The sequence below is a fragment of the Lolium perenne genome, chromosome 2 (assembly GCF_019359855.2).
Source record: "Lolium perenne isolate Kyuss_39 chromosome 2, Kyuss_2.0, whole genome shotgun sequence".
Classification (NCBI taxonomy): domain Eukaryota; kingdom Viridiplantae; phylum Streptophyta; class Magnoliopsida; order Poales; family Poaceae; genus Lolium; species Lolium perenne.
In genome coordinates, this window is record NC_067245.2 from 43,979,290 (window position 1) to 44,034,247 (window position 54,958).

General features: G+C 43.9%; 1 protein-coding gene across 1 annotated transcript; it reads right to left on the bottom strand.

Moving 5' to 3' along the window:
- Nucleotides 1-32,392: 32,392 nt before the first annotated feature.
- Nucleotides 32,393-33,835, bottom strand: LOC139835465 (uncharacterized). The gene has a single exon (XM_071825320.1). The coding sequence runs from the start codon at nucleotides 33,833-33,835 to the stop codon at nucleotides 32,393-32,395; it is 1,443 nt and encodes a 480-aa protein (XP_071681421.1).
- Nucleotides 33,836-54,958: the final 21,123 nt, after the last annotated feature.

Here is a 54,958-nt window from a genome sequence, read left to right on the forward strand (position 1 = left end):
AGCAGCGTTGATGAAGATGGCGGTGGTGTTGATGGAGAAGCCTTCCGGGGGCACTTCCCCGTCCCGGCGGCGTGCCGGAACAGAGACTCCTGTCCCCCAGATCTTGGCTTCGCGATGGCGATGGCTCTGGAAGGTTTTCTCTGGTTTCGTCCAACGTGGTAGGGTTTTCGCGACGGAGACTTTAAGTAGGCGGAAGGGCAAGGTCGGTGGAGTCCTGGTGGGGCCACACACTAGGCCGGCGCGGCCAGGGCTTGGGCCGCGCCGCCCTACTGTGTCCCCACCTCGTGGCCCCACTTCCTTTCCCCTTCGGACTTCTGGAAGCTTCGTGGAAAAATAGGACCCTGGGCGTTGATTTCGTCCGATTCCGAGAATATTTTCCTTACTAGGATTTCTGAAACCAAAAATAGCAGAAAACAGCAACTGGCCCTTCGGCATCTCGTCAATAGGTTAGTTCCGGAAAATGCATAAATATGACATAAAGTATGCATAAAACATGTAGATATCATCAATAATCTGGCATGGAACATAAGAAATTATCGATACGTCGGAGACGTATCAGAGTGTTTCTTAGTGCACCTATGATGAGCATCACTAATTCTATACCAAGCATCTTTAAAAATTTCCCCCCTTGTTGCTTAAAAGAACGAACTTCAACTTCAGGATTACTCATTTTAGCAATAGTAAAAATAAACAAAGCAAAACCGAATCAAATAAAGTAAAGCAAGTAACTAATTTTTTTGTGTTTTTGATATAAAGAAAGCAAACAAGACAGAAAATAAAATAAAGCAAGACAATAAACAAAGTAAAGAGATTGGATGTGAGAGACTCTCCTTGCAGCGTGTCTTGATCTCCCCGGCAATGGCGCCAGAAAATATGCTTGATGACGCTTGAAGCACACGTCCGTTGGAAACCCCAAGAGGAAGGTGTGATGCGTACAACAGCAAGTTTTCCCTCAGTAAGAAACCAAGGTTATCGAACCAGTAGGAGATGAAGGCCACGTGAAGGTTGTTGGTGAAGGAGTGTAGTGCGGCGCAACACCAGGGATTCCGGCGCCAACGTGGAACCTGCACAACAATCAAAATACTTTGCCCCAACTTAACAGTGAGGTTGTCAATCTCACCGGCTTGCTGTAAACAAAGGATTAAACGTATGGTGTGGAGAATGATGTTTGTTTGCAAAGAACAACAGAGAACAATGATTGTAGTAGGTTGTATTTCAGATGTAAAAGAATGGACCGGGGTCCACAGTTCACTAGTGGTGTCTCTCCAATAAGATAAATAGCATGTTGGGTGAACAAATTACAGTTGGGCAATTGACAAATAGAGAGGGCATAACAATGCACATACATATCATGATGACTACTATGAGATTTACTTAGGGCATTACGACAAAGAACATAGACCGCTAGCCAGCATGCATCTATGCTTAAAAAAGTCCACCTTCGGGTTAGCATCCGCACCCCTTCCAGTATTAAGTTGCAAACAACAGACAATTGCATTAAATATTGTGCGTAATGTAAACAATACAAATATCCTTAGACAAAGCATTGATGTTTTATCCCTAGTGGCAACAGCACATCCACAACCTCAGAACTTTCTGTCACTGTCCCAGATTCAATGGAGGCATGAACCAACTATCGAGCATAAATGCTCCCTCTTGGAGTCACAAGTATCAACTTGGCCAGAGCCTCTACTAGCAATGGAGAGCATGCAAGATCATAAACAACACATATATGATAGATCGATAATCAACTTGACATAGTATTCCATATTCACCGGATCCCAACAAACACAACATGTAGCATTACAAATAGATGATCTTGATCATGATAGGAAGCTCACAAGATCTAAACATGATAGCACAAGAGGAGAAGACAACCATCTAGCTACTGCTATGGACCCATAGTCCAAGGATGAACTACTCACGCATCAGTCCGGAGGCGGGCATGGTGATGTAGAGCCCTCCGGTGATGATTCCCCTCTCCGGCAGGGTGCCGGAGGCGATCTTCAGAACCCCCCGAGGTAGGGTTGACGGCGGCGGCGTCTCTGTAACTTTTCTCGTATCGTGGCTCTCGGTACTAGGGTTTTCGCGACGGAAGGAATAAATAGGCGAAGGGGCAGAGTCGGGGGGCGCCCGAGGGGCCCACCCCATAGGCCGGCGCGGCGAGGGGCCCCACCGCGCCGCCATGTGGGGTGGCCACCTCGTGGCCCCTCTTCGTCTCCTCTTCGGTGTTCTGGAAGGCTCCGTGGAAAATAAGACCGTGGGATTTTGTTTCGTCCAATATCGAGAATATTTCCTGTGTAGGATTTCTGAAACCAAAAACAGCAGAAAACAGGAACTGGCGCTTAGGCATCTTGTTAATAGGTTAGTACCGGAAAATGCATCAAAATGATGTAAAGTGTATATAAAACATGTGAGTATTGTCATAAAACTAGCATGGAACATAAGAAATTATAGATACGTTTGAGACGTATCAGGGGAGGACGTGAAGTAATTCGCTGGCAGTCTCGATGATTTCAATTACATCTATAAGAGCATCTTTACTCGTGACATACGGGTTTCGATGCTTCTGCCGAATCATATGGGGGGCGCCGGATGAAATTTTTCTATGGGGGAGGATGCTCCCCCCACCCCCCCACCCCCACCACACACAGAAACCCATAAATCCCCCAAATCGGCCAGAAAACGGGATGGAGGAGGCGTTCGGGCGGAGCTGCGCCTGGAGAAGGCCGAACCTACGGCGACATCCTTGAACGGCACGCCGACATCTGGAGTTGGCGGGCAGGAGTGGGAGGGTGGGGGTTCAGGACGTCGGGGCGGCGGTCATTGGCGCGCTAGAGTAAGACGAGCTTGGACAGCATTGGGTGATGACGATGCAGGTCTCATGCCGGTGAACAGAGGAGGGCAATACATAACGGAGTGAGTAGATGCGGTGGCTCCCAAGCCTCTTCGGTGGCGACGGGACATATGGACATGGTGACAACTACGATGCCGACCAAAACCCTTTGGCGCCCTCTGAGCGGAATGGGGCGTCGCTATACCTGGCCAAAACACGAGCCGGATAGGGCTTCACACAAGTAGAAAAAGGCTCACCAGTGGCGCACCATTTTGGAATTCCGTGGCGCACGGAGGGTGCGCCAAAGAATTCACGCCACAAAAATTTGAATTTTGTGGCGCACGAAACCATGCGCCACAGAAAAGTGACATTTCTTTGGCGCACCAGGCAGGCATGCGCCACAGAAAACTTTTTGTGGCGCAAATGAGCGGTGGCGCGCCAAAATTTCTTTTTTTTGAACTTTATAAAAAATGGCAGCCAGATCTAGATCTAAGGCCACCGGAATTTCACCAGATTTTTTTTTAAATTTTCCGGAGGTCGCCGAATGTGGGTAGGTGGGTGGGTGGGTGGGTTTAGGTGGGTGGAGGAGGAGGAGGCCGGCCGGAGGTGGTGGGTGGAGGAGGAGGCCAATCGGAGGTGGAGGAGGAGGAGGAGGAGGAGTCAGACCGGTGGTGGTGGGTGGGTGGAGGAGGAGGAGGCCGGCCGAACGGGGTCGCCGAAGGTGGGGGAGAAGGGGGTCGCCGGAGGTGGGGGGGAGGGGGTCGCCGGAGGAGTAGGAGGAGGAGGAGGAGGAGGTCGCCGAAGGAGGATAAGGAGGTCGTCGGGTGGAGGAGACGAGGGAGGAGAAGAAGTGGATGAGAGGAGGAGAGAATGTAAAGTGGAGGAGAAGGGAAAGTGGAAGTGGAGGAGAAGGTGAGAATGAGAAGTGTAGTATTGAAGCTTTTTCCCTGAAGACCTAGGCTTATCAAATCCAAGGGAGTTTTGCTTTTGGTGTAAGATCAAACAAGACTCGTAGTTTCCGCTTCACTTTTTCTTTACTGGGCCAACGGTTTTTTGTGTTCTTTGTGTCTCAATGGTTTGGAGATAGGCCACAGTAGATGTAACATATATTGTGGGCAATGCCGCAGGCCGTGGTCTGATACGTCCCAAACGTATCTATAATTTCTTATGTTCCATGCTACTTTTATGATGATACTCACATGTTTTATACACATTGTACGTCATTATTACGCATTTTCCGGCACTAACCTATTGACGAGATGCCGAAGAGCCAGTTGCTGTTTTCTGCTGTTTTTGGTTTCAGAAATCCTAGTAAGGAAATATTCTCGGAATTGGAAAAAATCAACGCCCAGGGTCCTATTTTCACACGAAGCTTCCAGAAGACCGAAGAGGATAAGAAGTGGGGCCACGAGGTGGCCACACGCTAGGGCGGCGCGGCCCAAGCCTTGGCCGCGCCTTCCTGTTGTGTGGGGCCCTCGTGTGGCCCCCTGACCTGCCCTTCCGCCTAGTTAAAGTCTTCGTCGCGAAACACCAGTACCGAGAGCCACAATACGGAAAACCTTCCAGAGACGCAGCCGCCGCCAATCCCATCTCGGGGGATTCAGGAGATCGCCTCCGGCACCCTGCCGGAGAGGGGAATCATCTCCCGGAGGTCTCTTCATCGCCATGATCGCCTCCGGATCGATTTGTGAGTAGTTCACCCCTGGACCATGGGTCCATAGCAGTAGCTAGATGGTCGTCTTCTCCTCATTGTGCTATCATGTTCGATCTTGTGAGCTGCCTATTATGATCAAGATCGTTTATTTGTAATCCTACATGTTGTGTTTGTTGGGATCCGATGAATATTGAATACTATGTCAAGTTGATTATCAATCTATCATATATGTTGTTTATGTTCTTGCATGCTCTCCGTTGCTAGTAGAGGCTCTGGCCAAGTTGATACTTGTAACTCCAAGAGGGAGTATTTATGCTCGATAGTGGGTTCATGCCTCCATTGAATGCAGGACAGTGTGTGAGAAAGTTCTAAGGTTTTGAATGTGCTGTTGCTACTAGGGATAAAACATCGATGCTTTGTCTAAGGATATTTGTGTTGATTACATTACGCACCATACTTAATGCAATTGTCTGTTGCTTGCAACTTAATACCGGAAGGGGTTCGGATGATAACCTGAAAGTGGACTTTTTAGGCATAGATGCATGCTGGATGGCGTTCTATGTACTTTGTCGTAATGCCCTGATTAAATCTCATAGTACTCATCATGATATTCGTATGTGCATTGTTATGCCTTCTTTATTTGTCAATTGCCCAACTGTCATTTGTTCACCCAACATGCTATTTATCTTATGGGAGAGACACCACTAGTGAACTGTGGACCCCGGTCCTATTCTTTACATCTGAAATACAATCTACTGCAATACTTGTTCTTTACTGTTCTTCGCAAACAATCATTTTCCACACAATACGGTTAATCCTTTGTTCACAGCAAGCCGGTGAGATTGACAACCTCACTGTTACGTTGGGGCAAAGTACTTTGGTTGTGTTGTGCAGGTTCCACGTTGGCACCGGAATCCCTGGTGTTGCGCCGCACTACACTTCGCCGCCATCAACCTTCAACGTGCTTCTTGGCTCCTACTGGTTCGATAAACCTTGGTTTCTTTCTGAGGGAAAACTTACTGCTGTGCACATCACACCTTCCTCTTGGGGTTCCCAACGGACGTGTGTCTCAGGCGCATCAAGACTGTTTTCTGGCGCCGTTGCCGGGGATCTGAAGAAAAGTTACACCACAGAGATCTCTAACTCCCACGTCAACTGTACGCCAGCAACTGTTTTCTGGAGCCATTGCCGGGGAGATCAAGACACGCTGCAAGGGGAGTCTCCACTTCCAATCTCTTTACTTTGTTTTTGTCTTGCTTTATTTTATTTACTACTTTGTTTGCTGCAGTAAAACAAAACACAAAAAAAATTAGTTGCTAGTTTTACTTTATTTACTGTCTTGTTCTCCATATTAAAAACACAAAAAAATTAGTTACTTGCATTTACTTTGTTTAGTTTGCTTTATTTACTATTGCTAAAATGAATACCCCTGAAAATACTAAGTTGTGTGACTTCACAAACACTAATAATAATGATTTCCTATGCACACCTATTGCTCCACCTGCTACTACAGCAGAATTCTTTGAAATTAAACCTGCTTTACTGAATCTTGTTATGAGAGAGCAATTTTCTGGTGTTAGTTTTGATGATGTTGCTGCCCATCTTAATAATTTTGTTGAACTATGTGAAATGCAAAAGTATAAGGATGTAGATGGTGATATTATAAAATTAAAATTGTTTCCTTTCTCCTTAAGAGGAAGAGCTAAAGATTGGTTGCTATCTTTGCCTAAGAATAGTATTGATTCATGGACTAAATGTAAAGATGCTTTTATTGGTAGATATTATCCTCCCGCTAAAATTATATCTTTGAGAAGTAGCATAATGAATTTTAAGCAATTAGATAATGAACATGTTGCTCAAGCATGGGAGAGAATGAAATCTTTGGTAAAGAATTGTCCAACCCATGGACTGACTACTTGGATGATCATCCAAACCTTCTATTTAGGATTGAATTTTTCTTCGCGGAACCTATTGGATTCAGCTGCTGGAGGTACCTTTATGTCCATCACTTTGGGGGCGGCAAAAAAGCTTCTTGATGATATGATGATAAATTACTCTGAATGGCACACGGAAAGAGCTCCACAAGGTAAGAAGGTAAATTCTGTTGAAGAAACCTCCTCCTTGAGTGATAAGATTGATGTGATTATGTCTATTCTTGTGAATGGTAGATCTAATGTTGATCCAAATAATGTTCCTTTAGCTTCATTGGTTGTTCAAGAAGAGAATGTTGATGTGAATTTCATTAAAAATAATAATTTCAACAACAATGCTTATAGGAATAATTCTGGTAACAACTATAGGCCATATCCTTCTACTAATGGTAATGGTTATGGTAATTCTTATGGTAATTCTTACAACAATAATAGGAGTGTACCCCCTGGTTTTGAAGCCATGCTTAAAGAATTTATTAGTACACAAACTGCTTTTAACAAATCTGTTGAGGAAAAGCTTGATAAAATTGATATTCTTGCTTCTAAGGTTGATATACTTGCCTCTGATGTTGATCTTTTAAAATTGAAAGTTATGCCTAATAAGGATAATGAAAATAAGATTGTTACTACAGCAAATGCCATCCAAGTTAGAATTAATGAGAATATAAGATTAATGGCTGAATTGCGTGCTAGGCGGGATAGAGAAGAAAATGAAAAACTAGCTAAAGAGAATAATGTAGCTAAAGTTTGGACTATTACCACCACTAGTAATGTTAATGATTCACATGTTGCTACACCTTCTACTATCAATGGTAAAATAATTGGTGTTGGCAATGTTCCTACTCCTAGTGCAAAGCGTGCAAAATTGCCTGAAACTGCTAAAACTGCTGAAACTGCTTGTGATAAAATTGCTGAAATTTTTTCCAACATTGGGGACAATGATCCCATTGCTGTAGATCATAATGGTTTAGATTTTGATGATTGTCACATCTCTGAAGTTATAAAGTTCTTACAAAAACTTGCTAGAAGTCGCAATGCTAGTGCTATAAATTTGGCCTTTACAAAACATATTACAAATACTCTCATAAAAGCTAGAGAAGAGAAACTAAAACTTGAAACTTCTATTCCTAGGAAGTTAGAAGATGGTTGGGAGCCCATCATTAAGATGAGGGTTAATGATTTTGATTGTAATGCTTTATGTGATCTTGGTGCAAGTATTTCTGTTATGTCTAAGAAAATCTATGATATGCTTGACTTGCCACCATTGAAAAATTGTTATTTGGATGTTAATCTTGCTGATAATGCTATAAAGAAACCTTTGGGGAGGATTGATAATGTTCGTATTATGGTTAACAATAACCTTGTTCCCGTTGATTTTGTTGTCTTGGATATTGAATGCAATGCATCTTGTCCCATTATATTGGGAAGACCTTTTCTTCGAACTGTTGGTGCTACTATTGATATGAAGGAAGGTAATATTAAATATCAATTTCCTCTCAAAAAAGGTATGGAACACTTCCCTAGAAAGAGAATGAAGTTACCTTATGATTCTATCATTAGAACAAATTATGATGTCGATGCTTCATCTCTTGATAATACTTGATTCACACTTTCTGCGCCTAGCTAAAAGGCGTTAAAGAAAAGCGCTTATGGGAGACAACCCATGTTTTTACTACAGTATTTTGTTTTATATTTGAGTCTTGGAAGTTGTTACTACTGTAGCAACCTCTCCTTATCTTTATTTTATTGCATTGTTGTGCCAAGTAAAGTCTTTGATAGTAAAGTCAATACTAGATTTGGATTACTGCACAGAAACAGATTTCTTGCTGTCACGAATCTGGGCAGAATTCTCTGTAGGTAACTCATAAAAATCTGCAAATTTACGTGCGTGATCCTCAGATATGTACGCAACTTTCATTTAATTTGAGCATTTTCATCTGATCAAGTTAAGTGCCCCTGTAAAATTCATCTTTACGGACTGTTCTGTTTTGACAGATTCTGCCTTTTATTTCGCATTGCCTGTTTTGCTATGTTTGATGGATTTATTTGTTCCATTAACTTTCAGTAGCTTTGTGCAATGTCCAGAAGTGTTAAGAATGATTATGTCACCTCTGAATGTATGAATTTTTAATTATGCACTAACCCTCTAATGAGTTTGTTTCGAGTTTGGTGTGGAGGAAGTTTTCAAGGGTCAAGAGAGGAGGATGATATACTATGATCAAGAAGAGTGAAAAGTCTAAGCTTGGGGATGCCCCCGTGGTTCATCCCTACATATTTCAAGAAGACTCAAGCATCTAAGCTTGGGGATGCCCAAGGCATCCCCTTCTTCATCGACAACATTATAAGGTTCCTCTAGTGAAACTATATTTTTATTCAGTCACATATTATGTGCTTTGCTTGGAGCGTCTGTTTGCTTTAGTTTTTGTTTTTGTTTGAATAAAATCGGATCCTAGCATTCTTTATATTGGAGATATTACGCTCCGTTGTTGCATATGAACACATGTGTTCTTAGCTTTATTCTTAATGTTCATTGCGAAGGTTGAACTACCTCGTTCATTGATATATGGTTGGAAACGGAAAATGCCGCATGTGGTAAATGGTATAATGTCTTGAATAATGTAATACATGGAAATTGTTGTGCTCATATAGATCATGTTTAAGCTCTTGCATCATGTACTTTGCACCTATTAATGAATAACTACATAGAGCTTGTTAAAATTTGGTTTGCATGATTGGTCTCTCTAAGTCTAGATATTTTCTGGTTGAGGTGTTTGAACAACAAGGAGACAATGTAAAGTCTTATAATACCTACAATATGTTCATATGTGAGCTTTGCTGTACCATTTCATACTTGAGTTTGCTTCAAACAACCTTGCTAGCCTAGCCTTGTATTGAGAGGGATTCTTCTCGTGCATCCAAATCCTTGAGCCAAATCCATGCCATTTGTGTCCACCATACCTACCTACTACATGGTATTTCTCCGCCATTCCAAAGTACATTACTTGAGTGCTACCTTTAAACTTCCATTCTTTGCCTTTACAATATATAGCTCATGGGACAAATAGCCTTAAAAACTATTGTGGTGAAGAATATGTACTTATGTGTCTTATTTCTTAATAAGTTGCTTGTTGAGCGGTAACCATGTTTCTGGGGACGCCATCAACTTTTACCTTTGTTGAATATCATGTGAGTTGCTATGCATGTTCGTCTTGTCTGAAGTAAGGGAGATTTTCATGATCAAATGGTTTGAGTATGCATATTGTTAGAGAAGAACATTGGGCCGCTAATTAAAGCCATGAATCATGGTGGAAGTTTCAGTTTGGACATAAAACCTCAATCTCTTATGAGAATATTACCTGTTGTTGAATGCTTAAGCATTAAAAGAGGAGTCCATTATCTGTTGTCTATGTTGTCCCGGTATGGGTGTCTAAGTTGAGAGTGATCAAAAGCGAGAAATCCAATGCGAACCTTCTCCTTAGACTCTTGTACAGGCGGCATAGAGGTACCCCTTTGTGACACTTGGTTGAAACATATGTTATGCAATGATAATCCATGTTAATCCAAGCTAATTAGGACAAGGTGCGGGCACTATTGGTATACTATGCATGAGGCTTGCAACTTATAAGATATCTTATACATAACACATATGATTTATTACTACCGTTGACAAAATTGTTTCTTGTTTTCAAAATGAAAAGCTCTAGCACAAAAATAGTAATCAATGCTTCCCTCTGCGAAGGGCCTTTCTTCTACTTTATTGTTGAGTCAGTTTACCTATTTCTTTCTATCTTAGAAGCAAACACTTGTGTAAACTGTGTGCATTGATTCTTACATGTTTACCTATTGCACTTGTTATATTACTTTGTGTTGACAATTATCCATGAGATATACATGTTGAAGTTGAAAGCAACCGCTGAAACTTATATCTTCCTTTGTGTTGCTTCAATGCCTTTACTAAGAATTTATTGCTTTATGAGTAACTCTTATGCAAGTCTTATTGATGCTTGTCTTGAAAGTATTATTCATGAAAAGTCTTTGCTATATGATTCATTTGTTTACTCATTATCTTCATCATTGCTTCGAATCGCTGCATTCATCTCATGTGCTTTACAATAGTATTGATCAAGATTATGATAGCATGTCACTTCAGAAATTATCTTTGTTATCGTTTACCTACTCGAGGGCGAGTAGGAACTAAGCTTGGGATGCTTGATACGTCCCAAACGTATCTATAATTTCTTATGTTCCATGCTACTTTTATGATGATACTCACATGTTTTATACACATTGTATGTCATTATTATGCATTTTCCGGCACTAACCTATTGACGAGATGCCGAAGAGCCAGTTGCTATTTTCTGCTGTTTTTGGTTTCAGAAATCCTAGTAAGGAAATATTCTCGGAATTGGACGAAATCAACGCCCAGGGTCCTATTTTCACACGAAGCTTCCAGAAGACCGAAGAGGATAAGAAGTGGGGCCACGAGGTGGCCACACGCTAGGGCGGCGCGGCCTAAGCCTTGGCCGCGCCGGCCTGTTGTGTGGGGCCCTCGTGTGGCCCCCTGACCTGCCCTTCCGCCTACTTAAAGTCTTCGTCGCGAAACCCCCTGTACCGAGAGCCACAATACGGAAAACCTTCCAGAGACGCAGCCACCGCCAATCCCATCTCGGGGGATTCAGGAGATCGCCTCCGGCACCCTGCCGGAGAGGGGAATCATCTCCCGGAGGTCTCTTCATCGCCATGATCGCCTCCGGATCGATTTGTGAGTAGTACACCCCTGGACCATGGGTCCATAGCAGTAGGTAGATGGTCGTCTTCTCCTCATTGTGCTATCATGTTCGATCTTGTGAGCTGCCTATCATGATCAAGATCATTTATTTGTAATCCTACATGTTGTGTTTGTTGGGATCCGATGAATATTGAATACTATGTCAAGTTGATTATCAATCTATCATATATGTTGTTTATGTTCTTGCATGCTCTCCGTTGCTAGTAGAGGCTCTGGCCAAGTTGATACTTGTAACTCCAAGAGGGAGTATTTATGCTCGATAGTGGGTTCATGCCTCCATTGAATCTGGGACAGTGACAGAAAGTTCTAAGGTTGTGGATGTGCTGTTGCTACTAGGGATAAAACATTGATGCTTTGTCTAAGGATATTTGTGTTGATTACAATACGCACCATACTTAATGCAATTGTCTGTTGCTTGCAACTTAATACCGGAAGGGGTTCGGATGATAACCTGAAAGTGGACTTTTTAGGCATAGATGCATGTTGGATGGCGGTCTATGTACTTTGTCGTAATGCCCTGATTAAATCTCATAGTACTCATCATGATATTTGTATGTGCATTGTTATGCCTTCTTTATTTGTCAATTGCCCAACTGTCGTTTGTTCACCCAACATGCTATTTATCTTATGGGAGAGACACCACTAGTGAACTGTGGACCCCGGTCCTATTCTTTACATCTGAAATACAATCTACTGCAATACTTGTTCTTTACTGTTCTTCGCAAACAATCATTTTCCACACAATACGGTTAATCCTTTGTTCACAGCAAGCCGGTGAGATTGACAACCTCACTGTTACGTTGGGGCAAAGTACTTTGGTTGTGTTGTGCAGGTTCCATGTTGGCGCCGGAATCCCTGGTGTTGCGCCGCACTACACTTCGCCGCCATCAACCTTCAACGTGCTTCTTGGCTCCTACTGGTTCGATAAACCTTGGTTTCTTTCTGAGGGAAAACTTACTGCTGTGCACATCACACCTTCCTCTTGGGCTTCCCAACGGACGTGTGTCTCACGCGCATCAAGACTGTTTTCTGGTGCCGTTGCCGGGGATCTGAAGAAAAGTTACACCACAGAGATCTCTAACTCCCACGTCAACTGTATGCCAGCATGGTCTTTACGGATCAATTATCCACCTTGAGTTCTTACGCAGCACGCGGAGTCTTGGTATTAAGAGAGGCAGCAGATTGTCGTCACCTATATGCCCACATCTCGCCAACCATATGCAACGATAATCTTTACAACGTCCCTTAGGAAAATATTATGTGGTCAACAACACACAACATTGTTGATAAGAACCAACACACTTCATAAATATTTAGACAATCAACAAACTTATTTCATTTCATAATTTGGCAAGGGTTTCTCCATCTCCCTGCGAACAAACAAATCTACTCACACATGGAGGCAAATAACATCATGTGAATGGAGGGTGAAAGATCAAATGAATACAAATACGAAACCCACTCAAGGTTAAGGATTACAACGAGATTACCAATGGTGATGGTGATTTGATTATGATGATGATGATCAAGATTGATGCCTCCGCCTCCAATGATCCAAGAGTTGTTGATGAAGAATCCCCTTCTGCGAGTCCCCCCTCCGGATACCTCCCGAAGGCCTGCGGGTTTTGGTGTTTTCTGATAGTTTCGTGTCCAACTTCTTAGATATGTCTTCACGAGGTGATTATATTTGATGAGGCGGTGTCTGATACGTCTCCGACGTATCGATAATTTCTTATGTTCCATGCCACATTATTGATGATATCTACATGTTTTATGCATACTTTATGTCATTATTATGCGTTTTTCGGAACTAACCTATTGACGAGATGCCGAAGGGCCAGTTGCTGTTTTTGGTTTCAGAAATCCTAGTAAGGAAATATTCTCGGAATCGGACGAAATCAACGCCCAGGGTCCTATTTTTCCACGAAGCTTCCAGAAGTCCGAAGGGGAAACGAAGTGGGGCCACGAGGTGGGGACACAGTAGGGCGGCGCGGCCCAAGCCCTGGCCGCGCCGGCCTAGTGTGTGGCCCCACCAGGACTCCACCGACCTTGCCCTTCCGCCTACTTAAAGTCTCCGTTGCGAAAACCCTACCACGTTCGACGAAACCAGAAAAAACCTTCCAGAGCCGCCGCCATCGCGAAGCCAAGATCTGGGGGACAGGAGTCTCTGTTCCGGCACGCCGCCGGGACGGGGAAGTGCCCCCGGAAGGCTTCTCCATCGACACCACCGCCATCTTCACCAACACTGCTGTCTCCCATGAGGAGGGAGTAGTTCTCCATCGAGGCTCGGGCCTGTACCGGTAGCTATGTGGTTCATCTCTCCCCTATGTGTGCTTCAATACAATAATCTCATGAGCTGCCTTACATGATTGAGATTCATATGATGATGCTTGTAATCTAGATGTCATTATGCTAGTCAAGTGGATTTTACTTATGTGATCTCCGGAGACTCCTTGTCCCACGTGTGTAAAGGTGACAGTGTGTGCACCGTGTGGGTCTCTTAGGCTATATTTCACAGAATACTTATTCACTGTTATGAATGGCATAGTGAAGTGCTTATTTATATCTCTTTATGATTGCAATGTGTTTTGTATCACAATTTATTTGTGTGCTACTCTAGTGATGTTATTAAAGTAGTTTATTCCTCCTGCACGGTGTAATGGTGACAGTGTGTGCGTCGTGTAGTACTTGGCGTAGGCTATGATTGTGATCTCTTGTAGATTATGAAGTTAACTATTGCTATGATAGTATTGATGTGATCTATTCCTCCTTTCGTAGTGTGAAGGTGACAGTGTGCATGCTATGTTAGTACTTGGTTTGGTTTTGTTGATCTGTTATGCACTCTAAGGTTATTTAAATATGAACATTGAATATTGTGGAGCTTGTTAACTCCGGCATTGAGGGTTCGTGTAATCCTGCACAGTTAGTGGTGTTCATCATCCAACAAGAGGGTGTAGAGTCTAGCATCTATTTATTTATTCTGTTATGTGATCAATGTTGAGAGTGTCCACTAGTGAAAGTATGATCCCTAGGCCTTGCTTCCAAGCATCGAATCTCCGTTTGTTTACTGTTTTGTTGCATGTTTACTCGCTGCCATATTTTATTCAGATTGCTATTACCACTCATATACATCCATACTACTTGTATTTCACTATCTCTTCGCCGAACTAGTGCACCTATACATCTGACAAGTGTATTTGGTGTGTTGGGGACACAAGAGACTTCTTGCTTTGTGGTTGCAGGGTTGCTTGAGAGGGATATCTTTGACCTCTTCCTCCCTGAGTTCGATAAACCTTGGGTGATCCACTTAAGGGAAACTTGCTGCTGTTCTACAAACCTCTGCTCTTGGAGGCCCAACACTGTCTACAGGAATAGAAGCGTGCGTAGACATCAAGCTATTTTTTGGCGCCGTTGCCGGGGAGGAAAGGTAAAAGGCACTCATACTTCGGTCCCAGGTAAAGTACTTTTCTGTTGCCGTTGCGTGTGTGCTCGAAGCTATTTCCTTTAGATCCTGCAATTGCATCTTTTTGTTTCTTGTTTACACTAGTTAGGCATAATGGACAACAATGAGCTTCTTATTCTATTTCCTGATTTAAGACATGGATGGTTTGATGCGAAAATTAAAAAACCTATGGAACATATTAGTATGAACGCTTTGAACACCATTGTTGCTAATGATATGGAAAATTCTAAGCTTGGGGAAGCTGGCTTTGATGAGCATGATATTTTTAGTCCCCCAAGCATTGAGGAGAAAATTTACTTTGATGATACTTTGCCTCCTATTTATGATGATTATAATGATATTGGTCTTTTAGTACCGCCTGTTATGGAGGATAAATTTGATTATGATTACAATATGCCTCCTATATTTGATGATGAGAATAATAATGATAGCTACTTTGTTGAATTTGCTCCCACTACAACTAATAAAATTGATTATGCCTATGTGGAGAGTAATAATTTTATGCATGAGACTCATGATAAGAATGCTTTATGTGATAGTTATATTGTTGAGTTTGCTCATGTTGCTACTGAAAGTTATTATGAGAGAGGAAAATATGGTTGTAGAAATTTTCATGTTACTAAAACACCTCTCTATGTGCTGAAATTTTTGAAGCTACACTCGTTCTATCTTCCTATGCTTGTTACTTTGCTCTTCATGAACTTGTTTATTTACAAGATTCCTTTTCATAGGAAGCATGTTAGGCTTAAATTTGTTTTGAATTTGCTTTTTGATGCTCTCTTTTGCTTCAAATCTTATTTCTTGCGAGTGCATCATTAAAACTGCTGAGCCCATCTTAATGGCTATAAAGAAAGAACTTCTTGGGAGATAACCCATGTGTTTATTTTGTTACAGTACTTTTATTTTGTATTTGTGTCTTGGAAGTTGTTACTACTGTAGCAACCTCTCCTTATCTTATTTTATTGCATTGTTGTGCCAAGTAAAGTCTTTGATAGCAAGGTTCATACTAGATTTGGATTACTGCGCAGAAACAGATTTTTTGCTGTCACGAATTTGGGCAGGGTTCTCTGTAGGTAACTCAGAAAAATTTGCCAATTTACGTGCGCGATCCTCAGATACGTACGCAACTTTCATTCAATTTGAGCTTTTTCATCTGAGCAAGTCTGGTGCCACTTTAAAATTCGTCTTTACGGACTGTTCTGTTTTGACAGATTCTGCCTTTTATTTCGCATTGCCTCTTTTGCTATGTGGGATGGATTTCTTTGTTCCATTGACTTCCAGTAGCTTTGGGCAATGTCCAGAAGTGTTAAGAATGATTGTGTTATCTCTGAACATGTGAATTTTTTATTATGCACTAACCCTCTAATGAGTTTGTTTCGAGTTTGGTGTGGAGGAAGTTTTCAAGGGTCAAGAGAGGAGGATGATATACTATGATCAAGAAGAGTGAATAGTCTAAGCATGGGGATGCCCCGGTGGTTCATCCCTGCATATTTCAAGAAGACTCAAGCATCTAAGCTTGGGGATGCCCAAGGCATCCCCTTCTTCATCAACAACTTATCAGGTTCCTTCTCTTGAAACTATATTTTTATTCGGTCACATCATATGTACTTTACTTGGAGCGTCTGTTTGTTTTTATTTTTTGTTTTTGTTTGAATAAATGCTTGTGTGGGAGAGAGACACGCTCCGCTGGTTCATATGAACACATGTGTTCTTAGCTTTTAATGTTCATGGCGAAGGTTGAAACTGCTTCGTTAATTGTTATATGGTTGGAAACAGGAAATGCTAAATGTAGTAATTGATAAAATGTCTTGAATAATTTGATACTTGGCAATTGTTGTGCTCATGTTTAAGCTCTTGCATCATATACTTTGCACCTATTAATGAAGAAATACATAGAGCTTGCTAAAATTTGGTTTGCATATTTGGTCTCTCTAAGGTCTAGATAATTTCTAGTAAAGAGTTTGAACAACAAGGAAGATGGTGTAGAGTCTTATAATGTTTACAATATGTCTTTTATGTGAGTTTTGCTGCACCGGTTCATCCTTGTGTTTGTTTCAAATAACCTTGCTAGCCTAAGCCTTGTATCGAGAGGGAATACTTCTCATGCATCCAAAATCCTTGAGCCAACCACTATGCCATTTGTGTCCACCATACCTACCTACTACATGGTATTTCTCCGCCATTCCAAAGTAAATTGCTTGAGTGCTACCTTTAAAATTCCATCATTCGCCTTTGCAATATATAGCTCATGGGACAAAATAGCCTTAAAAACTATTGTGGTATTGAATATGTAGTTATGCACTTTATCTCTTATTAAGTTGTTTGTTGTGCGATAACCATGTTCCTGGGGACGCCATCAACTCTTTGTTGAATATCATGTGAGTTGCTATGCATGTTCGTCTTGTCTGAAGTAAGGGCGGTTTTCACAATCAAATGGTTTGAGTATGCATACTGTTAGAGAAGAACATTGGGCTGCTAACTAAAGCCATGAATCATGGTGGAAGTTTCAGTTTGGACAGAAAACCTCAATCTCTTATGAGAATATTAACTGTTGTTGAATGCTTAAGCATTAAAAGAGGAGTCCATTATCTGTTGTCTATGTTGTCCCGGTATGGGTGTCTAAGTTGAAGAATGATCAAAAGCGAGAAATCCAATGCGAACTTTCTCCTTAGACCCTTGTACAGGCAGCATAGAGGTACCCCATTGTGACACTTGGTTGAAACATATGTTATGCAATGATGATCAGTGTTAACCCAAGCTAATTAGGACAAGGTGCGGGCACTATTAGTATACTATGCATGAGGCTTGCAACTTGTAAGATATAATTTACATGATACATATGCTTTATTACTACCGTTGACAAAATTGTTTCATGTTTTCAAAATAAAAGCTCTAGCACAAATATAGCAATCGATGCTTTCCTCTTTGAAGGACCATTCTTTTACCTTTTATGTTGAGTCAGTTCACCTATTTCTCTCCATCTCAAGAAGCAAACACTTGTGTGAACTGTGCATTGATTCCTACATACTTGCATATTGCACTTGTTATATTACTTTGCATTGACAACTATCCATGAGATATACATGTTATAAGTTGAAAGCAACCGCTGAAACTTAATCTTCCTTTGTGTTGTTTCAATACCTTTACTTTGATTTATTGCTTTATGAGTTAACTCTTATGCAAGACTTATTGATGCTTGTCTTGAAGTACTATTCATGAAAAGTCTTTGCTTTATGATTCATTTGTTTACTCATGTCATTACCATTGTTTTGATCGCTGCATTCATTACATATGCTTACAATAGTATGATCAAGGTTATGATGGCATGTCACTCCAGAAATTATCTTTGTTATCGTTTACCTGCTCGGGACGAGCAGGAACTAAGCTTGGGGATGCTGATACGTCTCCGACGTATCGATAATTTCTTATGTTCCATACCACATTATTGATGATATCTACATGTTTTATGCATACTTTATGTCATTATTATGCGTTTTCCGGAACTAACCTATTGACGAGATGCCGAAGGGCCGCTGTCGTTTTCTGCTGTTTTTGGTTTCAGAAATCCTAGTAAGGAAATATTCTCGGAATCGGACGAAATCAACGCCCAGGGTCCTATTTTTCCACGAAGCTTCCAGAAGTCCGAAGGGGAAACGAAGTGGGGCCACGAGGTGGGGACATAGTAGGGCGGCGCGGCCCAAGCCCTGGCCGCGCCGGCCTAGTGTGTGGCCCCACCAGGACTCCACCGACCTTGCCCTTCCGCCTACTTAAAATCTCCGTTGCGAAAACCCTACCACGTTCGAAGAAACCAGAGAAAACCTTCCAGAGTCGCCGCCATCGCGAAGCCAAGATCTGGGGGACAGGAGTCTCTGTTCCGGCACGCCGCCGGGACGGGGAAGTGCCCCCGGAAGGCTTCTCCATCAACACCACTGCCATCTTCACCAACGCTGCTGTCTCCCATGAGGAGGGAGTAGTTCTCCATCGAGGCTCGGGGCTGTACCGGTAGCTATGTGGTTCATCTCTCTCCTATGTACTTCAATACAATAATATCATGAGCTACCTTACATGATTGAGATTCATATGATGATGCTTGTAATCTAGATGTCATTATGCTAGTCAAGTGGATTTTACTTATGTGATCTCCGGAGACTCCTTGTCCCACGTGTGTAAAGGTGACAGTGTGTGTACCGTGTGGGTCTCTTAGGCTATATTTCACAGAATACTTATTCACTGTTATGAATGGCATAGTGAAGTGCTTATTTATATCCCTTTATAATTGCAATGTGTTTTGTATCACAATTTATCTGTGTGCTACTCTAGTGATGTTATTAAAGTAGTTTATTCCTCCTGCACGGTGTAATGGTGACAGTGTGTGCGTCGTGTAGTACTTGGTGATACGTCTCCGACGTATCAATAATTTCTTATGTTCCATGCCACATTATTGATGTTATCTACATGTTTTATGCACACTTTATGTCATATTCGTGCATTTTCTGGAACTAACCTATTAACAAGATGCCGAAGTGCCAGTTGCTGTTTTCTGCTGTTTTTGGTTTCAGAAATCCTAGTAAGGAAATATTCTCGGAATTGGACGAAATCAAAGCCCAGGGGCCTATTTTCTCACGAAGCTTCCAGAAGTCCGAAGGAGAGACGAAGAGGGGCCACGGAGGGGCCACACCATAGGGCGGCGCGGCCCCCCCTTGGCCGCGCCGGCCTGTAGTGTGGGGCCCCCGTGCCGCCTCTTGACCTGCCCTTCCGCCTATAAAAAGTCTCCGTGACGAAACCCCCAGTACCGAGAACCACGATACGGAAAACCTTCCAGAGACGCCGCCGCCGCCGATCCCATCTCGGGGGATCCAGGAGATCGCCTCCGGCACCCTGCCGGAGAGGGGAATCATCTCCCGGAGGACTCTACGCCGCCATGGTCGCCTCCGGTGTGATGTGTGAGTAGTCTACCCCTGGACTATGGGTCCATAGCAGTAGCTAGATGGTTGTCTTCTCCCCATTGTGCTATCATTGTCGGATCTTGTGAGCTGCCTAACATGATCAAGATCATCTATCTGTAATTCTATATGTTGCGTTTGTTGGGATCCGATGAATAGAGAATACTTGTTATGTTGATTATCAAAGTTATGCTATGTGTTGTTTATGATCTTGCATGCTCTCCGTTACTAGTAGATGCTCTGCCAAGTAGATGCTTGTAACTCCAAGAGGGAGTACTTATGCTCGATAGTGGGTTCATGCCTCGCATTGACACCGGGACAAGTGAGAAAGTTCTAAGGTTGTGTTGTGCTGTTGCCACTAGGGATAAAACATTAGTGCTATGTTCAAGGATGTAGTCACTAGTTACATTACGCACCATACTTAATGCAATTGTCTCGTTGTTAGCAACTTAATACTGGAGGGGTTCGGATGATAACCTGAAGGTGGACTTTTTAGGCATAGATGCAGTTGGATGGCGGTCTATGTACTTTGTCGTAATGCCCAATTAGATCTCACTATACTCATCATGATATGTATGTGCATGGTCATGCTCTCTTTATTTGTCAATTGCCCAACTGTAATTTGTTCACCCAACATGTCGTTCGTCTTATGGGAGAGACACCTCTAGTGAACTGTGGACCCCGGTCCAATTCTCTTCTTGAAATACAATCTACCGCAATCTTGTTTTACTGTTTTCTGCAAACAATCATCTTCCACACAATACGGTTAATCCTTTGTTACAGCAAGCCGGTGAGATTGACAACCTCACTGTTTCGTTGGGGCAAAGTACTTTGGTTGTGTTGTGCAGGTTCCACGTTGGCGCCGGAATCCCTGGTGTTGCGCCGCACTACATCCCGCCGCCATCAACCTTCAACGTGCTTCTTGGCTCCTCCTGGTTCGATAAACCTTGGTTTCTTTCTCGAGGGAAAACTTGCTGCTGTGCGCATCATACCTTCCTCTTGGGGTTGCCCAACGAACGTGTGAAATACACGCCATCAAGCTCTTTTTCTCGCGCCGTTGCCGGGAGATCAAGACACGCTGCAAGGGGAGTCTCCACTTCTCAATCTCTTTACTTTGTTTTTGTCTTGCTTAGTTTTATTTACTACTTTGTTTGCTGCACTAAATCAAAATACAAAAAAATTAGTTGCTAGTTTTACTTTATTTGCTATCTTGTTTGCTATATCAAAAATACAAAAAAATTAGTTTACTTGCATTTACTTTATCTAGTTTGCTTTATTTACTGTTGCTAAAATGGCCAACGCTGAAAACACTAAGTTGTGTGACTTCACAACCACAAATAATAATGATTTCTTATGCACACCTATTGCTCCACCTGCTACTACAGCAGAATTCTTTGAAATTAAACCTGCTTTACTGAATCTTGTTATGCGAGAGCAATTTTCTGGTGTTAGTTCTGATGATGCTGCTGCCCATCTTAATAATTTTGTTGAACTATGTGAAATGCAAAAATATAAAGATGTAGATGGTGATATTATTAAATTAAAATTGTTCCCTTTCTCATTAAGAGGAAGAGCTAAAGATTGGTTGCTATCTCTGCCTAAGAATAGTATTGATTCATGGACTAAATGCAAGGATGCTTTTATTGGTAGATATTATCCCCCTGCTAAAATTATATCTTTGAGGAGTAGCATAATGAATTTTAAACAATTAGATACTGAACATGTTGCTCAAGCTTGGGAAAGAATGAAATCTCTCGGTTAAAAATTGCCCAACCCATGGACTGACTACTTGGATGATCATCCAAACCTTCTATGCAGGACTAAATTTTTCTTCACGGAATTTATTGGATTCAGCTGCTGGAGGTACCTTTATGTCCATCACTCTTGGTGAAGCAACAAAGCTTCTTGATAATATGATGATCAACTACTCTGAATGGCACACGGAAAGAGCTCCACAAGGTAAGAAGGTAAATTCTCGTCGAAGAAACCTCTTCCTTGAGTGATAAGATTGATGCTATTATGTCTATGCTTGTGAATGATAGGACTAATATTGATCCTAATAATGTTCCATTAGCTTCATTGGTTGCACAAGAAGAACATGTTGATGTAAACTTCATTAAAAATAATAATTTCAACAACAATGCTTACCGGAACAATTCTAGTAACAACTATAGACCATATCCTTATAATAATGGCAATGGCTATGGTAATTCTTATGGGAATTCTTACAACAATAATAGGAGTTCACCCCCTGGACTTGAAGCCATGCTTAAAGAATTTATTAGTACACAAACTGCTTTTAACAAATCTGTTGAAGAAAAGCTTGGGAAAATTGATATACTTGCTTCTAAAGTCGATAGCCTTGCTGCTGATGTTGATCTTTTGAAATCAAAAGTTTTGCCTAATGAGAATCATCATAATAAAATTACTACTACAGCAAATGCCATTCAAGTTAGAATTAATGAGAATATAAGATTAATGGCTGAACTGCGTGCTAGGTGGGATAGAGAAGAAAATGAAAAACTAGCTAAAGAAAAGAATATAGCTAAAGTTTGGACTATTACCACCACTAGTAATGCTAATGCTACACATGTTGCTGCACCTCCTACTCATACTAATAAAAGAATTGGTGTTAGCAATGTTTCCACTTCTAATGCAAAGCGCGAAAAACTGCCCGAAATCGCTAAATCATTGAAACTGCCTGTGATAAAGCTGCTGAAATTTTTTCCAACATTGGGGATGATGATCCCATTGCTTTAGATTATAATGGTTTGAATTTTGATGATTGCCACATCTCTGAAGTTATAAAGTTCTTGCAAAAACTTGCTAAAAGTCCTAATGCTAGTGCTATAAATTTGGCTTTTACACATCATATTACAAATGCTCTTATAAAAGCTAGAGAAGAGAAACTAGAGCGTGAAGCCTCTATTCCTAAAAAGCTAGAGGATGGTTGGGAGCCCATCATTAAGATGAAGGTTAAAGATTTTGATTGTAATGCTTTATGTGATCTTGGTGCAAGTATTTCTGTATGCCTAAGAATATTTATAATATGCTTGACTTGCCACCGCTGAAAAATTGTTATTTGGATGTTAATCTTGCTGATCATTCTACAAAGAAACCTTTGGGTAAAGTTGATAATGTTCGCATTACCGTTATCAATAACCTTGTTCCCGTTGATTTTGTTGTCTTGGATATTGAATGCAATGCATCTTGTCCCATTATATTGGGAAGACCTTTTCTTCGAACTGTTGGTGCTATTATTGATATGAAGGAAGGTAATATAAAATATCAATTTCCTCTCAAGAAAGGTATGGAACACTTCCCTAGAAAGAGAATGAAGGTACCTTTTGATTCTATTATGAGAACAAATTATGATGTTGACACTTCGTCTCTTGATAATACTTGATACACACTTTCTGCGCCTAGCTGAAAGGCGTTAAAGAAAAGCGCTTATGGGAGACAACCCATGTTTTTACCTACAGTACTTTGTTTTTATTTTGTGTCTTGGAAGTTGTTTACTACTGTAGCAACCTCTCCTTATCTTAGTTTTGTGTTTTGTTGTGCCAAGTTAAGCCGTTGATAGAAAAGTAAGTACTAGATTTGGATTACTGCACAGTTCCAGATTTCTTTGCTGTCACGAATCTGGGTCCACCTCCCTGTAGGTAGCTCAGAAAATTAAGCCAATTTACGTGCATGATCCTCAGATATGTACGCAACTTTCATTCAATTTGAGCATTTTTATTTGAGCAAGTATGGTGCCATTTTAAAATTCGTCAATACGAACTGTTCTGTTTTGACAGATTCTGCCTTTTATTTCGCATTGCCTCTTTCGCTATGTTGGATGAATTTCTTTGATCCACTAATGTCCAGTAGCATTATGCAATGTCCAGAAGTGTTAAGAATGATTGTGTCACCTCTGAATATGTCAATTTATATTGTGCACTAACCCTCTAATGAGTTGTTTCGAGTTTGGTGTGGAGGAAGTTTTCAAGGATCAAGAGAGGAGTATGATGCAACATGATCAAGGAGAGTGAAAGCTCTAAGCTTGGGGATGCCCCGGTGGTTCACCCCTGCATATATCAAGAATACTCAAGCGTCTAAGCTTGGGGATGCCCAAGGCATCCCCTTCTTCATCGACAACATTATCAGGTTCCTCCCCTGAAACTATATTTTTATTCCATCACATCTTATGTGCTTTTTCTTGGAGCGTCGGTTTGTTTTTTTGTTTTGTTTGAATAAAATGGATCCTAGCATTCACTTTATGGGAGAGAGACACGCTCCGCTGTAGCATATGGACAAGTATGTCCTTGGTTTCTACTCATAGTATTCATGGCGAAGTTTCTCCTTCGTTAAATTGTTATATGGTTGGAATTGGAAAATGATACATGTAGTAATTGCTATAAATGTCTTGGGTAATGTGATACTTGGCAATTGTTGTGCTCATGATTAAGCTCTTGCATCATATGCTTTGCACCCATTAATGAAGAAATACATAGAGCATGCTAAAATTTGGTTTGCATATTTGGTTTCTCTAAGGTCTAGATAATTTCTAGTTTTGAGTTTGAACAACAAGGAAGACGGTGTAGAGTCTTATAATGTTTTCAATATGTCTTTTATGTGAGTTTTGCTGCACCGGTTCATCCTTGTGTTTGTTTCAAATAAGCCTTGCTAGCCTAAACCTTGTATCGAGAGGGAATACTTCTCATGCATCCAAAATACTTGAGCCAACCATTATGCCATTTGTGTCCACCATACCTACCTATACTACATGGTATTTTCCGCCATTCCAAAGTAAATTGCTTGAGTGCTACCTTTAAAATTCCATCATTCACCTTTGCAATATATAGCTCATGGGACAAATAGCTTAAAAACTATTGTGGTATTGAATATGTAATTATGCACTTTATCTCTTATTAAGTTGCTTGTTGTGCGATAACCATGTTCACTGGGACGCCATCAACTATTCATTGTTGAATTTCATGTGAGTTGCTATGCATGTTCGTCTTGTCTCGAAGCAAGAGAGATCTACCACCATATGGTTAAGCATGCATATGTTAGAGAAGAACATCGGGCCGCTAACTAAAGCCATGCTCCATGGTGGAAGTTTCAGTTTTGGACAACAATCCTCAAATCTCAAATGAGAAAATTATTAATTGTTGGTATATGCTTATGCATAAAAGAGGAGTCCATTATCTATTGTCTATGTTGTCCCGGTATGGATGTCTAAGTTGAAGAATAATCAATAGCGAGAAATCCAATGCGAGCTTTCTCCTTAGACCTTTGTACAAAGCGGCATAGAGGTACCCCTTTGTGACACTTGGTAAAAACAATGCATTGTGATGACCCGGTAGTCCAAGCTAATTAGGACAAGGTGCGGGCACTATTAGTACACTATGCATGAGGCTTGCAACTTATAAGATATAATTTACATGATGCATATGCTTTATTACTACCGTTGACAAAATTGTTTCATGTTTTCAAAATCAAAGCTCTAGCACAAATATAGCAATCGATGCTTTTCCTCTATGGAGGACCATTCTTTTACTTTCAATGTTGAGTCAGTTCACCTATTTCTCTCCACCTCAAGAAGCAAACACTTGTGTGAACTGTGCATTGATTCCTACATACTTGCTTATTGCACTTATTATATTACTCTATGTTGACAATATCCATGAGATATACATGTTACAAGTTGAAAGCAACCGCTGAAACTTAATCTTCTTTTGTGTTGCTTCAATGCCTTTACTTTGAATTATTGCTTTATGAGTTAACTCTTATGCAAGACTTATTGATGCTTGTCTTGAAGTGCTATTCATGAAAAGTCTTTGCTTTATGATTCACTTGTTTACTCATGTCATATACATTGTTTTGATCGCTGCATTCACTACATATGCTTTACAAATAGTATGATCAAGATTATGATGGCATGTCACTCCGTAAATTATCTCGTGTTATCGTTTTACCTGCTCGGGACGAGCAGAACTAAGCTTGGGGATGCTGATATGTCTCCGACGTATCGATAATTTCTTATGTTCCATGCCACATTATTGATGTTATCTACATGTTTTATGCACACTTTATGTCATATTCGTGCATTTTCTGGAACTAACCTATTAACAAGATGCCGAAGTGCCAGTTGCTGTTTTCTGCTGTTTTTGGTTTCAGAAATCCGAGTAAGGAAATATTCTCGGAATTGGACGAAATCAAAGCCCAGGGGCCTATTTTCTCACGAAGCTTCCAGAAGTCCGAAGGAGAGACGAAGAGGGGCCACGGAGGGGCCACACCATAGGCGGCGCGGCCCCCCTTGGCCGCGCCGGCCTGTAGTGTGGGGCCCCGTGCCGCCTCTTGACCTGCCCTTCCGCCTATAAAAAGTCTCCGTGACGAAACCCCCAGTACCGAGAACCACGATACGGAAAACCTTCCAGAGACGCCGCCGCCGCCGATCCCATCTCGGGGGATCCAGGAGATCGCCTCCGGCACCCTGCCGGAGAGGGGAATCATCTCCCGGAGGACTCTACGCCGCCATGGTCGCCTCCGGTGTGATGTGTGAGTAGTCTACCCCTGGACTATGGGTCCATAACAGTAGCTAGATGGTTGTCTTCTCCCCATTGTGCTATCATTGTCGGATCTTGTGAGCTGCCTAACATGATCAAGATCATCTATCTGTAATTCTATATGTTGCGTTTGTTGGGATCCGATGAATAGAGAATACTTGTTATGTTGATTATCAAAGTTATGCTATGTGTTGTTTATGATCTTGCATGCTCTCCGTTACTAGTAGATGCTCTGGCCAAGTAGATGCTTGTAACTCCAAGAGGGAGTACTTATGCTCGATAGTGGGTTCATGCCTGCATTGACACCTGGGACAGTGACAGAAAGTTCTAAGGTTTGTGTTGTGCTGTTGCCACTAGGGATAAAACATTAGTGCTATGTTCAAGGATGTAGTCACTAGTTACATTACGCACCATACTTAATGCAATTGTCTGTTGTTAGCAACTTAATACTGGAGGGGGTTCGGATGATAACCTGAAGGTGGACTTTTTAGGCATAGATGCAGTTGGATGGTAGTCTATGTACTTTGTCGTAATGCCCAATTAAATCTCACTATACTTATCATGATATGTATGTGCATGGTCATGCTCTCTTTATTTGTCAATTGCCCAACTGTAATTTGTTCACCCAACATGCTGTTCGTCTTATGGGAGAGACACCTCTAGTGAACTGTGGACCCCGGTCCAATTCTCTTACTGAAATACAATCTACTGCAATACTGTTTTACTGTTTTCTGCAAACAATCATCTTCCACACAATACGGTTAATCCTTTGTTACAGCAAGCCGGTGAGATTGACAACCTCACTGTTTCATTGGGGCAAAGTACTTTGGTTGTGTTGTGCAGGTTCCACGTTGGCGCCGGAATCCCTGGTGTTGCGCCGCACTACATCCCGCCGCCATCAACCTTCAACGTGCTTCTTGGCTCCTCCTGGTTCGATAAACCTTGGTTTCTTTCTGAGGGAAAACTTGCTGCTGTGCGCATCATACCTTCCTCTTGGGGTTGCCCAACGAACGTGTGAAATACACGCCATCACTTGGCGTAGGCTATGATTGTGATCTCTTGTAGATTATGAAGTTAACTATTGCTATGATAGTATTGATGTGATCTATTCCTCCTTTCATAGTGTGAAGGTGACAGTGTGCATGCTATGTTAGTACTTGGTTTGGTTATGTTGATCTGTTATGCACTCTAAGGTTATTTAAATATGAACATTGAATATTGTGGAGCTTGTTAACTCCGGCATTGAGGGTTCGTGTAATCCTACACAGTTAGTGGTGTTCATCATCCAACAAGAGGGTGTAGAGTCTAGCATCTATTTATTTATTCTGTTATGTGATCAATGTTGAGAGTGTCCACTAGTGAAAGTATGATCCCTAGGCCTTGCTTCCAAGCATCGAATCTCCGTTTGTTTACTGTTTTGTTGCATGTTTACTCGCTGCCATATTTTATTCAGATTGCTATTACCACTCATATACATCCATACTACTTGTATTTCACTATCTCTTCGCCGAACTAGTGCACCTATACATCTGACAAGTGTATTTGGTGTGTTGGGGACACAAGAGACTTCTTGCTTTGTGGTTGCAGAGTTGCTTGAGAGGGATATCTTTGACCTCTTCCTCCCTGAGTTCGATAAACCTTGGGTGATCCACTTAAGGGAAACTTGCTGCTGTTCTACAAACCTCTGCTCTTGGAGGCCCAACACTGTCTACAGGAATAGAAGCGTGCGTAGACATCAGTGTCAACGACGGGTGGCACGTGCGGGCCTAGCCATACCACTGGTCGTTACGTCTTTTTTGTACACCATCTCGCGAATTTTCGATTTGGATGTGTTTGGGTTAATTTTTTTAGAAGGAATAGCTGCGATTTTATTACGACAGGTTTGAATCCAGTACAATCTGGTTCCTAATACACATCGGAACAACATCATACCACACATTACAAATTTTATTAACGCAGCCTTCCTTAGCCAATAGATGAGCCGCCTTGTTCGCTGTACGCCTAACCACTCTAACAGACGAATCGCCAAAACCCCGCAGAAGGGACTTGATCTCATCGACCAATGGACCGTGAACTGATTGATCCTTCTCGTCCCGCGAAAGCTTAGCCGCCACCCTGAAGGAGATATGCCCTAGAGGCAATAATAAAGTGGTTATTATTATATCTTTATGTTTATGATAAATGTTTATATATCATGCTATAATTGTATTAACCGAAACATTAGTACATGTGTGATATGTAGACAAACAAGAAGTCCCTAGTATGCCTCTTAAACTAGCTTGTTGATTAATGGATGATTAGTTTCATAATCATGAACATTGGATGTTATTAATAACAAGGTTATATCATTATATGAATGATGTAATGGACACACCCAATTAAGCGTAGCATAAGATCTCGTCATTAAGTTATTTGCTATAAGCTTTCGATACATAGTTACCTAGTCCTTATGACCATGAGATCATGTAAATCACTTATACCAGAAAGGTACTTTGATTACATCAAACGCCACTGCGTAAATGGGTGGCTATAAAGGTGGGATTAAGTATCCGGAAAGTATGAGTTGAGGCATATGGATCAACAGTGGGATTTGTCCATCCCGATGACGGATAGATATACTCTGGGCCCTCTCAGTGGAATGTCGTCTAATGTCTTGCAAGCATATGAATGAGTTCATAAGAGACCACATACCACGGTACGAGTAAAGAGTACTTGTCAGGAGACGAGGTTGAACAAGGTATAGAGTGATACCGAAGATCAAACCTCGGACAAGTAAAATATCGCGAGACAAAGGGAATTGGTATTGTATGTGAATGGTTCATTCGATCACTAAAGTCATCGTTGAATATGTGGGAGCCATTATGGATCTCCAGATCCCACTATTGGTTATTGGTCGGAGTGAATACTCAACCATGTCCACATAGTTCACGAACCGTAGGGTGACACACTTAAAGTTGGATGTTGAAATGGTAGTACTTGAATATGGAATGGAGTTCGAATATTTGTTCGGAGTCCCGGATGAGATCCCGGACATCACGAGGAGTTCCGGAATGGTCCGGAGAATAAGATTCATATATAGGATGTCATTTTATGTGAATAAAATTGACGCGGAAGGTTCTATGGAAGGTTCTAGAAGGTTCTAGAAAAGTCCGGAAGAAACCACCAAGGAAGGTGGAGTCCACATGGGACTCCACCTCCATGGCCGGCCAACCCTAGTGGGGGAGGAGTCCCAAGTGGACTCCCCCTTAGGGGGCCGGCCACCCCCCCATATGGGAGGTGGAACTCCCACCTCAAGTGGGAGTCCTAGCTTGGCTAGGTTTCCCCTCCATATGGAAGGTTTTTGGTTCGGGTCTTATTCGAAGACTTGGAGACCAACTCTTGGGGTTCCACCTATATAATGAGGGCCAAGGGGAGGGGGCCGGCCACCCTAAGACCACAAGCTGGCCGCCCCCCTTGAAGTGGCCGGCCACCCCCTCCCAAACCCTAGCCGCCCCCCTCTCTTCCATATCTCCCGCGTAGCTTAGCGAAGCTCCGCCGGACTTCTTCACCGCCACCGACACCACGCCGTCGTGCTGTCGGATTCAAGAGGAACTACTACTTCCGCTGCCCGCTGGAACGGGAGGTGGACGTCGTCTTCATCAACAACCGAACGTGTGACCGAGTACGGAGGTGCTGCCCGTTCGTGGCACCGGAACCGATCATGATCAAGATCTTCTACGCGCTTTTGCAAGCGGCAAGTGATCGTCTACCGCAGCAACAAGAGCCTCCTCTTGTAGGCTTTGGAATCTCTTCAAGGGTGAGACTCGATAATCCCCTCGTTGCTACCGTCTTCTAGATTGCATCTTGGCTTGGATTGCGTGTTCGCGGTAGGAAATTTTTTGTTTTCTATGCAACGTTATCCTACACACCCCAGTACTATCTGTTTCCAGAATCACCCTTGATACCGGCATATTCAGAGCAAGTTGAAGACCCAACCGACATGCTTGTAGCTCAGCTCCTTCAGCGTCCAAAAGATGAGGGAAAAAATGGCTTGCTCCACCCACGAAGCTTCCATGGTGGTTTCTGATAACCACACCGCCACCTCCATATGCTTCTGAAGCTCGATAAGCACCATCAGTATTGATCTTCACCCAATCCCAGTCCGGTTTGAGCCAGTGCTCATTCAGATTAACCGAGACGGAGGGCGCCAAAGTCTGGGCACTCTTCCACTCCTCAATGCCTGCAACAGTGCGTGTTGCCACAGATTTCGGGTCCGCCAACTTCTGACTTTCTCTTGCATCATTCCGAGCCTGCCAGAGATTGTACAACATAGTGATCATCAAAGCTACATCGTCACTCGAGGCCTTACCGATCCAGTCCAGTAGCCTGCCCTTAAGGTCCGAATGATGTTGAAGCAATTTTGGTGGAGTAGCTAACTGACGTTGTGATAGCTCGAACAGGCTCAACCATGCCGACTGAGAATGAGGACAAGTCCAGAAATGGTGTACTGAGTTTTCAATTATGCCGCACGCAAGACAGATAACGCCGTCCTTTATCTTCCGATGACTAAGCTCAGAACCCACCGCCAAACCGTTCTCCATCAGCCGCCAACAGTGCACCTTTATCTTACCCGGGACCTGGGCGTCCCATAGAGCAAGCCACCCCTTATGTTCATCACAGGATCTCGATGATTCACCCCTTCCCCTGGCCTGTTTCTTTCTTTGCACAGCTAGGTGGTACGCCGAGCGCACTGAAAAGACACCATTCTTTGTATGGTTCCAGGCAAGAAAATCATCCTGACCAGACCGGCCCAGAGGTGTGCGGAGAATATCCTCTACGTCAGAGGGAACAAAGTATTTTCTCACCTCATCTTCATTCCAATTCCCCCCCCCCCCCCCCCGAGCTACGAGGCAACTGACCAAAGCAGGCCGATCTTCCAGTAAACACCCCAGTGGGTGCTTGGCTCCCGTCCTAGGTATCCAATTATCTTCCCAAACTTTTATTTGGGATCCATCGCCAACTCTCCACACTAGACCCTCCCTTAGTAGCTGTCTACCATGGATAATACCTCTCCAAGTATAGGAGGCTCTCTTAGGACACTTTGCATCCAAAAAAGTGGAGTGTCTGAAATATCTCGCCTTCAGAACTCTAGCACACAAGGAGTCTGGCTATGTAACTATCCTCCACCCCTGCTTCGCTAGAAACGCTTGATTGAAACACTCATAATCCCTGAAACCCATTCCTCCACTTTTCTTGTTTTTGCACATCCTGTCCCAACCGATCCAATGAACCTTCCTCCGTCCATCTTTGTCACCCCATCAAAAATTTGACGCCACCGAACTCAGCTTCTTACATTGCGTTTTGGTCAACTGAAAGCAGCTCATAGCATAAGCAGGCACTGCCTGCAATACCGATTTAACCAAGATGATTTTTCCCTCCTTTGACATACCTTGACCCTTCCACCCTTTTACTTTACTCCATGACCTCTCTGTCAAATATTTGAAAGACCCTTCTTTTGAGCGACCAACCACCGTGGGCAGTCCCAGGTATCTCTCTGATAATGCCTCACAATGTATATTAATCTGATCCTTTACACTCTGCTTCAACACATCCTGACAGCCAGGTCCAAAGAAAATAGATGATTTCTGGAGGTTCACCTTCTGCCCCGAGCTTGCCTCATAGTCATGGAGAATTTCTTTAAGAATTTGCATACTTCTGGTAGTTGCCTCCAGGAACACCACACTATCGTCGGCAAAAAGCAAGTGAGTGATATGTGGACCGCCGGCTCCGAATCTTACCCCATGTAATTCATTTGCCATTTGGGCTTCCTTCAACAGAGCAAAAAAACCCTCCACGCAAAATAAAAATAGATAGGGTGAGATTGGGTCCCCCTGCCTCAGGCCTCTCGTAGGGGAGAAAGGCTCGGACAAACCTCCATTTAGCTTTACTGAAAATCTGACCGTCGTGAGGCATCTCATAATTTGATTCACCCACTGTTGGGCAAAACCAAGTTTCAACATCATTTTCTCCAGAAAGATCCACCCATCCTATCGTAGGCTTTAACCATATCCAGCTTAACAGCACATAAAGGTACTTTCCTCTTCCTCGTGCGAATGGCGTGAGTGCATTCATATGCTATGAAAACATTATCCGTAATAAGTCTTCCCGGTACAAAAGCACTCTGCTCCTCAGAAATCAACACCGGTAGAATTTTCTTCAGGCGATTTGCCTCCACTTTGGAGGCTAACTTATACAAAACATTACCAGCGAAATTGGCCTGAACTGAGACAGAGACTCCGGTGCCTGTACTTTTGGAATGAGGACTAACACGGTGTTATTGAAATCCGAAGGGCAGTCCCTTCCCGCCAAAAAATCTCGGACAGCCACACAAACTTCAGTTTTAGTTTTGGCCCAGTGGCGCTGGAAGAATAAGGCCGGCAACCCGTCCGGGCCAGGGGCTTTTGTTGGTCCCATCTGAAATAGAGCTGTCTCTATCTCCTCGTCAGTAATGGCTGCAGTCAATTTGTCATTCATCTCAGGAGTCACTACAGTTTCAATACGATCCAAAATACGATCCATATTAGCCGCTCCCTCAGAGGAGTAGAGGTTAAGGTAAAATGCCTGTGCCATTTCCCTCATCCCTACATCCGTATCGCAACGGCTCCCATCATCTCTCTTCAAGAACCGGACCGTGTTTTTCCGTCTCCTGTGAGAGGCACGGTTTTGAAAAAACCTTGTATTACGATCACCCGATTTGAGCCACTCCTGCCTCGACCGCTGACGGTACATGACTTCCTCCCTCTCAAACATCTCATGGAGTTGGCGCTCAAGCTCACGAACCTCCAGCATCGAGTTAGACGCCAAGGCCTGCTCTTTTGCTTCATGTAGCTTCGCTCGCAGGCTCCTTATTTCTTTCTGGACAGAACCAAAGGAGTCAAAGCTCCATCTCTTCAGCTGAGCAGAGACATCCTTTAACCTGTTCCATAAACCATTTAGACCATAACCATGAAACCCACTATCTGCCCATGCAGTATAGACAGTAGCATCATAAGTTGCATGTCGTGTCCACATCTCCTCAAACTGAAAACCCCTTGGGATAAACCTTCTGTTGCTTGGAGCAGACTCCACACGGATCAGCAAAGCTAAATGATCTGATTCTTCCACCATGATGTGCTCCACATGCGTCATAGGAAACAAGTGCAAGAATTCTTCGGAGCAAGTAGCTCTGTCAAGCCGAGCCTGAACGTTTGCTATACCTTCCCTTCTGTTGTCCCAAGTGTACGGGTAGCCTGAGAAGCCTAGGTCTGTTAGACGGCAGTCCGTCAAGCAGTTCCGAAAATTGGTCATTTGGCTCTCACTTCTCTCATTTTGGCCCAGCTGCTCCTCTTGAGAAACAATTTCATTAAAATCGCCCGCACATATCCATGGGAGATCATCCTGCGCCCGAAGATAACGAAGCACCTCCCACGTCTTGCCCCTTAGTTCAGTCTTTGGCTCTCCGTAGATTCCAGTGAATCTCCAGGAACCTTTCGCCGTAGTAATTTTAGCGTCGATATAATACTGACACCAAGGGCGAACTTCCACCTCCACACCATCTCTCCACCATAGGGCCAGCCCCCCACCCTTGCCCCTCCCTTCCACACATATACCATGCCTGAACCCCAGGCTCCACTGCAGACGATCCATAGTTCTCTTCTTTTGCTTAGTTTCGCATAGAAAAACCACCGCCGGATTGTGTGACCTAATCAGGTCACGCAGTTCGCCAACAGCCGAGTCCAACCCCAACCCCCGGCTGTTATGGCTTAAGAGATTCATTGTCCCCGGCGGCCCTGCCTCGCAGGGTCCGCCGTTGGATCTTCCATTATATCAAACACCGAACCTCTCTGACCATCCCGCCCTCCCGTCGGGTCCTCGATTCTCTCAAATACTGACGCTGTGCGCTGACGCTTCCCAACTGATTCAGAGCTCCCTTCCTCCACCACCTGAACAGGAACCGGCAGCCACACTTGTTTTGGACCTCGCTTCCTAGTACCCAGTGGTACTGTAGGATTTGGTTGGCTTGCCACCGACGCCTGAGCTCTCGCCCTACGCTGAAAGGTCCCACGGTTTCCTTTGTGACTCTCTTTCACAATCTGGGCCGTGTCGCCCATCCTCTCTTTCTCTCTCTCCCAATGGCGGTCATCTGAACTAGCTGCAGCATATGCTTCACCCCTGACCTCGCCTCGCGGCTCATACGCGCCAGTGCGCGAAGAGCTCGACTGAGAAAAGTCCTGTGACAGATTGCGACGGGGAGGCACGTCTCGGATGGACACACCACAACGTCCATAACCATCATACTCATAAGACCTGTTGCCGTAGCTACTCGACGACACCGACGGTCGAGCTGGCACAGCCGGCTTAAAACCCTTGCATGGAGAGGCTCTGAGCCATTCCCCCCACTGTGGTTTCACATCCTCCTCCTTTGCAGCTGTACAGCCCTCCACTGGATGCACCACACAGCCACAGTCGAAACAAAAATGAGGGACTTTCTCATACTTCAAATCAAACCAGGAGCCCTCCACATCATCTTCAGAACGCCTGACACTCACGCCACGCAGCAATGGCTGATCCACCCGGACTGTTGCTCTAATACGTAAGTCCTTGCCCCATGCATAGCCATCCTCATCCACATCCACTGAAATAAACTTGCCAACCCAATTTCCATATAATTCCCCATAGACTCTGTTCATCATATCCATCGGCAGATCCAGCACGCGAACCTAGATATCCATGGAGTTAAACACCATATCTGAAGGCCGTACCGATCCAACCCAATCCTTCAAGAGCACTGCGTTGAAATCAAATTGCCACAGACCATTCTTCGCGACATGTTTTCTATCCCCTTCTGAAGAGAACCTTACCACAAATATGTTATCTCCGATGTCGCGGAAGGTCGCCGGTCTGTGCAGTCCCCATGCACGCTGCATTGCTTTTTCTAATGCCCCGATCACCAGCTTCCTCGGCGAGCAAACCATGCCCACCATTGCCCACCTTGGTTGTGGAATTTATGACGAGTCTGCACCTCTGATGATCAGGCCTGTCGCTTCCTTCTCCGTCAGCAGAAGATCTCCCATCTTCGCTGACAAACTGGCTGCCAGATCGTCCGCTCCTGCCTTCGCCGGTGACCTTGACGGCGTCCTAGCTGGACGCCTTCCACGGGCCACCGCCCTCGCCGGAGAGGCCATGGAAACCGAAGCACTCCGTCTACGCGCCTCCGCACCGCAGGGAAGACACCCACCACCGCGCAGAACAGATCTTGCCGTCAAGATCGAGTCCCGCCGCCGATCACAACCACCCTTCAGGAGGAAAACCTAGCCCTACCACGATCGCCTTGTTGATCGCCTCTAGAGAAACTTCCGCCTGTTGGTGGACCCGCGCTACTTTTCCTGTATGGAGCACTTTTTGGGTTATTGTTGGAAGGTCTTTAGTGCTCCAAATCATCATTATTTTGCCCAAATATGGTTCCCTATGCCTTGATTGAAAGTTCTCCTCATTATTTCCATGATCATGTGAAACAAATGGAATAGGTGCATGTCAAGGCAGTAAAATACAAAATTCTTAACGCTATTTAGGCATTTAGGTGATGTAAAACATGTTGTTTCTTTTTGCGATTATCAGTTGCCATTACTATTACTTTTGTTGTAGGTGTTTGGCGCTATTACGATATGGTTTTTGAAAGTTCAGGTTATAACTTTTATTCATCCAAGAAGGGTAAGGATTATTACGTGCTATGAAGTCTATCTCTTCAACCTTAGCATTTGTGATGGCTTTACCTTCGGTTTCACTACATTTGATCATGCATATAAGCTTGTCCAACTTTGCAATCATACCTTCATTATTTTCTTCGGTGACATAGTTCACCTTTCTTGAGGATGATCGTTCTACATGCCGGTGTGAATGATTGTCTGACATATCATTAAAAATCTTTGTGGCAATGTCGATCTACTTCACCATGAATGTTCTCCAGCTGCAGTACCAAGCATAGACTTAGACATTGAGTTACAAGCATGGTAAAATATATGTAGGATGAGCCACTCTTTCATCACGTGGTTGGGACAGTTTCTTACGAACTCTTTCATCCTGTCCCATGCGAGCGCTAGTGGCTCACGGTCTTCTTGTCTAAAATCTGTAATGTTAAAACGCAGTTGCATAGTTTTTGTAAGTTGGAAAATTTTAGTCATGAACATATTGCAACACTTTTTCCATGAAGTAATAGTTCCCAAAGGAAGTGATATCAATCATTCTTTTGCTTTCCCTCTAAGCGAGAAAGGGAATAAGAGCAAATTTAATAGCATTGGATTAACATCTTTAATGTGCATCATAGCACATATCTCTAAGAAAGTATTCAAGTGCATACTTGCATCCTCAGAAGTAGAACCTCCAAATTGGTTCTGCTGAACCAAGGTTAGAAAATGAGGTTTAGTTTCATAGTTCTCTACGGCTCTGTTTGTTTGGGCTTCTGCTTCTGCTTTTAGGGTCCAAAAGCGGAAGCCCAAACAAACACCCAATAATACAAAAGCGCTTGCTAGAAGCAGGATTCCAAAATACACTACACGAGTCATCGCGAGCGGAAGCAGCTCGGGAGGTGCTTCCCGAGCTTTCGGCTGCTTCCCGAGTGGCATAGGACCAAACTGTCCTCTTTAACTTTGTCTATTTACGAGAACTTTGCCACTCCATATAATCTAATCGGCCCAGTTGAATCGGTCCATCCTGACAACCCCAATGGACATTTTCCCCTCCTCCCGTCTCACTGCCATGGCTAGCTAGGGCTATGGTTCATCGCCGCCCTGCCGCCGCCGGCCGCCTCGCCATCGGACGCCCCGCCGCCGCCGGCCGCCTCGCCACCGGATGCCCGCCGCCTTTCTCCGCCGCTCATCCTCTCCGTTCTCGGCCTCCTCCTGTTGTTCCCGAATCGACCGGCCGGGTCAATCTCGTCCCCATCAGTCGCCGGGCACGGGGCACTGTGGGGAGGAGCTCGTCCCCGTCAAGCTCGTCATGCTGCACCACCACGGCGCCGCCGCCGTTCCCCCGCTTGATTTCCGTCATTCCCCTGTGACCTTCCCTGGCTGGCCATGGGTACCCATCAGCCGCCGGCGAGAGGACCCGTTCGAGCCGCCGCTGCCTCGCCCTTTTTTCTTGCGGAGCTTGTCCACTGCGGCTGCTCCCAATTTCTTGCGGAGCTCATCCACGGCCGTCTCACAGTTTCGTGCAGAGCTCATCCACGGCCGCCTCCTAGTTTCTCTAGATCTGTACAGGCTATTTCCTGATTCCTGTTTGAGAGAGAGAAAGAATCGCATATTTCCTGATTCATGCATGGGCGGACGCAGCAGGGGGGCCGGGGGGGCCGTGGCCCACCCAGAAATCCTGAACTTTTTGGGTACCCCGTGGAAAAAAGGCCCAATTAGCCAGGACTGAGGAGTCGAGGCCACGACCCAGCAGCAGCGATCTCACGCCAGGCGATTCTCCGCCGCCGCGGCACCGCCCCGAGACCTGAGTCCTCGACCGCTGCCGCCCCAAGTCCCCGGCCGCCGCCGCCCCGAGTCCCCGGACGCCGCCGCCGACCTCCCTCCCTCGACGGTCTCTGCATCTCTGCCTGTCCGCCTGACGCCCGCCCGCCCTCCCCGGTCGCCGCTCTTACCGCCGGGCGCCGGCCGCCGCTCTTCCTGCCGGTCGCCTCTCTCCCCTGTGGCCCTTCTCTTCCCGCCGATGACCAGGCGATTTCATGGTGAGCTCCGTGACCGCGTGAGCCCCTATTCTATGTGTTTTCTGCTCACAGCTCACTGTCTATGTACATGACTGAGTGTGTAACACATAAAATTGAATTGCTAATTTTTGAATGTTTGTATTGTGAAGAAATGAAGAGGAAAAGTCAAATTGTGTCGCTTTTGAGAAACATGAAGTAAAGACAAATTGCATCTTCTTCAACACAGTTGGTTGTAGATTGACATAGGCATCCCAAATGGGCCTGCCGAAGATATTACCCGTGGTTTTCTGAAGGCCCAATACCCGAAGAATAAGAAGATTCGGGAGCTCAAGATATATTAAGGAAAGTTAGAGTTGTAATAGGAAGTGTTATTTGTAATTTGGCGGGATGAGTTAGAAACCGTCCCGGACTCTGTAACTTGTACAAAACGAAACCCTCGGCTCCGCCTCCTATATAAAGGGGGAGTCGAGGGACGAAGAGATCATCGAATCATTGTTACAAACCCTAGTTTTCATAATCGTCGAGTACTTTTCGGCTGAAACCTTCGAGATCTACTTGCCCTCTACTTCCAACTAAACCCTAGCCTACAATCTATAGGCATTGACAAGTTGATACCTTGTCAATTGGCGCCGTCTGTGGGAATTAGAGGCGTAAGGATCTGATCTCGATGGCACGTTCAAGATCTTCGACATCGTCAACCGCAAGCAACGCAATGAATCGAGGTAAACAGATCGCTGCTGGTCCTGTTGATTTTGTTCCTCACCCACCCTCCCGTTTGGATGCATATGCGTATCTGGCGGAGCCCATGGAGATGACGTTCGGAAGGTTTCACTTTCGCGTCGAGAAGGAAGGATCGTATCGTGTCGAAATTCCGATTTCGTCGGGATCGTCGGCGGTCGATTCCGATTTTTCAAGCTATACATCGTCAACCGAGTCAGGAGAAGAAGAAACTTCGGCGACACGCTACGTCAGCACCAGAGCAAGAGAGAAACTCGCCAAGATCTTCAGCGACATGTCGTTTGAGTCATCTGCGGACTCATATATAAGCGATGGCTCAAGCGATGTCGACAGTTACGACTTCATCGACAAATCTATCACAGTGGGCAAGGTCTTCATCAATCTCAATGATGATGTCACCAAACCCAACATAGATCTGAGTACAAAGTATCATCAGATTTATGCCATTGAAGATCAAGAGGAAACATCTGAGGCTTTCGACGATCTGGGAAATCCATTCGTTGATCCCTCCAATCTGCGACAAGGCCTGGGCAATAAATACGTCGGGCCGCAGCCACGAGACAGAGTTCAGCTTTCGCAAGCAGCGTGGGATAGAGCCGCGAGAGCTATGAACGGTTCAGAACCAATGGCCACCACAGCCACACCAGAGGAATTGCAAGCATATCAATATAGGCTCGCACGAGCTGCAAGAGAATTGGAAAAACAGACAGCTGAGTTAAACAGAAGAAAGGAGGCAGCTTCTGCATCTAGCAGGAGAAGGGCGGATCTAAGTCGACAATCTAGAACTTCGGGTGATAGTCACAGGGAGGCGCGGAACAGAGCAAGATCAAGGTTGCAACATATACCCGAGGCAGAAAGAGAGCACTTGGTCCAAAACCTCGACATGTCCTTCATGTCGATAGACACAAGAGGAAACATCATCCCTAAGACACCAGAGGCTGGGTATATGGCGACACATGCTTTTATCCTTGCATCTAAACCACCTCCAGGTGATCCAAGGGAGACACTATACAATATGGCGGTAGAAGGAGTTGGAGCTATGGGGACAGCATTTGTATCAACGCCTCCCGAAGGAGCGGCAAGGCAAAATAGTCCACGACCCGCAGCAGCAACAGCGGCAGCACCTGAAGGACCAAGTGGAGCAAGAGACACAGCAGCACAAGCAAGGGTCGATAGAGCGCGGCAAAGCAGACGGGATCATCGGCAATCTCCGGAGCTTAATGACGAAGATATGTGCGGCTTGCCATGCTTCACGAGGAGAGTCCGAAAAACTCGAGTCCCCTCAGGATTCAAGTTACCCGACAACTTCAAGAAGTTCGACGGCCTTCAAGATCCAGAGGATTGGCTAGTTGACTATCTCGAGACAGTGAAGCTCACAGGAGGAACCAGGGCAACAGCTATGCAAAGCATCCAGGTGCATTTGAGTGGAGCCGCACGATCTTGGATAAAGAAACTCGCTCCGGGATCTATCGACAGCTGGGAAAGTTTCGAGGACGTGTTCGTCAAGAACTTCAGGTCCACGTGCAAAAAACCTGCGTCGTTAGAGGAGTTGAGAGCATGTCGACAAAAGCCAGATGAGCCAATGAGAAAGTATATCCAAAGGTGGAATATCATCAAAAACTTGGCAGAAAATATATCTGACGAGAGAGCAATAGATGCGTTTGTCGCAGGAATCAGGCGTGGAGATTTTGTCGAAGACTTGGGAAGGACCAATCCAAAGACAGTATCCGCGTTAATGGAGATAGCAAACAGATGGGCAGATGGAGAAGATGCTGTCCACAACAAACGGCACAGGTCGCCAGAGGAGGACCGTGGTCGAAACTATCAACTGAGGCGACGATTTCCTCGGCAGTACCCGAACTATGACGCTCCAGGGCAAATTTCGGCAGGTTTTCGGGCAAACACAGGAGGGAACAACAGAGATGATTATCAGAGAAGCAGTGAACAGCGAGGTGATAACAGGGATGATTCTCGCAACAACAGGCAAAATAGCGGGCCTAGGTTCCCAAGGCCTTTCGTGTCCCCTGAAGAGATGATGAATGGGCCGTGTCAAATGCACTTTTTCCTCGACAGCAACGGTAAAAGACAGTCAGGGCACCTGCAGAAAGACTGTCGAAATTTTTAGGCAATGCTAAGGTATGCAGAGAACGCTAATGCGTGGGCAACACAGAGAAATCCTAGAGAACCCAGAAGCGAGATTCACTTGCCGCCTCCTCCCTCGATTACAGACGACAATCGGCATCAGCTCAGAATAACGGTAGCACCTCCACCACCACCTTATGTTGATCCTAACTCCAACGGAGCGGTGTCGATGATTCAGAAGGGAAGGCCGTCCAATAGAGCTCAGAAAGTAATCTCACGACAGGTGTTTATGGCAGAAAAAATGCCTCCACCAACAGTTGAGTATCTTAATTGGTCAGGACAAGATATTGGTTTCACCATAGCAGATCATCCGCAGCAAGTTCCTCGACCAGGGCAACAAGACTTATTCTCGCCAAAGAAGTTATCGCAGGATTTGATGTCTCTCGAGTATTCATAGACGGCGGCAGCAGCCTAAACCTTATGTATGCAGATACATTGAGGAAGATGAACATATCCTTAGCAAACTTGAAGCCAACAGACATAAGGTTCCATGGTATCACACCGGAGAAACCAAGTTATCCATTGGGGAAGATCAATCTCGACGTTTAGTTTGGGACCCGAGAAAATTATAGAATCGAGAGGCTGGAATTTGAAGTCGTGGATTTTCCGTCGCAATACCACGCTCTGTTGGGACGACCAGCATATGCTAGATTTATGGCGGTGCCACACTATACATACCTGTTGTGGAGGTTGCCTGGACCAAAGGGACCAATCACAGTCAAAGGAAGCTTTGCCTTAGCCGATAAGTGTGATAAGGATTTTCATCGGCTATCAGAAACTTTCGGGATGCAAGCTGAGTATTTGGCGTCAAAAAGCATGACTGATTACGACGCATCGCCGGACGTTGGAAGGCCAAATAAAGAATCAACTTTCAATACCGAGAAAAATTCTAAGGAGGTGCAGATTCACCCGACAGACCCGAAAAAGACGACATCTATCGCAAACGACATGGATATCGCATAGGAAAGCGCGCTCGTCGAGTTCCTCCGTGAGAACTGGAAAATCTTCGCATGGTGTCCAGCTGACATGCCAGGAGTACCCAGGGAACTTGCCGAGCACCACCTAAACTTGGATCCATTAGCGAGACCAATCAAACAACCTCTGCGGCGTTTTTCGGAACCAAACCGCAAAGCTATGCTATCAGAAGTAAATCGACTTAAGGAAGCTGGTTTTATTAAAGAGATATCTACAGAAGCCACATGGGTAGCTAACCCAGTGATGGTGCCGAAGAAACACACGACAGTCCTTCGCATGTGCGTCGACTTTACGTGTCTCAATAAACATTGTCCAAAGGATCATTTTCCCCTCCCGAGGATCGATCAAATTATCGACTCCACGGCTGGATGTGAACGTCTTTCCTTCCTGGACGCATATTCTGGTTATAACCAGATCAGATTGAAAGAAGAAGACGAGGCCAAAACAGCGTTCATAACACCTTACGGCGTGTTCTCGTTGCTGAGAACAATGCCTTTCGGTTTAAAAACGCTGGAGCAACATATCGAGAGGATGATGCAGAAGTGTTTGGCGACACAGATCGGGAAAAACGTGCAAGTATACATCGACGATGTCGTCATAACGTCAAAAGAGGGGGCAACACTGATCGAGGATCTCAAGGAAACCTTCGACAACCTCAACAAATTCTGCATCAAGCTGAACCCGACGAAGTGTTCCTTTGGCGTCCCAAATAGAGAACTTCTCGGGATTTCTAGTCTCAGCAAGAGGGATTGAAGCAAATCCCGACAAAATACAAGCTATCATAACAATGAGGAAGCCAACAAAGTTGAAAGAAATACAAAGCCTAATCTGGCGAGTCGCAGCTTTGAGCAGATTCGTCGCCAGGTTGGGAGAAAAAGCGTTACCATTTTACGCTCTAATAAAGCAAGGAGATAAATTCCAGTGGAACGAAGAGGCCGACAGAGCCTTCGAGGATTTGAAGCGCACAATCTCGACACCACCAATCCTGGTGGCGCCGAAGGAAAAGGAACCTCTCCTGCTGTATATTGCAGCCACGCCCCAAGTGGTGAGCACGGTGCTAGTTGTCGAAAGAGAAGAAGAAGGAAAACTCCACGGAGTACAGAGGCCAGTATACTTCGTCAGCGAAGTTTTATCGCCATCAAAACAAAGGTACCCTCAGTACCAAAAGCTAGCATATGGAGTGCTCACAACAGCACGAAAATTGCGCCACCATTTTTCGGCACACCCGATCATAGTGGTCAATGAAGCTCCCTTGTCAAATATACTAAACAACCCAGAAGCTACGGGTCGTGTCTCCCTTTGGGGAATAGAACTTTCCCCTCGGGACATCACGTATGAAAAAAGAAAAGCAATCAAGTCGCAAGTTCTGCCGGACTTCATCGCAGAGTGGATGGAGCTGCAAAACACAGGACCCCCAGACCTGTCGAGAACCTGGACCATGAACTTTGATGGGTCCAAAAGACTAGAAGGAGCTGGCGCAGGAATAGTACTCATATCACCTGAAGGCGACAAGTTGAAGTACATCCTTCGGATGACGTTCCCTAACGCATCTAACAATGAAGCAGAATATGAAGCTCTCATACACGGGATGAAGATGGCGAAAGCTTGCGGTGCAACTCGATTAAAAATCTTTGGTGACTCACAATTGGTGGCTCAGCAAGTCATGAACCAATGTGATGCAGTCAATGATAGCATGATGGCATACAAGGAGGTGTACAACGAGCTCGAAAAGTTGTTTGATGGATGCGAAGTAAATCATATTAGCAGATTGAGCAACGACAAAGCCGACGTTCTTGCAAACATCGGGTCGCAATGCCTTGCAGTTCCGCCAGGTGTATTTTGGGAAGAGATAACAGAGAGATCTACAAAATCGACAAAATCAAAAAAGAAGGAGAAGAAACCCTCGGGGGCTACCAAGGAAGATCAAGAGGAAGAAGAAGATCAGGACCTGGTCATGGTGATACAGATACCATGGATGCAGACGTATATATCATACATCCTCAGGAAAGAAATACCCAAGGATCCAGTTGAGGCAAGGCGAGTAATTCGACGCTCCAAAGCTTTCACGGTGATCAAAGGAGAATTGTACAAGCGAAGTATTTCAGGCGTCCTGCAAAGGTGTGTCACACCCGAAGAAGGAAGAATAATTCTGAAGGATGTACACGAAGGAATATGTGGCCACCACGCAAGTAGTCGAGCTATTGCAGCCAAGGTTTTTCGGGCAGGATTCTACTGGTTGACAGCAATCGAGGACGCCAAGGAAATAGTAAGAACTTGTGACGCGTGTCAAAGGTTTGCCGCAAAACCTCACTCTTCAGCAGCAGAATTAACACCAATACCATTGTCATGGCCCTTTGCCCAATGGGGACTTGATATGGTGGGCAAGTTACACAAATCCTGGCCAGGAGGAAAGGAGTACATGCTAGTAGCTGTCGACAAATTTACAAAGTGGATAGAAGCGAAGCCGATAAATTCACCAGACGGAGCATCTGCAGTAAAATTCATAAAAGGCCTCGTCTTCAGATTTGGAGTGCCCCATAGCATCGTCACAGACAATGGCAGCAACTTCACATCCCACGAATTCAAAGATTATTGCAAAGAAGTGGGTATCAAGTTACAATTTGCGTCAGTTGCGCATCCGCAGACCAACGGCCAAGTCGAGAAAGCTAATGGAATCATCTGCAACAGCATTAAGAAACGCTTATTAGCACCATTGGAGAAAGCTCGACACACCTGGCCAGAGGAGTTGCCCAGTGTATTATGGAGCATACGAACAACACCAAACACAGCAACACAAGAAACTCCGTTCTTCTTGGTTCATGGAGCAGAAGCAGTATTACCAATCGAGATAGAGCATGACTCTCCACGAGTCGTAGAATATGATGAAGAGGTGTCGAGAAAAGCGCTAGAAGATGACGTCGATGCACTTGATGAAGCTAGAGATGAAGTACTGTCTCGGGTAACCAAATACCAACAGGACTTGAAGAATTACCACAGTCGACGTCTGCGGCCAAAATCTTTTCAGGTGGGAGACCTAGTTCTTCGGCTGACGCAAAAAAGTCATGAAAAACTCGAGTCACCATGGCTAGGCCCCTACATTGTCACGGAAGTAATCGGAGGAGGAGCATACAGGATAAAGGACAAGAAGACAGGGGTGGAGGAGCAAAACCCCTGGAACGTGGCGCAACTCAGGCGGTTCTATGCCTAGAGTTGAAATACAGTCCTTGTAAAACTTCAATGTACTGAAACGCCCGCGAGTTTTCAGACGCACTCTTTTCCTTTTTCGGGGCACCGAGTGGGGCCGGGAAAGGTTTTTAATGAGGCGGGCTCGCGGTGCTGCAATATAATAAAGATAGTGTCAATATAACTTTTCTTTATCGACATGCTCAAAGTCTCTGACCCGACGAATTTCAATATAGTTCCTCGAAAAAGAAAAGCCTTGCCTTGGTATTAAAATACCTCGTGAGTCAATAAAAATACAAAATAGTACTCAACAAAGAAGCTCGGGGGCTGATATTCGCCATAAATACATATTAAATAAATGCCTTGGTTCAAAACCTCGCAATATACAAATACAGTAAATAGCCACCGAAACACTCGGGGGCTAGACAAATATAGAAATATGATGATTGTTTCACAATATAATCACAATCATGGGTTACAAAGAAGAGTTATCTACAAAAGGAAAATAATTAGTCATGATTCAATATGTCATCAAGGGTAATTCTGTTTTCTTCAGGAGCAGCGCCAAGAAAATCAGCATAATGACCATCGGCAAAAAAGTCGACATCCATCCGAAGAAGGTCTTCAATCATTTCTTCGGCTACAGGCGAAACTTTCGTGTTAATTCGGTCGACACCAACTCTTCGGCGCTTTACCTTCTGATGAACTTTCGCAACAACTTGGGTCAGGTCAAGATTTGAGTGGCAGATCTGAAGCATGATAAGAGCAAATCTGGCGCCAGCTACCAGTTGAGCTTTGACAAAATCATGGATCCTGTGGGCATCCTTGAATTTCTCCATTAACTCGGGAAGAGTTTTTGGTTGAACGTTCCGAGGAAACATGGAGTTATAAACCATAGACAGGGTCTTGGTACAGAAGTCAAGGAAGTCGCGAGTTTGAGAGGCACGATCCTGAAATCTGACAATCTGGCGGGTCCTCTCTGGGGTAGCCCAAAACAGAGAACCATGATCAAGGGAAAGGTTAACAAGGAGGTTCGTCCTAGTATTTACCCTCTCTTCTTCGGCAACAAAGATCGGTAAAGGAACCTATTAAAACAACGGAGCAGAAAAACTTTAAGAGACGTAGCATGAAGACGGAAGATATTGAGGATGAAACAAGCATACCCGACATATCCGCACTGGCTTCATTCATCAACTCGAGCATGAAATTTTCTCGAGTAGTCGCCTTTTCAGCCTCGGAAGCAGCGATTTCCTTAGCAGCCACGGCCTCGCGAGCTTGCTGAAGTGCAATTTTTTCGGCTTCAGATGACTTATGAGATTTTTCCATCATCACAAGTGTTTGCTTCTTTGCATACTGAAGTTGCTGCCGAAGTTCATCCAATTCTCGCGGCAAGGAATCTTCGACAGGTGTAGCATCAGCAAGAGTTCTCCTTGAGCGAGAAGAAGAAGGCGAAACATTGGAAGGAGCGGAAGATGGAGTATAGTTATCAAATACCAACTGAAATTTAATAAAAAAGACAACATCAATCAACAAGCAAAAGATAGAGTTTTCATTAATCTTTCGGAGTAATTACAAAGGCCTTACAGTGGAGCTAATGACGTACGTGTCGCCAGATAACTACTTTGGCGACAAGAGCAAAAGAAACAGAGAAAGAAAAACAAAGAGGCATGCAACTAGACCTCCGGCCTTGATGAGCTAGGAGTCAAAGCTGGTTTGATCCCGAGATAAGCCAAGATTTTCTTCGTGTTGGGCTTGGCTGCCTTAATCAGCGACCTCCATCTTGATTGCTCTATCTGATCGGTGTCGCCAACTTTCGTCCAATCAACAGTCTGTTATTGTCAGCAACCAGGGCAACAGTGCTTTCGACAGCAATCTTCATGTTTTCCTGACGCATCTTCAGTCCAAGGTCTTCTGATGAATTGAAGCTCTTGGCAAGGGTAAGGAAAGTCGGGGGCTCCTCTTTCTTCGGGAAGAAGTAGGGGAACAGCGTCGACAATCCCGCATTAGCATTTGCCACGCCTTCACGAATTTCGGACCCATGAAGCTCCAGATAAGAAAGTGCATCAAGGAGAGGGTCATTCACGGGATTCTCCAGATCAAAATCTTGGTTTGTTTGGTCTGCCACAGGAAACAAAACATTGGTCAACAACAAGAAACAGCGGTTCTCATAAAAATAGAAGGGATCAATGGTATTACTATGAGTGCGTCGACTTTGTGATTTCAGGCGCTTGAGGATCCCTTGTTCACGAGCAGCTTGCGCAGCTTTGTGCTTGTCCAAAGCAGATTCAGCATCCTCAAGTCTTTTCTGCAGTTCCTCGACACTAGCAGCTTTTGCTTTGGCTTCATCAGCCTCGGCTTTGGCTTCGCTAGCAACAAGCTCGGCCTTCTTGCGAGCCGCCTCACTTTGCTCCAGTTTTTGAGCAAGTGCGTCGGCACGTTTGTTGGCCTCTGCAAGTTTCTCTGTCGAGATATAAAAAAAAGGGGGGAAGAAAGATCAAAATCGCGACAAACAACAGGAGCAAAAAGTCAGAAAGAACGGCAAGTATAAAAGTTGTTACCTTCGGTTCTGCTGGCATATTCACGGTACCCAATGAATTGGGATCCGATGCGGATAAGCTCTTTGATCATGGGCTGTCAAAAAAGAACACAGCAAGAGAAACATCGGCATGAAAAAAGAGTGAATGCGTGAAAAAGCAAAATAGAGGAAATATAGATATCGACAAACTTACATCATCTAAGAGCAGGGTCGAAGAGCTGCCCAATTGAGGGGCAGGTTCAAGAATTGTTTCAACCCTTGTCCTTTTCGGTGAAGGAGCAAGGGGGCTTGCTGGCGGAGTTGTGGTGACGACGTTTCGTTGAGGAGGCGAGGATTCTTCTCCTTCAACTAGCGTATCTGAGGCAAGTACAGTATGTGACGTGCTTGTCCGAGGAGCCACGTCAACAGTTGGTACTTCTTCCTCGTCATCACTGTTGATCAAAAATCGACAGCATAAAAAGCAAGACAAGATAAACATTTCGAGTACAGAAATAAGGAGAGATAAAGATGACTTACGAGCTGACGAGGGATTCAATATAAGGATCATAAGCTGCCTTCGGATGAGAAGGAACAACTTTTTCAGCCTTAGAAGTGCCAGAATCCTCAGCGTCATTCCTTTTCCTTTTGTTCCTTGGGGAAACAGCAGGAGGAAGGGATTGCGTCGACTCGCTGGCTTCAGATTCAACTTCTTTTTCATGGGAAGCCGCAGATTTGTGAGAACCTGCGACTTCACTTTCAGGAAGAGAGGAACCTTGGTTGTCTTCGGCAACGATAGCTTGTTCTTCGACTTCTCCATCCTCAGGAAGAGGAGGAAGGGAAGCCATAGTAGGATGGTTCTGCAGGAAAATAGCGACAAAGGAAAAATTAGAGAGATATCAATATAATGAGATGCAGGGAAAGTTCGGAACAAGGTAAAAACTCGAGAAGACAAAATACCTCAGGGAGAGGATTGGCGGAGCTGTATGGTTCCACGCGGCAAGAGGAAGGAATAGGATCCTTCTTGTTCAAGCGGGAAATTCTTCGAATCAGCTTCTCCAAGTCCTTTGCAGAAAGATCATTGGAGAGCCTATTGGCATCATTTTCACCAGCATACGTCCAAAGGGGATTTTTGCGAGCCTGAAGAGGCTGCACTCTAATCCTAAGAAAGTAGGCAGTGATTTGAACACCAGACAGCTCTTTGCCTCGAGTATTTTGAAGCTGATGAATACGAGACATAAGTGCTTCTGTCGCCTTTTTCTCTTCTTCGGACGCTTCAGCATCCCAGGAGCGGCGGCGCTGAATTTTGGCACTTCCGTCGAAAGGGACTATGTTGTGCTCAATAGAATTGGCACTTTCTTCGTGTATGTAGAGCCACCTTTTGCGCCACCCTTGGACAGAATCAGGAAATTTGACGTCGAAGTAATCAACGTCAGTTCGGACACAGATAACAACGCCGCCTATGTTATAGGTGGCGTTGTGGGAGCCATTGCGGCGGAGGCAGAAAATGCGTTTCCACAGAGCCCAGTTAGGAGGGATTCCAAGGAAGCATTCGCGCAGCGTGATAAAAATGGAAATATGAAGGATGGAATTGGGGGTCAACTGGTGCAGTTGAATCCCATAAACAAAAAGAAGGCCGCGGAGGAAGTCGTGAATTGGGGCAGAAAGGCCGCGGATGAGGTGATCAACGAAACTAACCCGGTACTCCATTGGAGGGTTTGGGTAGCTTTCTTCGCTGGGAAAGCGGATGGCGTCCTCTTTCTTCATCAGGCCAAGCCTCTTCAGCATGTTGACATCTTGGTTGGAGATTTTAGATCTCTCCCACTCAAGATCTTCAGCGGCCATCTTGGACTCTGGAGTACTGTGGCGAGTGAGTCGCGTGCGCGGTGGCATCAACGGCAATGGAAAAGCAAAGTTCGTGCGTGGGTGAGATCAAGGAGAATTGGGCGCAGCGGAAGATTTTGCAAAGGGGAACAGATGTGCGGCGCAAGCGAAGGAGCGAACGGAGGTTGAAGAAAGGTTTATATAAGAATTGGGCGAAGCAATGAACCGTTGGATGAAGAAATCGTGTGGTGAAAAAAGATCTTGTAGATAAAGGGTAAAAAGGTATTTTTACTGAGATGGAATAGAACAGTCGTTACAGTACGTGCGCCAGGAAAAGCGGAGGATGTGTGTCCCCCACTTGCACGACGTGTCAACGTGGTGGAAATAATGGACCCACAAGGCAGAAAAATCATGACTACTAACAGAGATGAAGTAAATTTGACTAAGGGAAGCATGCCTACAAGAAAAATAAAAGAAGATTGGCGACAGGAGAAGTCATTGAATACTTCGGGAGCCTTTGATCAAATACAAGTTTTTGCCCAAATGCTCGGGGGCTACTTCGACAAAAGTGAAATTTCGAGTATGGCAGTATAGAAATTGCGGGAGCCTACAACCAAGCACAAGTCCTTGGTTGTAGCCTCGGGGGCTACTCCCATCGGGAGCGCTGTTCGCGCACCCGAGAGATGAAAAGAAGATCATATCGGGAAATAATGACAATATAGCGACAAGGTGGACTAAAATGTTGAGCCTACAACCAAGCACAAGTTCTTGGCTGTAGCCTCGGGGGCTACTCCCATCGGGAACGCTGTTCGCGTGCCCGATGAAATTAAAAAAGAAAGATAGAAAAGCAAAAGAGTATATTTCGAGTTATAATTAACTCTACATATACTCCCATCGGGAGAGCAATATAAGTCATATTTGACTCGATAAAATGTGCCATTCCAACAGCCGGAAAAGCACTCGACAATATATTCTCAGAACGCCAAAGTTGCGATCAATTTCTGAATGCCGCAAATTTGCGAAGGTAAGACCCCAGATCCGTTCTGCTGGGCGTGGCATCGCCGAAGACTGCGCTCTGCTACTTTTATCCGTATCAACAGATACGAAGAAAAATCCTAACGGACGCGTTAGGTACTCGATAAATTTGACTGGGACTCGACAGAATGGTAAGACCTTAAGCGGCACCTGTCGAAGTTTACACCAGTATCCCGAGATCATGTCCAGGGACGTGATCTTGAAGTAGGTTTTTGCGGATTGCCACTAGAGCAGTTAACTAGTACCTGATCCGTCAGATGAACTAGCCCCAACTACCATTATCCCTGTACAATATAGAATTTTATGTGAAGAAATATAAAAAAGTTAAAGCTCTCGAATAAAAATAAACAGTGGAGATTTTCCCTGATTCTACGATTCAAGCAAAATCTCGGGGGCTACTGACATAGGCATCCCAAATGGGCCTGCCGAAGATAGTACCCGGGGTTTTCTGAAGGCCCAATACCCGAAGAATAAGAAGATTCGGGAGCTCAAGATATATTAAGGAAAGTTAGAGTTGTAATAGGAAGTGTTATTTGTAATTTGGCGGGATGAGTTAGAAACCGTCCCGGACTCTGTAACTTGTACAAAACGAAACCCTCGGCTCCGCCTCCTATATAAAGGGGGAGTCGAGGGACGAAGAGATCATCGAATCATTGTTACAAACCCTAGTTTTCATAATCGTCGAGTACTTTTCGGCTGAAACCTTCGAGATCTACTTACCCTCTACTTCCAACTAAACCCTAGCCTACAATCTATAGGCATTGACAAGTTGATACCTTGTCATAGATAAAGAAGAAACCGAAGATGGTAGGTTTTGTTAGCGTGCTTTGATTCCGATTCCGATAGTGAGATTAAAATTGATGCAAGGTTATATGATGCTTATTTTCTTCCACATGATCCGGAGGGAAAGGATTCCTATTTCAACCAAATGCTCATTTTCTTTTCATGTTTTAAACTATTTGTATTGTAATCGTATATATCTATTGAATTTCAATGTTGACAATCAATTTCTCTAATATATTGTTCATTTGGCAACCATTTGGCACAATTTAGGAGGCGCAAAATTTTTTTTTCGAGGTGTGCCCCCCCCTCTAATTCTTTCCTGCGTCCGCCACTGGATTCATGTCTTACCAATTATTCATACTGGACGGTACATTAAGGTGGAATGGAAAACAGCTCACATAACGTTAGGTATAGTGACAATTTTAGTGGCTAAAATTCTTTTTTATGCCGGATTTTGTAATATAATGGTCTCGATAACTTTGATTTATATAAGCAAAAAGTCAAAAGAAATTCTAACTAAACACTCTACAAAATGTATTTAAAAACATATTATCAAAAGGTAGGTAAATTCAGATAATTCAGCTCTTAAACACGGAAATTATGTAATAGAAAAGCTAGAAATAACTAATTTATTTTAAATTAGCATTTATACAACATCTTCAGCACTCAGGGGCATTCCAGACATTTCGTTCCTAAAACCTACAGCAGCAGCTGTGAAAAGCCTTTAAACCAAACATCAAATCTCTGCTTTCAACAGCTGCTTCCCACAGCTGCTTTTCCACAGTCCACCAGCTACAGCTGCTTCTCAACAGCTGCAGCCCAAACAAACACACCCTACGTCTACAACGAGCTAAGTGATGGGTGCACGCAAATAATCATTTTTTTTACTAAGAACTGTGGGGCAAAACCCTCACAACATTTTATTAAACCCCCAACTTTACAAAAGAGTTATGTACAAAAAGGAAAAGAACAAAACTGTACAGCTAAAAGGAAAAAAAATACAAGAGGGAATCAATCCAAACTTTGAAGAGCTCAGAGTGTTTGTCCCTGATTCTGTGAACATGCAGGGTGACTTCATGCTTGAACTTTCTAGCCCAGGCCCTGAAAGAAGGTTTAACCTTTTGAAAGATAGCATCATTCCTCTGTTTCCAAATGTGCCAACGGGCTAAGATGACAATTTCAGCGAAAAACGGCTTAGCAAAAGCAGTCCTTGCCATGATGAACATATTCTCAATATTATCAGCTGGCACCCAATCAATTTGTATATATGTCCAGATTCTTCTGCTAAAATTATCGTAAAAAAGAGGTGAATCCAGTCTTCAGTGGCATGGCATGGGCATAGCACACAGGTAAAATCATTAGTGACATTCCAGTGCCTTCTCCTGAACATATCCCTAGTATTAAGCCCATCACTCACTAATAACCATGCAAAAAAACTTTGATTCTAAATAGCACCCTGCATTTCCATATCCATGAATAAATCTTGGAAGTGGTGACATGAATATAGCAATGCTTATAATTTAAATTAGCCGTGTAAACTCCATCTTTCCAAATTGTTTGCCAGACATCATGTTTAGAGGGATCCAAACTAAAGTAGTTCAAAAGAGTTTGCATCTTGGTATATTCCTCGTAGGCCTGCTGTGACATGGGCCTGTTGTTGGCGGTTGACGGGCTTGATGGAGTGTCTTGATTACTCTTCGACAACAGCGCTAGAAAATAGTCTTGATTATGTTGGGACTCCAAGTGCAGAGTGTTGCGTCAGCGAAGTATTTTCCCCACAAGGGTGACTCGAGGGTTTATATCGAACTCTCGGGAACTGGATGAAAGAGTATACTCTTCTCTCTTCTTCAAGCAATCCTGCAAGTAAAATAAATGCCTTGTGTCCCCAAATCCACCGTGTGTTTGTCAAACACAAGGTTTCGCGTAAGTAAATAACACAAGAGTAGTAATAAAGCAAGTAGAAACTAAACTAGATGAAATAACTAAGTAAAAAACTGTAAAGAGATTGATTGTTTTTGGTGTTTTAGATGCAAACAAGAAAATTAAATATTTTTGTATTTTCGGAATAAAATAGTGCAACAAATAGAAATCAATGTAAATGCAATATAAAGGTGTTTCTTATGATAAAAAGTGGACCGGTGTTCATGGGTTCACTTGACTATTCTCTCGTAAAGTTGTGGTGGAAAAAAAGCAATTCATCAATGAGATATGAAGGTACAAATAATATTATATGTAAGATCATAATTAATATGGGCATCACATCCTAACATAGAGATGATGCAACACACCTCTCTTATGCTCCACAAGTAAGAATTAACGGAGCATATCAATAAGTACTCTGACATGAAGTTTGAATATCAAATATGCTACCTTGAACAAACAAGCTAGATCGTCATTACTATCACATGATGCATAGCACATGCATTCACTTAATCCCTAGTGAGTTAGCAAAATAAAGGCAAAACCATAATAGCTCTTGAACATATTGTCACTATCCAATCACTAAAATCTTGCTACTCCATATAACACACACATCACCCCACACACGCTCTTGCATAAATGTTGAATCAGAACATAAACTTAAGAACGGGCTACATAATATGCATCTATCAATAAATCTCACAATATAATAAGATCAGATCTCATAAAACAATATCATAGAACAAGGATCCGCCACATAGGTATTACAAATATGGTCATAACCATGAGAGAAATAGATCAAGCTACTGCCACAAACCCGTAGTCCAGAGGTGGACTACTCCCTCTTGATCATGGTGATGATGATGAAGACGTTGGAGAAGGTGGAGATCCCTCTGGCGGTGATCCTGACGGAGTTTCCCCCTCCAATCTTCTCTGCAGCAGCCTCTATTTTGGTGTTTCTGTCTTTCTGCAGTGCTCTCCTTCCGTGAACTCTTCGGGGCCATATATAGGGGTTTTTAGGGCAAAATAAGTCGATTTGGGAAAGAATTGGGGCAAATGGACGATTGACGATCGAACGGAGGTGGCTAGCACGACCAGACTTCTGGGCCGCGCCACCTGACCATGTTTGGCTCTCGGGCCTCTCCAGGTGTGCTTCAAAAGTCCATGATTTTTCTCCCGATGAAAAAATGATGCTAAAAAAATCTCAGGTCAATTTGACTCCGTATAAGTCCCTAAAAGTGAAAAATACGCGAAACAGGGTTTTCCTGTTCTGCAGGGTTATAAACCAAATAAAGGGGATCATTGGTAAATCCCCATAAATCAATGTAAAATATTGTATTATCATCATATATGTTACAAATAAATGAGAATTCAATATGATAAAGGACAAAGTTCATGTATGCATTTTACATGCATCACCTGTAGAAAAGCTCTGCCCTATTCTCACATTGATAAACCTCCTTGATAGATAGCTGAGTGTTAAGAGCAAAGGAGTGCAGCCTTGGAAATTCTTTTGCAAGTGTAATACCATACCATTTATGCAAATAATCATTGTTGGAAGTTACAAACTCCCCAAGCTTCTTTGTTGTCGTACTACAAGTTTTTATGGGGTTTTTGGATATAAGTCAACAAGTAAACTAAGAACAAAAAAGGTAAACTAATATTTTTAGGTTTTTGATTAAGAACACAAATAAAGCTACTAATAAGTAATAAACTAAAACAAAATTGAACTATTAAAAGGAATCTCTATTGACCTCACCATCGGTAGCAATTGCTTCCCTAGTAATGGTGTCAGGGAAAGGGTTGATGCCTTCGATTCGGATTACAGATTGATAGTATTGAAGATTTTTCCTCGAGACCTAGGTTTATTGAATCCACATAAAGATTTATTTTGGTGTAAAATCACTTGGATAATACTCCTAGTTTCCGCTTAACTTTTGCTTTACCATACCAA

Bases quoted from the DNA above. Each gene is read 5' to 3' on its own strand.
- LOC139835465 (XM_071825320.1), bottom strand. From the start codon at position 33,835: ATGGATCGTCTGCAGTGGAGCCTGGGGTTCAGGCATGGTATATGTGTG.